The 71,932-nt window shown below is 46.0% G+C and overlaps 2 long non-coding RNA genes across 6 annotated transcripts; one reads left to right on the plus strand and one right to left on the minus strand.

Moving 5' to 3' along the window:
- Positions 1-31,396: 31,396 nt before the first annotated feature.
- LOC140700934 (uncharacterized) lies at positions 31,397-43,907 on the minus strand. Its single transcript, XR_012079690.1, has 4 exons — positions 41,371-43,907; positions 40,642-40,728; positions 32,485-32,712; positions 31,397-32,090 (listed from the first exon to the last, which is right to left on the minus strand). It is a non-coding gene; the product is annotated as an uncharacterized lncRNA (long non-coding RNA).
- Positions 43,908-46,956: 3,049 nt separating this feature from the next.
- On the plus strand, positions 46,957-59,869 carry LOC140700935 (uncharacterized). 5 transcript variants are annotated; one of them, XR_012079694.1, is made up of 6 exons: positions 46,957-47,212; positions 54,531-54,652; positions 54,980-55,178; positions 55,894-55,971; positions 56,442-56,642; positions 59,792-59,869. It is a non-coding gene; the product is annotated as an uncharacterized lncRNA (long non-coding RNA). The 5 variants fall into 5 exon arrangements; XR_012079692.1 differs by lacking the exon at positions 59,792-59,869 and adding an exon at positions 57,450-57,558; XR_012079693.1 differs by lacking the exons at positions 56,442-56,642; positions 59,792-59,869 and having other exon boundaries at positions 46,957-47,224; positions 55,894-56,138.
- The last annotated feature ends 12,063 nt before the right edge of the window (positions 59,870-71,932 follow it).

A 71,932-nucleotide genomic window follows, 5' to 3' on the forward strand; every position in this document is an offset into this window, starting at 1 on the left:
TGAGGTTGGATTGGATTTCGGGAAACAACCACAAGAGGCATTTGGAGCCCAGCCTGGTGGAGGAACACGCTGGAAAATGTGCTTCTGGTTAAATGGGAGGTGTGACTCTAGCTGGCACACGGGGATGCCAAGTTCAGGTAGAAGCCAGCGCAGGAAGCCCCGGGGAGGGCTCGGGAGTCGCGGCGGGGATGCCAGCTCGGGGGCAGGCAGAAGGGGACTCTGCCGGCCAGCCCAGGTGTCTCTGTGCTGGGCACCCGCCCACTTGACCGGACTCCGTCTCCCTCCCACAGCTCAGTGACAGACTCGGTGTTGTGAGTGGTTCAGGACTGTTTTCTGGGTGTCTGGGCCCCGTCTAAGCCAGCAAGTGTGCTGTGAAGGCACCGTCTGCCCTGTGTCACAGAGGCCACGATGGCGGGACCTCTGGGCCTCTCTGTGAGCTGACTTTGGTGCTGTAAGACCTCCAGGAACGTCCAGTAAGCGGGCCTCTCAGGACTTGAGCTGGAGGCTGGCCAGAGGAAGAGTTGAGGGACCGCCTACTACGCCCTCGGGTGGGAGGCCCGCCGCCAGACCCCTCCCCCGGCTCCGCCTCCCCGGGACAGAAGATCCTGGGCAGCCCCGCTGAGCTGCCTCAGTGTCCTACAAACCACCCCCCTGGCCGCTGGGCATGGTGACAGGAGGGGCTGGGTCCCACGGGGACTTGGCGTGCCTGTTCCTCCCTCCCTTCACCTCTGCAACTGGCCTAATTTCCCAGGGACCTTTCTGTGCTCACATCCCAAACCTACAAGGTGATGAATCTTCTTTTCTGGGTGACTTGGTCACTGATCCCAAAGGCCCCAGAGACCAACTCCAAAACCTTGGGACATGTCCTGAGAAGGCTGGGGATATATATATATATATATATATATATATATATATATATATATATATATATATATATAATTTTTGATTTTTATACAATTTTTAAAGGTTACTTTCCATTTACAGTTATTACAAAATATTGGCTCTATTCCCCGCATTGCTCACCACACCCTTGAGCCCATCTCGCACCCAGTAGTTGGCACCTCCCACTCCCCAGCCTCTACCTGCTCCTTCCCCTCCTCCCATCTCTAATCACTGGTTTGTTTCTATATCTGTGAGTCACCAGTTGGTTGCAACTGTTTTTTTATTAGATTTTTTTACTAGATTAGGATGAGACTTTTTTGAGGGAGACTGGGCTCATTGGATTTTTTTGCAGGGAGAGACAATTAGGTTTATTTTTATTTTTTTACTTGTAATGAGGTACCGGAGATTGAACCGAGGACTCACTGTGTGCTAAGCACGCACTCTACCACTGAGCTATACCCTCCCTCCTTGGGCATTTTATTTCTAAAGCGTTTGTTTTATAGTCCCCCCCTCAAATGGTCTGCAAATGGTGATCCTTTTGGTCTTCTCAGCCTGAGAAGCTGAACTCACGGGGTCTGGGCTCTGAAGATGAAGTGCTGAGTGGTCCACCGGAGGAGGGAAGAGGCTGGAGGCCCACAGCAGACATCGTCACACGTCGCACACTGCACACCCCAACAGACAGGCTCTCACGGCCGCCGGACGCTCCACACACTCATACCCAGCCAACACACTTCCCCCCACACATGCATCCTCCACCGCAGAGACAAGTCCCCACCCGCCCCGAGCATCCCACCCATGGCTCTTCCCACCTCTCTCCAGCACAAACGCACACAAATGCGTGCCATTTCCTGCATGCGGAAAATGAGACTGAGTGGAGCATCTGAGAGCACCTTAGAAACGCCCCTCTCCCTCCGGGAGCTTTGAAGCAAAATGATATAAGAGGAAAAGTGACAATCTCATAGTCAGACCAGCTGGGCTCAAGGGCTGAACCTGCCATGTGTGAATGGTGATGTCCTGGGCAAATCAGCTCTCAGCGCCTCACTCTCCATATCTATAAAGTGGGCATCATAATAACGCCTCCCCACACAGCCCTTGTGAGGATAATATGGCTAATGGAGGAACTCACTTCACTTTGTACCCTGCAAAATACAAAGCATGCTCATCACCAGAATCATCACCGTTTGCAAGCCAGGAATGAGTCATACTCAGATGGGATGAGCCTTCCTCAGCCAGCCTGTCCAAAGTAGCATGAGCCATGTGAGTCCCCTCCCCTAGCCCCTGGCTCAGGTGTTTGGACACTCCCAACCCAGGAGATCTGAGCCATGTTGGAGGTGGAACTGGTCAGTGAGGACCAAGTAATGGCCAGGCGATTCCCAAAAGAACTTTACATAATCAATGCAGCATCTATTACAAAACATCTATATGCAAAGATGACTCTTGCCCCAGCAGATGAAAAAGTGACTATTGGCAAATCCCTGACAAATGTTTCTGGGATGTGAGAGCTTTGGAGAAGGTAAAGAGGGGATCACAATGAGGAGGACCAGAGCCCCTTCCACTGGCAAGGGAGGCGTGGGGATCAGGGCCTGTGGTCCAGGGGCCGGAGGGGTCATGGTGGTCCGAGGAGCAGCTGAGTAGGACACCCACTTCTGAAAGTCTCCTGGGAAGGTGACTTGGGGTCACCAATGGCTGCAGGGACATACGCTTGAATGATGCGTAGATTATGCTGCAGAGAAGTGGACAGACCACGACATGCCACGGGTTTCCTGTAACTGCTTGAGAAGCAAACAGTTCCAATAAAACGGTCGGGGTAAGGAGAAGGGGTGGGGTGGGGTGATGCACATATAGTGGTTGGAAACTCAAAGAGAAAAACAGTTCTGCCTTCCAATGATGCGAACTTTCCAGATGGGAGTGAGCAGATGAGACGGGGAAGCAGGATTTGGATATCGTGCATTTGACATAAAGAGGAGGAGAGGGATGGGCCCATGGAGACCCCCCTCCCCTAGTCTCCTGTCCTTACAGGAGAGACAGAGACCCAGAGGGGTAAGGGCTGTGCCTGGGTTTCACAGGTGGTGGGGGGTGGTCCTCAGGATAGATGGAGTTGAAGATGGGTGCATCTGCGCATGCTGAAATTGTAGGGCAATTTGTGCATATTATGTGCATTTTTCCAAGGAAAAGGACCAGAGCTTTCATCATATTTCCAAAGGGTCTTATGTTCAAACACGTGAAGGAATATAAATCAAAGGCCAGATTGCCGAGGTTCAAGTCCAAGTCCCTTCCTAACTGTGTGACTTTGGAGGTGTTACTAGCCCACTCACACCTCACTGTCCTCATCTGTAAAATGGGGACACTAAAAGCCCCACTCCATAGGGTGATTGAGAGGATTCATTCAACAAAATCTCAAGTGCTTAGCAAAGTGCCTTGCATACAATAAGTCCCAAAACAGTAGCTATTATGATTTACATTACTGTAATAATTATATTGTTATCTTGAAGATAAGAGGGGTAAAGCAAGCACTTCTTGCTTGCACCGGGGTGCAGTCCATCCTGATGGGGAAGCGGTGAGTTCAGCCAGGTCTGGCCCACGGAACCTGGGGTGCAGAGCCCGGCGCGCTGGCAGGAGGGCTGGGAGGCAGCCCCACACCCGCTGGGCGGTTTGTATGCGGCGGCTGTTGTGAGAGTGTGTCCCAGAGAGGGGAGGGCTGCTCTGTAAGACTGATTTGTTGCTGCTGCACCTCATTAATCAAATCTTACCGGAGAGAGCCTCCTGCAGCTGCTGGCAGGTCAGCGTCGGGGAGATAAGTGATGTAGCCCGACCCAGCAAGGGGGAGAGACGCCGTGGCCATAAGTCTTGACAGTGGCAGGCTCTGAAGCAGGAACTCCAAGCAGGCGCGTCCTCGGTGCCGGGGGCAAATCTCCAAGTCAGGACAAAGTTCTTCCTCCCAAGGGATGCTCTGGAGAGACAGGGAGCTGGGATGAGATGTGTCTGGGAGCAGCTCCCAAGAAGCAGGGGAGTTCAATGTGTTCGGGTACACCTGAGTCAGTGGTGATCCACGACATCACGGGCGTCACAGTTCTGCAGACGACAGGGTTTCCCCACACAGACAGCCCAGCACACCCGTGCCCCATTCAAATTCTACATTGTTGGGAGTGGCTGCATCTACTGCTGCTGGTTGGAGAGTCACCCCGCTGCCCTGAACCTCAGTTTCCTCACTAGGAATAGCAACCATGGGAGCCCTGTGCAGGGAGAGTTCTAGCTGCCTTATTTCATCCTCGTGGATAAGCAAGTGATGTAGATGCCATGATCTTCCCATTTTACAGAACAGGAAACTGAGGTCTTGCAAAGCTACCGAGCCACCCTTTGTCACTTTGCTCAGACTGGGGCGTGGTGGCCCACTCTGGGGGTGTCAGGGAATGAATGGGCTCTTGCTAGTGGTTCAGGGAACTTGCTCTGGTTGTTGGCTTTACCAGGAGTCCCAGATAAGTCTGTGGGGCTACTGCCTCTAGCGAGCTCATAAGAGGCTTACAGCTGACTTGATGATCTACTTGGATGAAAGGGGACGTTTCTGGTCTTCCCCTCCCCAGGTACAATCTTTTGCAGTGATGCCCCCTGGTGCCTAGACCTGTGCTTGCAGAGGCAGTAAAGGGGGCAGGGCTCTGAAGCCTGACGGCCTGGGCTGGTGTCCCAGCCCCATCACTCACTGTCTGGCTGTGTGACCTTGGGCTTTAACTTCTCCGAGCCTCCATTTCTTATTCAAAAATACTACCACTTTCATAAGCAGTTTTGAGGCTTAGGTGGGGGGAAAAATAAAACCCCAAACCAAAACAAAACAAAACTCCCCACCAAAACCTGCATAGCATTTAGAACAGTGCCAGGCACATCGTAAACATTTAATAATAGTTGTTATTACTGGAGACCCAAAGAGGAATCCTTCCACTTGCTCCCCCAGGAACCTGGTTGCTTCACTCCTGCCAGAATGATGTAAGTCCTTTGCCTCCTGGAGCCCCTGTCCCTTCTCTCCAGGCTCTGTTCTCTCCTTGCCCACCCCAGGCCTCTCTTCCTACTCTGCACACCACGTTCCTGGGACCACAGTTTATCTTCAACCCCTTGAAAGAGAAGGTACGGGATGTACAGCATCGTCTGTAATCTCAGAAGCTGAAAAATGAGGAAATGCATACCCACCGCCTCCATCGATGTGCAGATAGTTACGATTTCTTTGCACACTGATGTGCAGAAGGTGGCATGCTACATGCTTTACAAGCATTAGCTCACGTAGTCCTTAAAATAGCCTAGGAAGTAGGTCCAATCTCAGACCTGGCTTAACAGCTGAGGAAACTGAAGCTCAGAGAGGGTGAGAAACTTACCCAAGGTCGCCCATGTGGTGAGTGGCAGAGCTGGACTTCAGAGCCTGGCTGGCTGACCACATAGACCATGTCTTTACCTTAACCCTGACCTGAAGGTGATGCCCCAGCACCAAAACAACAACAACAACAACAAAAAACCCCCCAAAACCCCCCCAAAAAACCAGGCCTGTCTTAGGTACTTAGAAAATTCAGTGCCTCCCTCCTCACCCCACCCTGCGTCGGAGAAGCCTCCACATTTAGAGGGTTGGCTGAGCCCAAGTTTGGAAGTTGTTAACTTCTTAGTAGTTCTCTCTTTGCCTCGTTATGGGGTAAAACTGCATTTGGTTTTTAAAATTCCCTTTTTATTTAGTCGCTGTGAATGTTAAGGACTGCCAGTACTGGAAGCTGAGATCCCACCCATATGCCAGGTTTTAAATAGCAGACTAGAAACAAGTTTACACAGGAAGATCAAACTCATCCCAAACATGCAGCTACTGCACTGTTCAGACAAGAAACCCGTGCCCCCCGCCCTGCCCCACCCGCGCGCCCCTGTCTTCCCACTTCAAACGATCTCGGAGAGGAATCTTTCTTGTTTGAGAAAAACATTTCTGAATTCCGTCTGCTGCTCTTCATGCATGAAGAAGCAAGTGGTGACCCAGTCACAGCAAGGTGTGCGCTTGGTTTGGTTTTTCTTTTCTCTTTTTTCTTGACAGTGGGGAGGGCAGCAAATAATCCAGCCTCCTTCCACCCTGGAAGCGGTGACCACCTGCCTGGACTCAGAGGGGTTCCATCCCTGCCAAGGAGCAGCGGGAGGAAACCACTGGACCTGACTTTCCCCACTCCTCCAAAACTGTACGTGACCTTGGGCAAGGACTTGGCCCCACTGAGCCCCAGTTTCCTTCTCTGCAAAATGGACACAGACCACAGAGGACAGTGGTGAAGTGCCTGGACTCTGGCATCATGCTGCCAGTGTTCAGAAACCTCAGGAACCTTGAGCAAGTCCTCACTCAGCATCAATATCCCGCCCCCCTGGAAAGTGGAGGTTGTAGTAGTGTCCGCCACCTAGAGTCCTTTGTTGTGACAGTTACGAGGGTTAAGATGCTGCTGAGAACTAAATGCAAGGCCTGGCACAAGGTGAGAGGCTACCAAATGCCAGTTAGGGTCACCAGAGCCCTGGACCACCTGCCTCACGAGGTCCTTGTGGAACAGTCCTGATGAGATTCTGTGCGTGAGGACCTTGAGCTCAGGAAAGGCACTTGCTCCAAAAACTCTTCACTGCATTCTAGCCTGAACTGGATCTCCACAGTGGGGGATTGACAGAAGATGTGGTCCTCACCCACCCACTTTTTTACCAGCCTAAACTCCCTTGGGGACTGTCGGACAGCAGGGAGGGGGTGGGGTTGATCTATGGGCCCAGTAACCTGCCTCGGGGAAGGGAGGGGGGCCTCTGACCCGAGGGGTAAATCATGGACTTCCCCAAGGGCCCGTCAGTTCCCCAGGAAAGAAGCCCTGAGCATTTGTTATCTCAATGTTTCCCCTGAGGGGCTGACCACATGATTCATTTCACTCACACTAATTGGATGTAAATTAGATGAGAAATCAGTAATTTGTCCAGATTTGTCATTCCGGTGGCTTTCCAGGCAGAGCAAAGCGTTGGTCCGGTGAAGATGTCTCCTGTAAAGAAGGCACTGGCCTATATTTTGGGAGGAGAAGCTTTTACTTGGTGACTTCTAGGTTTGCAGTTTTTTTTTTCCAAAGGATGGAGCTAAGGTGTAGATAGCAGAGCTGGTGGAGAGAAAGAAAGATGGAGACAGAGAGAGAGAGAAGGCAAGGGGATAGGGAAAAAGAGGGGGCAGAACAGGCAAGGAGGGGAGGGGAGAGCAGGAATTTGGGAAAGAGGTGAGTTTGGGAAAGAGGCTGAGGGGAAGAGAGAGGAGCAGAGTGTCTTTGGCCAGCTGGAGGGGTGGAGGAGCCTTCAGGTAATGCTGTTTACTGTCAATAGGAAAAAGTATTGCTCCAGACACCTTCCTTCCAACAATATGCTAATCAACCCCTTGGGCTGGCTCAGGTCTGGGAAGCCAGGCAACTGCCTCTGTCTTTGTCGGCTCTGGGAGGTGATGCTTGCTGACTTAATGAGAGGAGCACACAGAATGGCCTGACTCAGGAGTGGGGTCAGGCAGCCTGGAAGGGGCGGGTCTGACGGGGGAGCCTGCGTGGGAAGAACCGAAGCAGCCTGGGCTCCCGGAGACCCCCCAGTGCTGCTCTGAGGCTGGGCATCGGAATTGGCTCTTATTCTATTTATAAGAGATACAGTCGTGTCCCCTGAAAAAGGGCAGAGATGTAAATCTTTTTGTCAAGGGGATCTGAGTCCTGAGTCAAAGGTGGAGAGGTATGGAAGGAAGTGCTGAAGGTGGCAGGTAGAAAAAGGAAAAGAGATTGCTGGCCTGGAGACACCCTGGGGGCTGCTGGATCCTAATTGTAATAGATACAAAAGTCCTGCACAGCTGCTGGGAGAGAGGCTGGAGGGTCACTGCTGAGGAAGGAGGCAGCTGCTCTGGATTCCAGGGAGGCTACAGGGCAGACAGAGCCAGAGGGTGGAGGCCCTGGCCACCAAGGCTGAGGTATCAGGGTCAAGGTCAAGGAGGGGGTTTGAGGTGTTGTGCATTTGGAAAGACTCATTGATCCGTGCTCACTCACTCATTTCAACATTGCACACGTGTTTCTGAAACTTTTACTGTGTGCCAGGCGTGCTGCTGGTGCAGGAGGGGCCCAACGGACTGGTCCCCCAGGCTCTGGCGGAAGCGGCAGGCCCGGGAGGGGAGGCAGACGCTAATCGAATCACCGTGCACAGCCGTGTGCGATGATGAACTATGCCGGGGGCGGCGCGAGAGAGGAGCGCGGGCTTCTGACAGCATGTGGCAGAGGAACTGGACCCAGGCTGGGGGGTGGGGGAAGCCGGGGTTGGGGGTGGTGGTGGGAGGAAACAATGCTAAGCTAATCAATTCACAGGGATAAAAGGGTAACTGCTTTTGATCCTCTCAAGGAGAGGCGTTGACCTTGGCCGCTCAGACCTTGTTGGGTGTGCAGGCGGCTGTGCGGGAGGGCGCGCAAGACAGCGTTTGAAAGTGCCTGGAGCGGGTGCGCGAGCTCGTGTGCTTGGGAGCGCGTGTCCGTGCGGGTCTCAGGTCGGAGGCAGGATGCGCTTTTCCAGAGGACGCAGACTATTTTAAAGCAACTGGAAACTGGGGAATCTAAAGGGGAACCCTTTCTCTGTCTCTTCGCTTCATGTCTGCAAACTTGGGAAAGAAGAAAAAGAAAAAGATAGCCCTGTCTCTCAGTTTCCACGACACATTTTTCCTTGATTCTGGGTATATTCCACGGGGAAATATCTGGTCCGTCCTGAGGAGGGGTTCAATCCTATTTCCCTCCTCACATTCCCACAGCCTTTCCTTTCTCTCTCCATTTCTCTTTCCCTTTTGGATTAATACTTGATGTTTTATGAGCGCTTATTAAGTACGCAGCCGCGTCTTGAGCCCTGCAAATATGTTATTTTTTTGAGTCCTGTTAAAAACAAGACGGCACGCCCAAAATGGAGTCGCTTATGCTAAGCTCCATGTAACCAAATTGAGACTTAGTTACAGCTTTGGCTTTCCCAGAAATGAAATCTTAAATTAGTCCATGAGCACGAGTTGGGTCATATGTGGGAGAGACCCCTGCCATCCCCTGAAGGAAAGGAACCTTACAATTACCAACCTCTTTTTTTGCCTGATATAACTTCCTCATTCTTTCTCCCTTCTGCCTATAAAAACCTTTCATTTTGTACAGCTCTCTGCAGTGCCCTTCTGTCTGCTGGATTGGATGCTGCCCTGTTCATGAATCATCAAACAGAGCCAATAAGTTCTTTAAAATTGACTCAGTGGAATTTTGTAGTTTTTTTTTTTTTACGGTCCTCATATTAACCTTGTGACGTAGATCTTTCTATCCCTACTTTACAGGTGAGAAAATTGAAGCCAAGAGAGTTCAAGTGACTCGGCCAAGGTCATGCTACCAGGGAGGGGGAGAACAAACTCACCCTCACAGCTTCTGAGCCCAGGGTGCCTGCTCTGAACCACCTCCGTTCCCTTTCCCCACCTTCCCTTTTTTTTTTTTCTTTCTCCCTTCCTGATCTCTGTAAACATCTAGGAGCTCACGATGAATGAGACGCTGGTTATTCATCCTCCGCCCTTAACCTCTGCTTTACACCGTGTGGTTTCATAACAAGGATCTGATTCATGGGCAACTTTTGAGGACACTTACATCTGGGTAATGTGGCTGAGTTCCTTGGCAAATGTTAAGGGGTTGAGGGAGAATCATCAACATCTCAAAGCTGAAAGTGGACCCGCCTATCTCCACACAAATGAAATAAAGAGGTCCTGCTAGGAGAGAAGGGTACCGGCTCGTCCAGGGTGAGGTGGCTTGCCAGCAGAAGAATGAAGATCAGAAGTTGGAAGACTCCCTTCTGATTCTGACCATGTTCCAGCCAGTGCACCTGGCCTGGTTCTGGCAAATCAGGGCATCCTTTAGAAGGCCATGGCACCCCAGTGAATGCAAGAAAAAGATTCTCCAAATCCACGTAGAACCTGGGCCGCTATGGGCAAGGCGCTGCCCACACTTCTGAAAGGGAGATAAACAAAGGAGCCCAAGAGAGATAAACACAGCTGAGCAATAAAAAAGCTCCCCTTTCCTCTCTCCTCTCCCCAGGCCCCATGCTGGTGGTGTGTGTGTGTGTGTGTGTGTGTGTGTGTGTGTGTGACTGTAAGAGGACTGACTGTGATTTCCACTAAAACCCTTCAGGGACACTTGCTGATATGAGAGGCCGAAGCTCTGGAGTCAGACTCAGGTCCCAAACCAGGTCCTGATACTTCAGATCTCAGTTTCCGCATCTGTAAAGTAAGAACAGCAGCCATACCATATGTTTCTCAGCGTTGTTGGAAGAATCAGCCTGAGTTTCAATAAGTACAAAGAAAGTGGTAGCATGCCTGGCAAAGTGTGAGAATTTAATGAAATAAGTAAATAAAAAGACTCATTGCTTCTCCTGGCACATCTGAGGAGTGATGGTTGTAAGTCCCTCCTTTCTCAGGGATGAATTCTGGACCTTGGTGATTAGGAAGAGAACCTGGTGGGGGAGGTCACCTTCTGCCTCCACTTTTGAGTGGAGCTCTGAGTTTCTTGTAAATAGCTAAAGTCATTTTTTTTAAGCAAAGATATAAAACTCAAAAATACTCAGAGTGTGGAATGGCTTTCGAAAAAGTTGAGATGAAATTCATATAACCCCAAATGAACTATTTTAAATGTACAACTAAATATGAGTGGTATTTAGTACCTTTACAATGGTGTGCAACCACCATCTATATCCAGTTCTAAAACACTTTCATCATCCCTAAAGAAAGCCTGGTGCCATTAAGGAGTCACCCCCATCCCTCCTTCCCCCTAGATTCTGTCAATCACCAATCTGTTTTTGGTCTCTAGATTTCACTGTTCTGGATATTTCAAATAAATGCAGTCAGATGGTATGTGACTCTTTATGTCTGACTTATACGCCTAGCTTAATGTTTTCCAGGTTCATCCACCTTATAGCATGTATTAGAATTTTATTCTCTTCTTAGTGACTGCATAATATTCCATTATATGTATGTGTCAGAGTTTGCTTGCCTTCATGTGTTGATGGACATTTTTCCTATTGTTTGTTGTTTCCATCTTTCACTATTGGGCACAGTGCTGCTATAAACATTGTGTACAAGGATCTGAGTGTCTGCTTTCAATGCTTTGGAATCTATACCTGGGAATAGAATTACTGGACTTTATGGAAATTCTGTAGAATGTTTCTCAGGGTTGGGAGAATCCATCAGCACTGGGATGTGGCTTCTTGCCTGGAAACCAGGATATGCTCAAGAAATGGACATTCATTTCTCTCCTTTCTTACTTTTCCTCTCATTCACCTTCTCTTTTCCTCCCCTCATTCCTTATCAGAGCTCAGGTGTATGTCCGGAGGTCAAGGGGCCTGGCTGGGGAGGAGCCACATCAAGGGGCAGCAGACTCAGATGTTATCTGGGGAGAGCTCATCTGGAGACTGGAAGGATTGGTACCCAGAGTCTGACTATTGGTGTGGGGGATGAGACATCCTGGAATTCCGATTAGGAGAAGCAGGAAGTACTTTAAGCTTTTCTGCTGTTCAGTTACTAGCCATGGGTTCACAAAATGGGATGAAACTGCCTGCCACTACATGTCGCTCTTCAGATTTCTGACTCTAAACCGATGATTTGCCCAGAGCAGAACACAAAATCCAAGTGCAGAGCTTTTAGACCAACAGCTGGATTGACTCGACTGGCAGATTAGACATTCATTGGTCCCAGGTGGATCTGAGGCTCTTGCAAGAAAGTGAATTCTAGACTTAACAAAATTTGTGCCCAAGTTATTTTTCTTTTCCTTCTTTTGGTCTTATTTTTTTATTTTAAGTGGTTCAGACTTAAATTTATGATCATTTATATATGTATATATATATATGACAAGAGCTAACATCTACTGAATGCTTCCCATATACCAGGCACTTTACATATATTAACTCAGTTAATCGTTATATCAACCTCCTTGCTATGGACTGAACTGTGTTCTCCCAAAGTTCATATATTGAAGCCCTAATCTCCCATGTGACTGAATTGGAGATAGGGGCTTTAAGGAGGTGATTAAGGTTAAATGAGGTCATGAGGGTGGAGCCTTAATCCTATAGAAATGATGCCTTTATAAGAGGAGACACTGGAGCTCTGTCTCCAACATGTGAGGATGCAGCAAGGATGTGTCCATCTGTAACAACCTAAATGTCCATTGACAAATAATTGGATAAAGAAGATGTTGTATGTATAGACAATGGAAATACTACTCAGCCATAAAAAAGAATAAAATAATGCCATTTGCAGTAACATGGATGGACCTGGAGATTGTCATACTGAGTCAAGTAAGTCAGAGGAAGAAAAATACCATATGATATCACTTATATGTGGAATCTTAAAATATTGACACAAATGAACTTAACTTACAAAACAGAAAGAGACTCACAGACATAGAAAACAAAACTGTCACTACCAGGAGGGTAAAGGAGGATGTGGAGAGATAAATTGGGAGTTTTGGGTTTGCAGATACTAACTATTATATATAAAACAGATAAACAGCAAGGTCCTACTGTATAGCACAGGGAACTATATCCAGTACCTTGTAATAGCCTATAATGAAAAATCATATGAAAAGGATATATATGTATAACTGAATCACTATGCAGTACACCAGAAATTAACATTGTAAACTGACTATACTTCTAAAAAAAAAAAAAAAGAAAGTATCCACCTGCAAGCCAGGAAGAGAGTCCTCACGAGAACGTGGCCATGTTGACACCCTGTTCTCACGCTTCCGGCCTCCAGCACTGAGAAAATGAATTTCTGTTGTGTAAGCCCCCCAGTCTATGGCATTTGTTATGGTGCCCCAAGCTAAGACACTGCTGAACTTGGCATGTTTACTGTCCCCAATTTACATCTTCTACAGAGAGGTTAAGCCCCTTGACCATGGCCACACAGCTGGTGAATGGTAAGGCCAGAATTTGGACCCTGGATGTCTGGCAAGCCCCTGTGCTCATAACCTTGAGGTGATAGTCCCCCATCTTCTCATGATCCACACTGCAGAGGAGCTAGTCAAAGGATCAAAGTGAGTCTCTTCCCTACCTGCAACTGTGGTGTTAGCCCCTACTTAAAATCTTTCGGCCAGAAGAAGTAAAGGATAAGAGAGGAAGGGTGACTTGCCAGTTACTCCCACACGTACCATGAGGGCTGTGCGACAGTCAGTAGGAGTGCCAGATTCTGAGTGCCGGGTACGTGCATCTTTTCCCGACTCCGGCTTCAGTGACATCATGTGGGTAGGTTGGAATCCACCAGGGTGGGAGTATTTACACCACAGAAATTGGCAAACACTACGGATCAGAGCTTTTTCACTGGAGAGCCAGTTGTCAAACATTTCCCAGCACGCGGCTTCATCCCGCATAAAAACAGAGAAAGGATCGGGAGCGCATCTCCTTGGCAACACAGAGGAAGGCCTGGTCCAGCGGGACCTGGCCTGCTGACCATCCTAATTGGTTCTCTTTGGATAGAATCATAGATCCTCAGGATACTGAAGCTGGAAAGGTCCTTAGAGGCAGTCAAGTCCAATTTCTCACGTTGCAGATGGAAAACCAAGGCCCAGAGAAGGGAAGTGACTTGCCTAAGGTCACACAGACCACGTCATAACAATTTGTGTCAATTTACATCCATTTAGGCCGAGCCTGTAGATCTAGTTGGGGGAAGATGCCAGAGGTTTGCTGGCACTGACTAGACGTGGATGCTGCTATTTGGGGAACTATTCTGTGAGGATGGGGTAGTGTTTTCCGGATTTCCTGGCTGTTCCCTCCTCCTGCACTTCCATACCCCACAGGGTGTAGTAGAGAGATAAGCAAGATGCACACACTGTCATCAATAATGCAGCCTCTTCTGTCTCTGAGTGGAGTCCGTAGCAGTCGATGCAAATAGCACAGCTTGTAAATGTGCAGATTGGATCAGAGCCCTAAAGTGCACCCTAGAAAACACGGCTGCGTGTTCTTCATCTACAGCTAATTATAACTTTATTCATTACAGTCTGGCTCATAAGATTATAGACCTAAATCAGGAATAGAATATGTGTTACATATATATTTTTGTAATACTTTCCCTCCGTCAGAAGTGAGTCTCTGCCTCTATCGGGAGGCGTGAAGTCAGAGTCCCATCCCCAAGTCGGGCATCTGCAAGGTGGCATTTTCTGTCGTCGCCCCACACTTTGCTCAAAGCAACGTGGAGGTGTTAATCAACTCGAAAAGCACCCACCCCACCAGTCCCGCCCGACAAATCAGAGCGACTGTCAAAGAAAGATGTAAAAGGAGTTATTAATCTTTGGGGCCAAATGTTTTTAATTATGTACATACAGTATTCAAATGACGTTAAAAATGGTCTTACAGGTTCGGTTTTTCCCTCTGCAGTTTTGCCTGCAGTACGGTGGGGCATGCGAGTGTGAAGGGAAAGGGCCCATTTAGGATTTTTCTTGTTTGAGAAGGCTTGACTTCTAAATGTTAGATTATCCTCTGGATCAGCCCGTGGACCTCTCATTCTATTTCTCTCCTTAGGAGACAAGCCATTCCTTGGCATTAGGTATCATCTGTACACTAAAGCCATCAGAATTTGTATGTGCAGCCCTTTCTTGCACAGTCAACTCCAGTTTCAGAGAAAACCATCCTGCTCAGTGTCTCTACTTGGACATTTCATGGGCATCTCAAACTTTAAATACTCAAAGTAAAACTCTGTTGTTTTTTTTTTTTCTCCATCAAACCATGCCCGCTCTGAGATGCCCCCAGTAATAGAGCCCTCGCCACTGTTCCTCATTAAATGGGAGGAGCTGCTCACTTAACCGACACACCCAGGAGTCATTCTGGATTCTTCTTTCCCTCACCTCTCACATCAATGAGCAAGTCCCGTGGACATTCCCTGTAAATTACCTCCTGAATCCAGTTCCTTCTCTCCAATGTCGCGGATACTCCTGCAGTCCCAGTTACCATCATCTACCTCACCCTTGGGCTGCAGCCAGAGCCCCCTGGCTAATTTCCTTGCTCTGTCTCATCTCTCTCTCCACAGTCTGCTCTTCCACCAGGAGCCAGAGGGATACCTTAAAAAGTCAGCAATCGCACCCCACTCTCTCGCTGATAACCCTCTCATGGCTTCAGGAATAAACTCCGATCCCTTTGTGATGCCCTCAAGGCCTTACAGAATCTGGCTCCAGCCCCACTTCCACTCTCCCCTCTACTATTCTTACCAGGCTCTGGGTCCCTTAACCATGCCAAACTCATTCCTGCCTCAGGCCTTTTGACTTGCTATTTCTAGATGACTCATCTTCCTGTTGTTTACCTGGTTGTAATCCTTCAAATGGTATCTCCTTGGTGAGGACTTTCCAGAGGGCCTGAGCCTGGGCAGGGAGAGGGGTGATGAAGACACCTCTGTTCCTTGAGGACAGTTGTGTCCTCTCTCCAAACAAGTCTTCCTACAAGAGCAAAATCTCTTAGGAAACCCAGGAGCTGAAAGAACAAGTAGGGGGAGCTGAATGCTGACAGCCCCCAAAGTGGAGTGGCCTACAGTGGCTCTCAGTTCAAAGGTAGATAACGAATCACCATGCAGTCAGTGATGACAGCCCATGGACCAGAACTTGCTTTGTGATGTTGGGTCCTGGTCATTAGACAGAGAGCACCGCCGTGTGCTGAATTTTACGATTCTTTTGAGACCTTTTCAAAAACACTTCTCTGGCTCCCAGGACACTCTCTCTCATTCCACAGAGTTCCTGAAGCACTTGGACTCTGGTCTTCCTGATGTCTTCTTGCTTCTCCCTCCTCTGTGCTTGGCGCTGCGTCTGGCACACGGTAGGCACTCTGTAAAGAAATGGTCAAAGACTGTTGATTGTGTGCTCGATTATCCAGTGACAGTAAAGATTTGCCTTCCCTTCAGAAACTTGACTTACCCCCACGTTAGTAGATGCTGAGTGCATTGAGGTCGAGATGGAGTCTTACCTTTCTAGACATCCTTGTGGTACCTTGGACAGTGCTGAGAATTTAATAGTTCTCCGTACCTTTCTGTAGAACTGAATTTGCTGCTGAAGGGAACACTCCAGAGTCATCTCATTTTAATGAAAAGGACCAATGGTGATCAATGCCATGTCTCTGTCTCCCAGCAACTTGGCATCCCAATGAGTAAAGAGATAGTAGATGTGGTCCTCTGTCTTTTTGAGAGGAGACATGGGGAGAGTTGGTGTGGTGCTGAGGTCTCCTTTGGGGGTTTCCTCTGGAGAAAAGAGAGTTTTCCCCTTTTACTGAAGATGCCAAATGAGACTTGGCATGAAACATGGATTCATATGGTTTTTTGTGTGCAAACAATATATCCATTATAGAACAGTTTTATATTTCCTCATCTGACTTGAAAGGGTGGCGCTTTGTATAAACCACATTGTTTGAGCTGAAAATTGTATTCTGCAGATTTCATTTTGATAAGAAGATTCTGGCTTTGCCGCCAACCAACATTTTAAGAAGTCACATAAAGAAGCAATGCCTTGGAAATGCATTTTCTCTGCACGCTAATTCTGGTAGGTATCATCGCTCTCTACAGTTCCTTCACTTGTTGCATCCTAAATATTCTTTGCTTAATCAGTGTGTTGGCCCAGGCAATAATCATGGAGGAAATACCATTTCCCCTCTTTTGTGGTGGCTTCCAAACTGTACAGGCTATGTCAGCGATGCAAGATCACCATCACCGTCATTTCATTATCATCAACATTCACGTTCATTGCCATTCTTCTACAAGGCAGGTATCTTCCTAAGCACTTCATATGCAACATCTTGTTGAATCTTCACAACAGCCTTACAGAGTAGAATGTATTATTATCCCCATTTCACAGGTGTGGAAGAGGGGGTTCAGAGAGATTAAGTAGCTTGCCCAAGATCATAGGGCTGGTAAAACATGGAGCTGCCTGGGCAAGACAAAGACTACACTCTTGAGTACCACCCAGTGCATAATATAGTGATGGATGCCATCCATTCCCCAGGGCCTTTTGGTCCTCTGAATTAGCTGTGGAAGACACCTTGGTGTGGCAGAAAAAGCATCAGTGTTCTAGCCAGAAAGACCTCGGTCCTAGCCGTAGCACAATTACCTATCAATTAGGTGACCTTGGACAAGTTTTTAATCTACCTGAGCTTCACTCTCCTTATCCTTAAAAAGAAGATAAGAATAATGTTAGTTAAATGCCAAGCGAGTGTCTGTGATATGCCAGGTGCCCATAGAACACTAACATTCTAACAGGTATTGGGCACATACCACGTGCCAGAGAGAGAGCTTTATTTTCATGGATTATCTCATTTAATCCTCAGAACAACTCTGCGAGATCAGTACTTTTATTCGATCTCCATTTTATAGCTAGCTGAGAGAGATTAAATTACTCAACAGACACCAGTTTTGGAGTCAGAGGAACCTGCTGGTGAAACTGAACTCTTCCAACTGCTTCTTGACCTTGGAAAAATCCCTGAATATCTCTGAAGCCATGTTCACATCTGAGACATGAGACAGCAGCTCATTAGGGTGTGGGAGCAGTGGAGTGATGAAAGGTAGGTGATAGACGATCAGAAGTGTTCTTCCTTCCCTTTCCTCTCATGGATTCCCTGCCACATCACCTGCCTCTAAATTTCCAGAAAATGTTGTCTCTCTCTTATGACTGGTATTAGCATGTGCCTCAAATGTTGGGTTACAGCCTCCTAAGAAGCAGTCATATTTTGTTTTGGGTTCCCTCCTGACACGTTTCCCAGCATCTGGCTCATTGCAGGCATTCATAAATGATGCTTAAATAAACAGACACATGAACAAAGAAATAAGGTGGCTCCCCCAACAGGGAGGCTCAGTGGCCGAACCTTCTGTGTGGTGTCTTTGGAAACTTCACTGGAACTGACAGCTTTGACTCCTCACCTGGGCAGTGCCGGAGACTGAAACCTGTCTCTTCCTCGCCTCAGCTGTCCCCACAAAGCAAGGGGAAATTCTAGCCAGTCGCTCTCAGATAGGAAGCAGAGAGAAAGCCTGGGAGTCCATGTGCCAGAGGAGAAATGATTCACAGTCATCACGTTGTGTAGGAAGGACGAACTGGGGGGCAAACTGCTAGCATGCTCCAGGGTTTGCCTCTCGGTAATGTGAGCTTTGCAGTCTGGCCAGGACTGAGCTTTTCACCATAAACATTCAGGGCATGCTGCTTATGTTTTAAAAGTGACGTGTTTTAATTTCCAGCCAAAAATACTATATGTTTGGATTGCAGTTTCTCAAGTTGCTAAAAAATTATTCAGAGGAGATGAAAACCTGCCATGCGGTAGAGGAAGCAGCCTGATGTTTAATGCAAGGGCTAAATCAGTTCTCTGGGAAACGTGGTCTTCTCTTTAAGCCAGGCCATGACAGTAGACAATGCAGAGCTAGGACATTTCCAATCTCCCAGGAACTGGTGTCACCAGCGGCCAACTGGGATTCTTTGCGGGGCAAAGAACATCAGGACCGTTGGTTTGAAGTCTTTCATTTGTCAGTGGTGTATCAGATGAAACAGGCTGGGTGAAGCTGCGGTAACCGACAACTCTCAGATTCTACAACAATAAGCTATTTTCTTGCTCAGGTCAGCAGGAGGCTCTGTTCCTCGTCTCCTCTTGAGGGACTTTGTCTGTCTGATGGTGTGGCCACCATCTTGACCACTGCCCATCACCACAGTGGGACAGAGCTCTGGAGGACTTGCAGTGGCAGCTACACAGTTAACTGCTCTGGCCCAGAAGCAACATGTCACCTCTCCTGGCCCCTCACTGATGAGGACTGCTCACCTGGTGGCATCCAGCCACAAGGAGGCAGGAAAGGCAATCCTCTTATGTGCCTGGAAGGAGAACCAGACAGCAGCAAGCAGCACCATCAAGTTCCACACTGGATATTTGATGCACGTGAAACCACTGGGAGAAAAGAGAGAAATCAGAGTTGTATCTCAGGGGAAGAGAAAGCTTGACTCAGATTTTTTTTTTCAATCCATTCTGAGCAGGATATAAGATTTTTTTTTTCTCTCTCAACATTTAAGGAATTTTTTTTAAAATTCTCTCTGTCCTTGAAAAACAAGAGAGCCATTAGAGTGGAAATAGATTCTCTGGTATGTGGGTTTATTGCACAGTGTAGTGATGTGCAGTGTAGGGAGTAGACCAGAAGAAAAACACTGAAAGTACTTTAGTCTAGCATCATCCAAAACCCTCCCTGAGCCACTCAAGTGCTTAGAGGTAGGTTGTTGGAAAGCTGGAGAATCTGCAATGTCCAGTCCAATGGTTTGGTCTTGAACAGGCTCATGAGAGACCTTTCAAATGGAGAAGATTCAACAGACCTCGTGGGTGGAAGCTGCCTCCTTTCTTCAAGTATTTCAGTGACACCTGGGCCTCAAGATGATGTCCAAGTAACACTTCAAAGCAGACAGACTCACGCATGGCACTCCCCTTCTCAGGACAAAGAGTGCCAAGGCCGGGGACACCAGAAATAGCCACAAGAATGATCACAACCTCACCCATCTGTACCCAAGCTCAAACCTGGTCCTCCCAACAACCCTCTTCAGAAGACTGAACATCATTATCCCTGTTCCTCAGAGGACAGACCTAAGGCCTGGAGAGAGAATTTGCACAAGGTTGCCTGGTTTGTAAATGGTAGAGTCAGGATTTAAACTCAGGTATCTGGACACCAGTTTCAATGCTCTTTCCGTTGTGGTTTCCATGGGAACTGTGACTCTACTCATCCCCAGTTCACTGTTAAGGGCTGAATGTTTTTGTCCTCCCCAAATTCATATGTTGAAGCCCTAACCCTCATTGTGGAGGTATTAAGGAGGTGGGGCCCTTGGGAAGTAATTAGATTTAGAAGAGGTCATGAGGGCAGGGCTCCCAGGATGGGATTAGTTCCCTTGTAAGAAGAGAAAGGGAGACAGAGTTCTCTCTGTCCACCATGTGCGCTCACGGTGAGAAGATGGCTGTCTGCAAGTCAGGAAGAGCTTTCATCAGAAACTGAATATGCCAGCACTTTGATCTTGGATTTCCCAGCCTCCAGAACGATGAGAAATAACGTTTGTTACTTAGGTCAACCAATCTATGGCATTTTGTTATAGCAGCCCGAGCAGACTTTGGCATTCACTTTCTTCTTACTAACAGCCTAGAACTCCGACATGTACCAGGTGTCGGAAGAACCTCCATTCCCTTTGTCCCATGTCCTTATGTGCAGGGATGTCACCAGAAGTAACACTCAGCCCTTTATGCACCTTCACTAACTAGTCCCCAGAGGAGAAGTGATTTTTCTGATGGGCAAGTTTCAGAAAAGGAACTAAGAATGCTCACTCAGCCTTCTCTATATTTCCTTGGCTCCACCTTCAGGGAGGACATACTCAGGAACTAGTACTAGATTTTGAGTTTCCCAGGGCAGCCCCTGTTCTGGGCAGCAGGCATATTGTGGTCAGCCCATTTACTGGATGTATAAACTGATACCTGAAGTGGCATGCTGGGAAGCTCACTTGTTGCCACAGGTCTAAAGACATGTTCTTCAAATCACCTTCAAAGATGATATTTTGATTTCCATCTGTATCCCATGTTTTGTATCTTGGTGGACTCCAAACTTACTTATGGAAGGGCAGAAAAGAGTGGGATTAATGATCATTCCAAAAATCTGACTTGAGGAAACCACTGGTCACATATGAATGGATGAAGGTTAGTACTGAATTCCCCAATCCTTCGGTTTTCTGCCTTTGTTATGACTGAAAAGAGCTGACTGATTTCCAGGGCTTTGTGAAAAGGCTTGTGTTTTGTTTATGCCTGAATTCCTCATGCCTAATACTGTTCCTGGTCCATGATAGGTTCATAGTATGTGTTTGTAGAATAAAGACAGTCCACTGCTGTCTCAAGAAGCCAGGTCAGGAAAATGGACAGAGACCATGAGCCAGTCTGAGAATCCTGATATCTCGGCTTCTGAGATTTGGCAAGAAACTAGGACAGCAGCTCTTAGAATGGCTCTGTGTGGGAGGAGCCATGAAGACCCGACTCACCCACAGGCCTGATGACTGGTCTTCCTGCCCAGGCAGGTTTGGCACTAAGCTCTGGTCTATTCCAGGGGGAACTCCTTGTCAAATAGAAGGAAAGCTTGGCTGGGGAGCCCTGATCTAGTTTCGTCTGCAGAGATGCATTTGGGGCCCTAAAGAAGCATTCTCGCTGCATGGGCTCTGTCTGGTAGGTCACCTGAATTCCAGAACCCCATAGGTGTGGGACCCAGGACTCTATTTTGGTCAAAGACTCAATTCCTTAAAAAACCTAAAAACTCTGTATGTATCGGTATTTGTGTGAATGCATCTCTGCACGTTCTGTGCACATATAATAGACACTCATATACAAACTTTATATATCAGCACATTTTCTCACCCTTCTCTGAAAATCTAAGCCTGCGTGCTTCACTTTTCTTAAAGGCGGTGTACAGTATTGGGGTTTGTGCACAGGGCCTGGCATTTGACTGTCTGGATTCAATCCCCTCCTACACACACACATTTCCCCAGCCCATAGCACTCTGGCGTTTTAAATGCAGTCCCAGCAGGAGTAATGAACAGGTCCTTCACTGGCTCTGGCCTTTGCCACTTATTTTAGGATCCCAGCCTCTTGATCATCCTCACCCCTCAAATTACTTCTGGACGCCTGTGCTCAAGAATAATTTTAGTCACTTAGATATGGTGTCTACCCATTTCTTTCTTTTCTAATGTCCACTGCTCAAGGAGCTGATGGTTGAAGCTTTTTGAGCACAGAGCAGAGTGACTGACATATAATAGGTATATTAGGATTCTCTAGAGAAACAGCTAATGGGAGGGAGATATATATGTATAAAGATTCCTTATTATAAGGAATTGCCCACATGATTAAGCAGGCTGAGAAGTCCCAAGATCAGTAGCTGACAAACTGGAGACCCAGGAGGGTCAATGATGTAAGTTACAGTCTGAGTCCAAAGGCCTGAGAACCAGAAGATCCAATGGTGTAAGTTCCAGTCTAAGAACAGAAGCCCAATGTCCCAGCTCAACCAGTCAAGCAGGTGAAGTTCCCTCTGACTCAGCCTTTTTGTTCTATTCATGTCTTCAAGTATTTGGATGAAGCCCTCCCACATTAGGGAGGGCCATCTGCTTTGTCTGCTCTACCGATTCAAATACTAATCTCCACCCCAGACACCCTCACAGACACATCCAGAATAATGTTTGACCAAATGTCTGGGCACCCAGTGGCCCAGTCAAGTTGACACATAAAGTCAGCAGTCACAATAGGCAGTCAGTAAATATCATTTAATTAATTAACTAGTTAATTTATTAATGAGTGAAAATGTTACTACTGGAAGTTTGCTTATCACCATAGGTGCAGGTTTCTGTCCATGGTCCTAAAACTGTCCTGGGCCAGCCTCACACTGTGCAGAAGCAGCCCTGATAAAGTGAAGAGAATATTTTCTCCCCTACAGTCCCTTGACGCAAGGTAGCCAGTTGCATTGTTTGCAATGTGCCCCAGGAAGGCTGCCCTGGGTTCCCATCAGCTCCCTGAGATCCTCTCTGCAAACCATGTTTTAAGTTCTCTTGGCTGAGGGTCTCTTAAGACTGAGACCTGCACATACCTACAAGCCTGGACCAGAGAAAATGTCTTCTCCATTCTCTGCCCCCTCAAGAGGCACATTTCCCTTATTCCCTGCTACATTTTTCCTTGTCAATTGTCCCCTCTCCCCCACCCCAGCTCCAGGATTCTTTAATGAGCCCCTTTGGCATTAAGTTTGCGCTAACCCTGAGCTTTTCATAGATATACATGGAACATATCATCCAATGCCAGTAGGGGCTTCAGCAGCCAGATCATTTGCCTGATGCTTTGTCTGCATCTGCCCCAGGTGTTTATGGGCTCAGTGTCGCACAGTGATGGCGCTTACCAAGTGCTCTGTTCTCATCACCTCTGAAGGTCACTGTCAGCGAATGAACCTTCTCTGCTGAACCAAGCAGGTGGTTCCCAGCAACTGGCTTGGTGACTCTCATTGTATACAGGGTCATCAGGCACATGAGGCTGCTCCCCAGACTCCAGAGATAGGGATGGGGTGCTATAGACTGGATATGTATGTGGCACGCCCCACACAAGTTCACATGTTGAAACTCAGTCCCAAGCGTGATGGTGCTTGGAGGTGGAGCCTTTGGGAGGTGATTAGGTCATGGGAATGGAGTCTTCATGAAGAGGATTCACGCCCTTATGAAAGAGACCGCAGAGAGATCCATCATCCTTTTCACTACATGAGGACACATCGAGAAGACAGCCATCTATGAAGCAGGAAGCGGGCCCTCACTAGACACAGAACCTGCCAGGGCCTTGATTTTGGACTTCCAGCCTCCAGAACTGGGGGAAATAAATTCTGTTGTTTGTAAGTCACCCAGTCTGTGTTACTGCAGTCTGAGTGGACTAAGACCGGAGGTATTCCTCTGAAGGGCACACTGCCTCGTGGCAGAAGGAGGCAGAATCCCAGGCCTGGGAGATGCTTCAGCTCTCCCTGCACCTCAAGGCTTGCATCTATTTTACAGAGCCTTCAGCATGCAGTAAGCCTTTGAACCTCAGTTTACACACATCCAGGGCTGGGGTGCTTGTTACCATCTAAGGCAGCATGCCTCAGTGCTCAATCATCCTGCCGATAATAGTTATAGTACCACCACGATAATAATACTTCTTACAGACAGCATTTATAGAGCACTTCCTTATGCCAAATGCTAAGCACTTGACGTGGATTATCTCACATAATCCTCTGAAGAACTCTGCGAGGTGGATGCTTTTATTATTCCTATTTCACAGACTAGGAAGCTGACACACAGCGGGGTTAAGTAACAGCTAAGTGGTGATTCAAATCCAAGTTGTCTAACTCCATAGCTTGAGCATTTAAATACCTTATTTGGATTCTCTCTCTCTCTCTCTTTCACCTCTTGGCTCCAGATTTGCTCTTTTAGATCCAACAGGCCAAGTCTTCTCGCTCTTTCTCTTGACAGGCTTTCAGAGTTTTGCAAACAGCAATCATGTCCCCTGAACAATGTACTTCTCCATTCCTAAAAGCCCCGATTCAGACCCTTCCCTATGCTCCTGGGACATGGCTCAACCCTCTCCCTATCAGGCTTGGAGCCCTCCTCAAGGACTCCAGTGCTTGTGACCTCTCTGAAGTATAGAGTCCAGAAGCGAGCCTAGGCTCAGGTGACAGATAAGAACAAGACTCTCAGGCCGCTTAGTTGGAGAGCTGGGAAACATGCATTAATACAGCCCCAGGGCATCTGGGAACCCACCGCTAGAATGCTGACTCATTCTCAGCTCCATTGCAGTGAAAATCTCCACTGGGAATTTCTCATTGGCTGTGGTTAAGCCTCTCCTGCCCTGTCTTGGACTTGAGCAGTCATCTTTTTGAACCTGAGAGCTGGACCTGACAATTGTGTCTATTAGGAATCTTAAGCAATGACAGTCCCACTTGGGATTAGACTCACAAATCAGAGCAGTGCTTTCCCAGACATCCTGTCTGGCAGTGACTGGTACTTTTGCGCTGGCCACAGTTGGCAAAGTCATCAGCTCTGTCAGTCTCAGAAAGCACCGCCCCACAGGAAAAACATGAGCTGTGGAGTCACTAGACCTGGGTTCTCCTCTCAGGCTTGAACCCGCCAAACCAGTCAGGTGATGCTTGGCCAGGTCATAGGCACACAATATCATGAATTAATTTTAGGTTAAATTTAGCAATGTCTGGAGAGACATAGACCCTGAAGTTTGATTCCTGGGTTGGAATTCTGGCTCTGGTACTAAAAGGTTGTGTGACGTTAGGCAGGTTACATAATCTCTCTTTGACTCAGTTTCCTTATTTGCAGAACAGCAATATTAGGAGGACCTACTTTAAGGGTTTTTTTTTGAGGAACTGCAGAGTTAATAGAAGATACATGCCTGCTATGGAGGAAAAGAAGTAATAAATTATCACTCACACATCACTTTACAATAATTATAATAATAGTACAATAACTGTGCAAGGTAAAAGTGGATTAAGAATCAACTCCATTGTTTTCTATGTAGATTACTTATTTATTTATTTAAACTAAAGAGCTAAATATATGGATAGTAGGACATGTGACACAGCATTTAATCAGAGAGCGAGAGAGTCAAATTCTTGAGGTTATCCTTATAAAAAAATGATTTAGAAACAAACATGATTGATCAGAGTCAGTTTTTGTTGTTATCGGTTTTTTTTTTCTGGCAACACACACCTCCCTGACTAGACAAAATTTGGACCAATTTCCCTCTATTCCTTCTCCCCCATCACTGGACCAAAGCGATGGGGGAGAAGGAATAGAGGGGAAGCAGAACAGAGAGAAGAGAGAAAAAGGGAAAGGGTTAAATGATCAAGGGATGAAAGGAACACTACGCCCTGCCCTGCATTCCACCCAGATCCTCCCAGGATGGAGCTCTGCAGTGGAGAAGGTGACAGCCCCTCCTGATGGGCTTGGAGGCTGCAAGGGCATAGAAAGCTCTCACCTTGCCTCTGAGCAGAGCCTTGGAGGAGGCAAGACTTACAGAGTTTTTTTTGCACAGTGGGGAGGGTAGGGGGGCGCTGAGACAGCCTCCCAGAGTTCGCCCTGGTCCAGGCAAGGAGCCTGTAGAAGTGACCAATGTGGACACGCAGTGGCAATGATGGACCAGAGGCCTCCATGCAGTGAGGACTTGGCACTTTGTAAGCCCCCAGTGACCTGATCTGAGTAAGATTCTATTTCTGCCATAAGAGGAGTAAGGGCTGGAAGTAGGAATTAAACTCAATTATGGGAAAATTAAGAAAGTAATATTGCTTATACTTGAGTTTGTTGATTGACATTTACACTACCAGGATGCTCAGTGTAAAATAATTAGAAATTAAATTTAAAAATTAAATCAAAAAAATTAAATCACCTATAATCCAAAATAATTTAAATCACCCACAGACAACTACTGCTAATATTTTCACACCCTACACACACAGATTAGATACCTAGAAGGTCCAGAATCTGACTTACTTTACATTAATATTTCTGGGATTTAGATTCTTAACTTCAAAGAAGGACAGTGATGGCAAAATACATTAGAATGGAAGATATGGTATATAGTATTTGGCAAAAAATAATTAAATGTAAAAAACTTTGTTTAATATAATTATGTCCTGTGAATGTATTGAAGTATGGATTACAAATGTCATCATTTTTATCTGTCAAAAATGTCTTTTTTTAACTGGAAAATGGGAAAAAAACATTACATAAAACATACACATACACTGATGTAAAGGCAATACTTCATCTTCTTTATGAATTTTCACACTGAGCCCTTTAGGAAAACACCTTTCAAAGTGTTGTAGAATAATAAAAATGCATATTAAAATTTTTTTTTTATAAGGAAATCCTTCCTGATCTATAGGTGGGGGTTGTGGCAAAAATCACTTGTCATTTGCATCTTTTGTGCCAGCTCTTGAGAAACGGCAGCTCTTGTGTAAAGCTCCATCAGCAGCAACTCCTTGCTCTTAACACACATTTCCTTTCAGATTTCCTTTTAGTTGGGCCGTCTGTACACTCTTTAGCGAATGGGATCTTGCTCTCAGGGGACAGGATTCTCACTCCCCAAAATGGCCTCTGTCAGGGTCGTCTGATGTATCTGTGATGACCTGCTCCACCCTGCTCAAGCAAGTCGCTATACTGAAGCACACATCAACCTCTGGGCACCACAGTACAGATCTCCCTTGACGTACAGTGGGATTATGTCCTGATAAGCCCATCAGAAGTTCAAAGTATCCTAAGTCGAAAACGCATTTAATACACCTAACCTACCGGACATCATCACTTGGCCTAGCCTACCTTAAACGTGCTCAGAACACTTACGTTAGCCTACAGTTGGGCAAAATCATCTAACACAAAGCCTACTTTATTATAAAGTGTTGAGCAGCTCATGTGATATATTGAATACTGTACCGAAAGTGAAAAACAGAATGATTGTCTGGGTACAGAACGGTCCTAAGGGTATCAGTTGTTTACTCTCACGATCATGGGGCTGACTGGGAGCTGCGGCTGCTGACACTGCTCAGCATCTCTGTAGAGGACCGTACTGTGTTATCACTGGCCCTGGAGAAGGTCAGCATTCAAAATTCGAGTGGTCTGGACCTGAGCAGCCCTCATGAAATCAAATGTATGAGAGCCACACAGCCAAGATGATGCTACCAAACACTGAGACATGGGTGGTCTCAAGGAGCTGCTGCCTCAGACCTGGACCACTAATTCTTACATTATGCAAAAAATAAATTCTTTTTTGGTTAAAAAAAATGCGAAGTGCAGTTTCTCTGGAATCTCTTATCAGACCATCGTAAAGTCGAAAAATTTTAAGTGGAAACGTTATAAGTCAGGGACCATCTGTAACTTGTCATTAATTATTACAGGAATAGAATTTTTTTAAAGAATTGTAAAAAACACTTTTAGACTAAAACTTTCTATTCTAAAGACTTTAGATCTTCCATCTGTGTCCTATGTTCCAGTGTTTAGAGGCTTCTAGTTTTAGACTTGCAGATAAAATATCTTTTACCATTTCTATATATATGTGTGTCATATATATAATACATGCATCTTTTTCTTTTGTAAACTGCTTTTATAACTAAGCAGTATGTCATTCAACGTTTTATATATCTATGCTGTCTTTATAAATAGTTGCATGGAACTCCATTATGTGGAACTGCCACAATTTATTTAACCAATCACCTCCTGTTGCATATTTGATTGTTTCTAATTTTCATTATTACCAAAAAAAATTGCAATGACTATCCTTGACATATTACTTTGCATGCTATTTGAATTATCTCCTTAAACTAAATTTTAAGAAGTGGGTGAATCAGGTGGTATGCATATTTTTTAAATTGTGATACTTGTTGCTAGATTATCACTCAGAAAAGTGGTAGCAATCTACACCGAATCCAGCAAAGCCTACGAGTATGAGCTTCTAAACACCCTCTCCAACCCTAAGCACTATCATTCCTTTTATTCCTTGGCCGTCTGATAGGTAAACGCCAAGGTATCACACTGTTGGCATGATTTTATGTTTACTACTACTTCTCTTTCTTCTAGTTTAAAAGATACTTGCTCATGTCTTAAGTTCATTTCTTTTCTATAGAGGTACATCTTATTTTTCTTATTAATTTATACACGTTTACGGACATATGCTTAATGGTCCAATGGGTTACAGATCTGTTTTCTGCTTTGTTGCATATTCTTTCACTGTATTTATATTGTGTTTTGGAGAATTTAAAATTTTTTTAAGAATTTTAGAAGCCAAACCTATACATTTTTTCATGTACGATTTTTTTTGGGTAGTTTTGTCATACTGACTTGGTGAATAGATAAGAAGTTTAGGATAATAACTGTGAGCTTCAGAAGTCTCAATCTCCCCAAATTCCTTATTACTAGTTGGGATGGTCTTCCTTGCAAGTAAGTAAGCTAACTCAAACAGTAACGAGGATCCCTCGACTCAGACGAGAAACTGCGAGGTACGTTGCATAAGCTTCATTGCTTGTTTCTCTGGGCTCCACCCGTTTCTCCGCTGCACTCTCACCTCTGTCCTCTTATGCGCGTTGGCTCCATTCTTAAGCTGGCTTTCTTCCTCATGGCAAGATGACGGCCAAGAGCCACCAGGGCCTCAGGCTTTCTCACATTTACAGAGAAAGGGAGATCCTTCCTGCAACGATCTAAAGAGAGTCCCGAGCTTCGCTCGGATTACAGCACCCAAGCCAATTCGTGCGCATGCGTGCACACCATGTGCTGATTGGCTTGAGTCTCGTACGTGAACCAATCACCATGAACTGGGAGGAGGTCATCCAGATTGGTTTAGACCCACCACTCCTGGAGCCAAGGGTGGAGTCAAATCACAGGCTATTTCACAATGGAGGGTGGGTGGGCTGGATGTTGGGGTGAAAACTAGGATGTCCACTTAGCTTGGTTCCACACCCTGGGATCGGTGTTAGGCATGATTTAGTGATTGAGGATATGGGCTTTGCAGTCGGGAAAACCACACTTTGAAAATGATTTCAACTAACTTTGGCTTCAGGAGTAATAATACCAACCTCAAGAGGTGTTTTTAGGAGGAGACAGTGATCTTGTGTAGGGGAAGTCCTGAACACCGTGTCTGACCCATGGCAAGAGCTTAAACATAGTAGCTATCAACGTTTTTGTTCCTAGATTGTAACCTACTTGCGAGCAGGGACTGAGTGCATCTTTGAGTTCTCACAGCTCAGCCAAGTGTCTGGCATGGAGTAGGTCTTTAGAAAATGTGTGCTTGTGGGTATGAAATGTACAGTGTGAAAAATATATTCAAGACCTGTGTAATACCTTTGTATAGTGACGTACTATAATTGGACTTATTGTAGTGACCAGTTTGAAAGGTACAGAAATATTGAATCACTGTCTTGTGTAACAGGAACTAACATAGTGTTGTGGGTCAATTATATTTCAAAAGCAAACAAACTCGTAGAAAAAAGAGGTCAGATTGGTGGTTACTAAAGGCAGGGGTGGCAGGTGGAGGGAAGAGGAATTGGATGAAGGCAGTCAAAAGGTCCAAACTTCCAGTTAAAAGGTAAACAAGTACTAGGGATGTAATGTACAAATGATAAATGCAATTCGTACATAACGTACAGTAGTCAACAGCTGCAGCCTCTCTTACTCAGCTGTGGGCACTGCTGACAAGCAAAACCCTCCTCTCTCGGGCAGGCTGGCCCTCGTGCTGTTTCAGAGTGGAGGGTCCTTCCTGGTTCTCTGTCCTCGAAGCTTCCAGAAGAGATAGCTCTGGGCACAGGTAGAGTGCTTGTATAAGATGTGGGCATAACAAGGTCTGCTCATTAGGTTGTTGTGAAGATTAAATAAGCTGAAACATCCAAAGGGCAGAGGACAGTTCTTGGCTCATGGTAAACCAACAAGGAGAGTTAGCTATTCACGCCGTAACCAAGGGACACTGGTAGTGAGGGACACAAACCCTGGAGCCAGTCTGCCTGTGTTCACATCTCAAGGCTGCTGTGAGAATTTGGGCAAAACACTTAACCCCCACCCCCACCTTGTTCTTTAGTTTTTTAAACCTTGAAATGGGGTTAATGATAACAGAATCTAGCTCATAGGGCTGTGAAAATTCAATGAGGGAAGATGTGTGAAGCAATTAAAAGGGTGCCTGGCATCTCGTAAATGCTATATGTTAAAAAAATTTTTTTTTTTTACTACTGAAATTGTTTTATAAGTACAGCTACCTTGAAAGTGTCCTCCCCAGGAATTAACAATGCCTCTGATAACTGTTGGGTGATCAGGCTGATGGGGGGGGCCAAGAGGATGGATGATCCCTTCTGGTTCAGGGCCTCCAGGCTGGGGGAATGTACTGTAGCAGGGGAGTCCCAGTCTGCGGCTGATGTCACACATACAGCTTCTCTCTCCTCTTAATGTCTCAGTGGCCCAGTGGTAAGAGAGTTGGTTAGAGCCAAGGTTTCTTTCAGCCCACCAGCCTGCGAGGCTGTGGCCGAGTTTCCTCCAGGGAAATTGACTCTCTAACACAGGCTGGGAGTGAGCCAAGTCCTAATGCGGTGTCCTTTGAAGGCGCGTCCAGCTCCACCATTTCAAATGCAATATGCTTATTGCCCGTCTGATTTTTATTGGGAAAAAGCAGTGGTGTACTTTCCAGGTCCCTGGGGTCTGAATTAAAATAAAGGAAGTACTTTAAAAAATCAAATCCAAAGAGCAGGACTTGGAAGCGTGCTGTTAAGCAAGACCATCACGGATCTCGGAAGCTACTTCCACACCAAGCCCCGAGACAAAGCCCCCTGGTAATTGCATTTGGAGGTCCCAGAGGCATTGGTAATGGGGGCGAGCTTCTCTCGGAGTCCTGTCTGCATCACAAAGCAGATCAATTCCAAAAGCTACAGCTGATGGGGTACCTACTGGGTGCCGAGTCCTGTGTCCGAAGATGGTGAGATGGTCACAGAAAAGGCTTCATTTTATAGATGAGGAAACTGAAGGTCAGATTTTTTTTTTTACAAAAACAAACAAGCAAAACAAAGCTTCTCTGTCACTACACAGGCAGTAAGTAACAGAGGTGAGATCTGATTCCAGGCTGGGTTTTTGTTATTGTTTTTAACATCAGAATCTATGTGCTTTCCATCAGGCCAGTATTTTTCAAATTGCCAAGTACTGAAACTCAGTAGTGAGTCATGAAGTCATTTTCATGGGTTGCAATCAGCATTTTCAAAAATGAAATAGAATAGAATGGAAAATATAGCTGCATTGCTCAGATAAGGATACCTAGCGTTCAATGAAATATACATATATGTGCATACACACATACAAATACACACACATACATGCATATATGCAACTACAATGTATATGTTTGTATGTTCTGGGTGATGATGCAAAGTATATTTCTTACCATGACTCATAGCCAAGAAATTTGATAAAGTCATTTCTCTTGGATATACTGCTTTCCAGCTAGTTACAGCTAATGTTTACTAAAATTTAACTACATGTTTGGGATTTTTTTAAATATATGGGCTTCTTTAATTATTAGAACAATACTATGAGGTAGGTGCTGTTAACATCATCCTTGTTTATAGATAAGAAGACTGAGGTTCAGAGAGATTAAATAATTTGCTCAAGGTCACAAAATTGAGCAGCAGCAAAGCTTGAACTTGAACCTAGATTGTCTGGCTTTAGCATCTGTGCACTTGATCTCTGCTACCGAGGGGCCTCTGAACCACCAGCAGCATGCAGTCCAGCCGACCAGTCCTGAGACATCTGATGCCCATTGGAGTAACTGGCTCTGTTATCATCTTTAATCGCCTACGTGTCTCACCTCTATTTCCATCGGCAAGACAGGCTTGCAGCTCTCTCTGTTGAATCTGTAGCTTCAAATTTCTCTCATCCTCCTCTATTTTAGATTAATTAACCTCCTAATTATTTAGACATTCATTCACCAACTTGTGTGCAATTCAAATCTATTACACTTCAGGGGATGTGTCTATATCATGTGTATCCTGCTGCAAATCCCACGTGGTCAGGAGAGAGGTAGAGGGGGGAGATTTGTAGAATCAATTTTTTAAAATTCTGATGCATTTCTGAGGCATCTGAAGTGTTGATGAGATAGCTGGGGTTCTTGGGTGCTTGACTTTTAAATTCACATTTCTGAAAAGCAAGATACAAAATTGATTATACAGTATGATCTCAACTGTGTTAAAAAATGTATATAGAAGGGATGGGAAGGAAGTGAACAGTGGTTGCCTCTGGGTGCTGGGGTGATGGGTGATTTTGATTTTCTCTTTCGTTTCTCCCCCACCCACCCAACCCTGCACTCCAAATTTCCTGCAATTGATAAAGAGTGTGGCTTTAAAAATTCACTAAGTCAAACAATTTCCAAGGTAGAATGTGGACTTGGATATCATTTTAAGGAGAATGCAGTTTGTAAGCCAGATGCATCATGCTTTTGGTGCAAATTAAGAAGTATCAGAGTAGCTCACCAGTAGGGCCCAAGTCACGTGACACATGGCCCAATGACCCTGTTCATGTGGCTGCTACCCACCTTTTCCTGTCGCCTCGCTCTGATTTGGGGAGCAGCCAGGCTGGCATCCAGGCTGCATCTGGCAGATGGTCCCATGGGTAGGGTTAGAACCAGTGGCACAAAAGCCACTGCAGGGTCTGACTTCCCACCAGGCTGTGCTGTGGCCCCATGGGCTAGCCTGTTGTCTTATTCATCTTTGTACTTTGTAGAGCCGTGCATAGGACCTGGTCCTGGAGAGATGATGGAGGTCTGAGGAATGAATGCATGTTCAGTAACTTTAAAGTAAGCAAGTGCATATTTGAGGCTCAATCATAGGGATTTGGTTTCTGTATTTATTTTAAATAATGGGGTTAAGTAACCCTGGAAATAAGACAGTAGATTGTTCCAGTTCTTCTCCTGAGCTGCCTTTCAGGGAGGTACCAATCTCCCTCCAGACCAACACAACAGGCAGGAAGCAGTGTAACAGGGTAGTTAAGCAAATGGACTTTGGAGTTAGCATGCCTTTAGTTGCTTAACCACCACCAAGGGTTGTTGTGAAGGTTAATTGAGATACTACGTGGAAACCTTTTAGAATAGTGCCTGGCATGTGCTAAGGGCTCAGAAAATGTGGATGGTGATGGTGATGATGATGATGATGATGGTGTTTGGACGGTTTCTGGGGGGTGTGACACTGTGATTGGCAGGGCCTGAGTCAAATGCATATCCCTGAAGTGGAGGTGGTAACAATGTCTGGGCCATATGGACTGAAGATGGAGAAAGCTGTTTCCTGAGGAAATCCAGCATGGCCCCACCAGGAGATGGATGAAATGGTTGTGTTGGGGGAACCGGGTGGTGAGGTAGATAAGCAAGTTCATTCTTGTGGACAGAAGAGAACATAGGATTTGAAAGCAGAAGAAGACCAGCCTTTTGAGTCCCAACTCTACCATATACCACTTGCGTCTGAGTCACATAATTCTGAGCCTCACTCCAGACCTTTTCGTCAGGCTTAACATACACCAATGTCCCTGTTTCCTAAAGAATTCACTCTAATTCCTTATTGTGACGTACAAGGCTTTTTCCCATCTGAACCTGGCCTTTCCCTGCCTAAGTGGAATCAGTAACCCAGCCACAAGCAGCTACGTCCACTTCCCCTAACATTTCTTGAACTTTCATACCAGTGTGCCTTTGTATACACTGATGCTTTTAATTAGAATGTCTCATTCTTTGTACACCTAAAATCCCCATTCCTTTTTTCAAGATAATGATGGTTAACACTTATTGAGGACTTACTATATGCCAGGCTTCTTTTAAAGCACTTTACACGTGTTAACTTTAATATTCACAGCAAACCTAGGAGGTAGGTACTTTTATTATCCTTGTTTGATGGGTAGGGAAACTGAAGCAAAGATCATTTAAGTAATTTGCCCAAGATCACCCAACTAGTAAGCAACAGAACTGAGACTCACACCCATGCAATACTGCTGTCGAATGTCCTTTTTAGCCACCACTTTGCATGGCTTCTCTGGCTTTAAGGCTGTTGAAATTCAAGCCGAGTCACAGGAGACACAGAAGGCCATTTGGCTCTCAGATCCTCAATCACAAAGAGCAACAAACTTAAATTTTGACATCATCTCCAAGTGAAAACTTTCATCCAGTCACAGAGGCATAATGACAGGACTGAAAGAAGACGTCTGTCATGCAGCCTTTGGTCTGTGTCCCGTTACTGGGCCATCCTACCGGAAATGCACAATGAATCAATATGGTTTTATAATCTTGGAATTATCTTGTGACCAGCACAATTACATTACATTACATCATGTATGTTTTACGATCATCTGCTAAGTATAAGCATTAAGACATACCGAAGTTTTGTAACTTTGACTTTATGTATTTATTTTAATATACCAAAGCCTTCAAAATAGAAATCACGTGGACCTTTGGGGCTCTAGGCGAGTCCTACTTAAAGTGCCTCCTGCCCTAGGTTCTCCCATCTTCTGCCTTATCCATTCCTCTTCAGTACAATAGAAAGGTGGGCAATTCTAAGTTGGGACTTAACATGTCACATTAGGTTTGATTGTCTATATTGCCTTAGAGTGTAGACTTTATAGCCAGACTGCTTGGGTTCAAATCTTACCTTTGCCATTTGCTAGCCGTGAGAACTTGGGGGAATTTAGTTACCTTCCTGGGGCTCCATTTTCTTATCTGTAATATAAGGGCACTCCCCGTGCCGACCTCGCAGCATTGCTGTGAGGGTTAGATGAGTTGTCACTCACAACAGAGCCTGGCTTCAGAAGAGCTCAGTCACATCAGCTATTATTAGTAGCTCAGATGAACATGGTGTTGTCCTCCTCTTCTCTCTTGGACCTTGTGGTCTCTGAGAGCAGGAGCTGCCTTTTATTCAGCTCTCTAGCCTCAGACCTTCCCCTGAGTTGGATCCAGTATTCGTGCTCCCAAAACGTCTGTGAAATAAGTGAATGAATACCTCTGTGAAAGTGGGCTGGCTGTACCTATCTCACAGGGTTGTGGTGAAGATCCAAAGAAAGAAATCATGCTAAAATGCCCTGTAAACTGTCAAGTATGGGATGGATGTTCCTTTCCTCTGTTGCCCCACACTTCTTCCAGACACATGCCTCCTTGACAAATGTGCTTTCTTAATTCAAAGCCCTGCTCGTGGACAGCACCCAGCAATCAAGCAAAGCAGGCAAGTACTGACCAACCACCACCAAGGAGGCAGGCGTTGACCAATTACACCAAGCAGGCAGGTCCTGACCAATCACCATCCAAGAGGCAGGTCCCGACCAATCCCCAGCCTGCGTGGCTTATTCTGACTGGTCACAGCACAGGTGGATGCTGACTAAAGCCTTTGAGATGAGGGCACCTGAAGCCATGAGGTCCAAATCCAGACCTGCTTATGTCTCATTCAGTGTCTCCTAGGAGGCAATAGACCCAGTGCCCAGGACCTGGGGACCCTGGGGATGGAGAGACCTGGTCCTCCCTCAGCCTGGGGCTGGGCCGTCCTTGATCTGAGGTTGCCCTCAGGGAGGAGGTGTTGCCAAGGTGACAGGTGCTCTCTCATCCAATGGGTTGTGGGAGTTAACTGCCTGCTTCATCTTCTTTACTGGCCTACTGCTGTCAGAGTAGCATCACTGACACGCCCCACTCCCCACTTGTCTATGGCATCTTTGGCTGCCGCTGCCCTGTTGCAGGAGAAAGCAGCTAGGAGAACTGTGAAATCACTGTGTTTCTAACAGTGTCTGTCTGTGTCCTCTTGCCTGGTCTTCCTCTCATTGCAGATGCAATGTTCACAGCTCCATTTTCTCTGTCCTGGAGATGATGCCAGCAGGGACCCATGGCGTGCTTTGAATAGAAACCTACAAGATCCCACAAGCTCTGCAAACCTGGCTGGGTTGGAGGGAACACGTGGCCCCTTGTGGCTTTGAAAAAGCCTGTGACAATTTGTGACTTTCCCTCTTGTCCTATTCTCGAAGATTCGTTAGTTCAGATCTCAGAGAATTGTTTGAAGTCATTTGTTGTTCTGAGAATCCACCACTAACTTGGGGTGAGCACTGTGACTCACAAGGGTGAGTAAGACAGACTGCCCCTGCTGGCCTGGAGGCTGCCACCTAGAGGGAGAGACGGCTGTAACACACTCATTCTAACCAAGAGCCAGATAAGATGAGGACTGACAGCAGGAACAAATAGTTTAAGAGCATCATAGAGGGGCTGAATATTATTGAAAAAAGAGCTAGAAGCCATGGAGACCAAGGAGAGAAGGCTGTCTGTGAACCGGACTTTGAAAGACGAGGGGGATTTCAATAGGAAAAGAATGGAAAGAAAAATCTTACCAGAATAACTTTTTTAAAAACGGGAGGAAGAGCAATTATGGGCTAGCCCCATTATCATTATTTACAAAGCATGATGTTTGACATGGTTATGGATTAACTAAATGAAGACATGGTCCTGTCTTTGAGGACAGGGTAAGGGAGAAGGGTACCACCATACAGCACACAGCCAGCCATGCTGGTGCTGTAATCACTGGCACAAATGGAATATTTTGGGACTGTGGAGAAGGGAGATGATCACATGTCACAAAATCGCTGGCATTTGGCTCTATTTCTCTTTTTAGTTTCTGCTTAGTTCATGATTTCCTGCAAAATGTCATCTCCTTCCTTCCCTCCATCCCCTAATCTTCATGCCACCATCTTTTCTACAAATGGATCGGAAGGCAATTAGGTCCATCTCATGCTGAAGATGAGAGCTACCACTTATGAACTGGCTGTAAATCCTCAATATCACAGTATTAGTTCCTTATAGCTGCATAACAAATTACCCCTAAACTTAGTGGTTTAGAACAACAATGCTTTGTTATCTCATAGTTTCTGTAAGTTGGGAATCTGCATGTGGCTTAGCTGGGCCCCCCGACTCAGGTCTCTGACAAGCTGCAAACAAGGTGTTGGCTGGGCTGCAGTCAGATTCAGGCTTGACCTGGGGAAGGGTCTCCTTCCGAGCTCTGTCATAGGGGTGTCAGCAGGATTCAGCTCCTCGGGGGGCTGTTGGACTGAGGGCCTCAGTTCCATGTTGGCTATTGGCTGGAAGCTGCCCTCTGTTCCTGGCCATGTGGGCCACTCCATAGGGCAGTTGGCAGGAAGTGAGATGAGGCAGAGAGGGAGTAGGGCAAGAAGGAAGTCATATTCTCTCGTAACAGAATCTCGGAAGTGACACCCCATCATTTTTGCCCTGTTTTGTTGGTCACTAGGGATGGCATCCTCTCAGCGGGAGATGACATGAGGGCATGAGCACCGTGAGGCAGGGTCGTTGGGAACATTTTAGAGGCTCACTTCCACTACCACTCTATACAATAGAGTTATCTCCTTTTTAAGAAAAGGAATCTGAAACTTGGAGACCTTACTCAGGTTCACACACTAAATGGCAGAACCAGAATCTGAATCCATCTTCCTCCAAAGCCTGCCCCTTCCCACTATCTCTTGCTGCCTCCCGTGGCTGGAAAAAGCCTCTAAGGACAGATGAGATCTTAGATGACATCCCACCTGCAGAGTCACCTGTTCCGGTGGCTTTGTTGGCAGCTGCCCAGCCTCTCACGAGGCTTAGACCACCAAGCCTGCCTGCCTTTTCTGTTCTCCCTGGTCCCGAGGGCATTTCTTTCCATCCCGGGTTTAGACAGCAGTAAGGCCCAGAAAAGGCCAAGTATTTGATGCCCTCTGAGCAACTCCTATCCTGAAACCTAGGGTCTTGTTGAAAGCACTTGAGTGAGAACATGCACCTTGCAGTAATGTACTTTATCCACAGATGATTAATCAGGAGCGTCCCCGGATGGTTTGGCACAGATGGAGGTAAGGGAGAGAGCCAGATCGTAAATCCACATAAATTTATAGCCTCGCCATCCCTCCCATTATTACATCAGGAACGCTGTGTTTCCCTTTAGTGCTAGAAGATATAGAAGGGGTTTTGCATATCGAGGGCTCAGTATAGAGAGTTTAAATCCACCAGGCAGGTTTTTGATGGAGAGTAATCAATGGGACATTGTTTTGGACAAACTTAGAGATCTTACCTTTGCTGATAGGAGCAACATTATAGAAGTTTCACAAGACACTCTTAAGACACTTAATACATGGTGACTTAAAGCATAGTTCTTTCTTGTTTCCTGTTTTTCCCTCTGTTTTGGAATTTTCAAAGATGACTAAATTTATATCTGCGCATCTCCTAACACACCTTGCCCACGGTAAGTACGTAATAACTTTCTTTTCAGGGACTGTGTAACTGTCTCTTGGTGAACTGAAGCAGCCATCTTTACATCAGCTTCAGCTCAGCTAAGTCTTCTTCCGAAACCTGCAGCGGTAGAACCGGCTCCCCGCGTTGGCAGCAGCTGCCGTCGACAGCGTCTTACACTGTCTGCCTGGCCAGGAGGCGGTGTGCACAGATCTGCTATTTCACATTTAAGGCTTTTCTAATTACTGAAGAAGCGTTCTGATGAGTCGGTGGTAGCTCTGAACCCATTCCTGGTTCTTGAAAACATTTGTCCTGATTCCTGGGTCTGCCCTTCCATGGAACTCTTAACCTCTCCACCATTGTTTCCCTCTCTGTTCAAGATGGAGAACAGTGAGCCGTCACTATTTTAGGATGTGTGAAGACAGACAAATTTCTTAGTAAAAGGAATATTGGCCCAAGGACCAGATCTCTGTGTAAAAGCTGCTTTGTTTCTGATATTGGCTCTTTTATGAGGTGTGGAAAAAACTGTTCTGCCACTTGCTTGCCATGTGGCATTGGTCCAATAAAATACTTCTGAACTTAATGTATCTCTATAATGAGACTATTATTACTGTCCCACTTGCTTCACAGGGTTAAGGTGGGAATCTCAAGAAATAATGGGCGTAGACCACTCCAGGTTATGTTGTTAAAGATGACAGTAATGATTGCAATAGTTATCACGTATCATACAGTTACTCCGTGGTGGGAAGTGTGCTCAGTGCCTTACGTGAATTATCTCCTTTAATCCTCGTAACAGTCCTGGGAAATGGATGGTATAATCCCATTTTACAGATGAGGAAACTGAGGGCTAGGAAACAAATGACTTGCCCCTGGTTATACTCGCCAAGCTTATTGAATCCTGGTTGGAGCTAGGATTCAAACCCAGACAGCACAACTCCCAAACTCATGAATTATCTAATTGACACAAAACTACTTCACAACATAAAACACTGTGTAAATATAGGATTCTATTATCCACCCCTTTATACAAATGTACTGTGTTGCTATTTTATTTTCACATTTACCCACAGAGTACATTGAAATCTGTTGTCTTTTGCAATATAAAAAGCATGTAAGGAAAGCATGTAAGACTTTCTACAGGGATGCCAAGACCAGCCAGTGGGGAAAGTCTTTTCAACAAATGGTTCTGGGAAAACTGAATATCTACACACAGAGGAATAAAGTTATACACATATCTTGTGCCATGTACAAAATTAACTCAAAATGGGTTAAAGACCTAACCATAAGACCTAAATTATAGAACTTTTTGAAGAAAATAGGGGAAAACTTTCATAACATTGGATTTGGCAATGACTTCTTGGAGATAAAAAAGCAGAGCAACAAAAGAAAAATTAGATAAACTGGACTTCATCAAAATTTAAAATTTGATCTGTTAAAAGAAACTGTCAAGAGAGTGAAAAGACAACCCACAGAATGAGAGACGATATTTGCAAATCATATACCTGATGAAGAATTCATATCCAGAATCTGTAAATAACTCCTACAACTCAGCAACAACAAAAATACACTTCAAAATTGGGCAAAGGACCAGAACAGACATTTCTCCCAACAAGGTGCACAAATGGTCAAGATGCACATGAAAAGCTGCTCAGCATCATTTATCGTTAGGGAAGTGCAACTCATAACGACAGTGAGATCTCACTTCACACAAATTAGGACGGCTTTAATCAAAAAAAAGAAAAAAGAAAAATAACGAGTGTTGACAAAGATGTGGAGAAATTAGAAACTGATACATTGCTGGTAGAGATATGAAATGGTGCAACTGCTGTGAAAACCAGTGTGGAGTTTTGTCAAAAAGTTAAAGATGGAATTACCATGTGATACAGCAATTCCACTTCTAGGTAACTTACCCCCCCCAAAAAAAAATTGAAAGCAAGGGCTTGAATAGACACTTGCACACCAATGTTCATAGTGGCATCATTCCCAACACACAAAAGGTAGAAACGACCTAAATGTCCATCTTCAGATGATATGTGCAGCATACAGCATAGACATATAATGGAATATTATTCAGCCTTAAAAAGGAATGGCATTCTGAAACACACTACACCATAAGTGAACCTTGGAAACGTTATGCTAAGTGAAATAAGTCAGATACAAAAGGACAAATATTGTATGATTCCACTATGAGGAACTTAGAATAGGCAAATTCATAGAGACAGAAAGTAGAATAGAGGTTATAGGGGTGGGAGGAGTGGGGGATCAGGAGTTACTGTCTAGTGGATACAGAATTTCTGCTTGAGATGATGAAAAATTTCTGGAAACAGATAGTAGTGATGGTTGGACAAGATTGTCAATGTACTCAATGCCACTGAACTGTATACTTTACAGTGGTTAAAATGGTAACCCTTATGTTGTGTATATTTTAGCACACATTAAAACCTTTTTAAAAAAAATAGTATGAAATCTTACCTTATGAGATTTAGATCTTGTTAATTTGGAGTTTTTTTGGTCATAAAATAACTTTTATTTTTCACTACTTAAAAATCGTAACAGTTCCTTGAAGAAAAAAGTAGAAAGTGTAGTTAAACCAAAGGAGGAAAATTAAAACATTCCTCATCCTAGAGATGGCCACATTAAAATCTCAGCATCCTTCCAGACTGTCTCTCTCTTCCCGTGTCTCATTGCCTCTCTCTCTCCCCATCCCCATGTCTCATTCTCCTTTTCCCCCTTTCTGTACCCTTCCGTTCTTCAGGAACTTTGAGGTCACTCTCCTTTGTGAGTTCTCATCTAGATCAGAGTTTGGTCTTACCCGTCCAAAGGGTGGAAAAACACTTTCTAAAACCAAGCGAAGTGATAAAACACTGAAGAGAAGCCAAGAAATGTGTGATCAGAATGCTCCGATTCATGCTGAGACCATTTGGAAGTTGCATTGGAAAGGACAACTTTCAACACACTCTGCCCAGAAGTCTCTGAAGACGTGTGGCCAACAGAATACTCTGCCTCGTCAACATTATCCATATCACAGAAGAAAAGAATTTGTTATAAGCTCCTACCCGTCCTCCATTCTGGCCTCTTTATTGGGTGGCAGGGCAGAGGCAAAAACAGCTGAGTTGTGTTCTTGGTCAACAGATTACATATTTGCAGAAATTAAAGTCCCTCAGCTTCCCAAGCAGAAGCGTGCCTTAATGTTACTCTTACCTTTCAGGCTATGCACTGGGTTCTATCCAGCTAACTGCAGAGTGTGAATTCCTGTTATCTTCTGTTTACCATAATATAAAAGGTCAATTGTGATGACTCTGGATTAAGGAGCAAACAAGCTTCTGCTCAGTAGGGGGCGCCCTTCCTGCTGAGTATCAGAGGGTTGGCTGGGGCAGGTTGGCTCTGGACATGGTTCCCTTGCAGGAAAATTTTCCCACCATGATCCTAGATTCTCCTGTTCCATTTGGTTGCTGGAAAGAAGGAAGATTTGCTGGAGTTTCCATGTTGCTTACAGGGTCAGGAGGGGTGAAAGAGAGCCTGGTTTCTAGGGACAAATCATCTCTCCTGCTGCTTTGGCATTATTCCCTTCAGGACTGTCTGCCTCACTTCTCAAATATAGTTTCAATAATACAGTGAGAACCCAAATCCAAATTTCTATTTTTTATTATCTTACGTTTTCTTAAGCACGTCCAATAATTTCCATTTCCTCCTGGCTCTTTGGCTCCATTCCATGGAGATTTGTCCATCTGTGCTCCTGGGCCATGAGGCCCACTTGGGCTGGCTTCCCTTTGTTTCTACTGCTCTTCCTTAAATCTTGCCCTGTGTGGAACATGACCAGGCTGCTGGGTCTTCTGGGAGCCAACACACAGTTTGGTATGTGTCTTCCTCTGGGGAATATTCCAGATGGTCCTCGAGTTCACCCTGATCCTCTCCATAGTTCTTCTTGGCTCTTAAAGCTATTATAATGCTTTCTCCAAATAGTTCTTAAAGATTCACTAATTAGTTCACTCACTCAACAAATATTTATAAAGCTCTTATATTCCAGGGCCTCTGTTAAGCCCAGGATATATTTATAAATGAGAAAATCTCTATCCTTGAATTCAGCTAAAATGAAGAAATAGTTAGGTTTTCAACTCTCTTCACATAATTCCTTGTGATGATTCTTAAGTTTTGAGTCTAATCTCAGCGTCATGGGAACACAGAGAATGTATAGCAATGATCTCTGTTTGTAACTGAACAGGACCCTATGGGGGTCTTTCTGGGACAGACCCTCCCTCCATGTCCTCCACCTGAATCTTGTCTGTAAAACAAAAAACAAAAAACAAAAACAGAAACAAAAACAAAAAAACTTTAGCCTCCTAGGTCTTCCCCAACTTTCAAAGAATAAATTTAATCGAAGAACTGAGAAAATGCAGAGGCAAAGGAAAACAGTCAAGCAAGAAAAAATAATAATAGTTTAGCCATTAAACAAAGTCAAGGACCTTTAGTTCCTCCTCAAGGGCTGTAGATAATATTCTGAGCCATATTCTTTGAGCTGATTTGCAGGTACTGAAACCCCCACTGGGTAGAAGAAGTTAATTGTATGCTGACCACAAGCACATAGACTGGTTGGAACTGGAAGGCTGATGTTGTTGGCTCCCGCTTATCTCACCACCAACCAATCAGAAGAGTGTCCATGAGGTGTTCACATACCCCACAGCCCTCTCCTTAGTACATAGCGCCTTCCTCTTTTCCCTATATTATCTCTGAGCAAAAGCTGACAGTGGGTAGTAGGTTCTTCAGGACATGAGTCCACCTTCTCTCTGGGTTTGCTGGCTTCCTCAATAAAGCTATCTTTCTATTTACCCAACACTAGTCTCTCAGTATTGGATTCTTGAGTGATGAGCAGCCAAACCTGAGTCTGGTAACATGGTTTCCCTTCTTCTTTGCTTCTAAGATGTCATGAACCTGCTTATCTTCCTGCCTCTCTGGCCAACTGTTAGATGTTGGTATTATTCAGGATTCTATCCTGTGTTCTCTCCTTTTGTCTTTTCTTATATTATCTTTTTGTTTTGCTTTGTTTTCTGGATTTTTTTCGTTTCCTTGAACTTCATTACCCCCAGTTACTAATGAATTCCTGATGTATTTCTCCAGGAGAGACTCTCTCCTGATCTTTCTCAGCCACCTGTTCCACTGCCTCCTTGGGATGTGTCCACATGCACTTGCTAATTCAGCATATGGAAGATTTCATTTTCTCCAAAGCCTGCTTCTCCTGTCTCCATCATCTTCCTCCCAGGTCCTCAAGCCAGAAACCTAGGATGCTAGCATAGTCTAATAACTTTCTATTATTTACACTCAACTGAGAAATGGATTCTTACGTTTCTGCATCTCTCACCTCCTCTCTAGGCTCTCATTATTACCCTCTCCTGAACAGTCTAGGCCAGTGGCTTTCAAACTGTTTTACTTGAGTCCTTTCAGGTGCTTCTGAGGTTGGAATGGAAGGGGGTATTGATAGGCAAGATTTGGGGCTTCTCATCCCTGATTCAACTAGAGCAATTGCATACTTATCTGTTTTGCATATTGGTTGAGGAGGATTCAGTGGCCAAAAGTCTGAAAACAATTGGTCTTAAGTCTGCATCATTTGTTTCCTGGATTTTTGCAGGGCTGTAGAGGATCATGTACTCTCTTCTTTCATCCATCTGGTCCAGTGGTTCTTAACCTCTTCTTGACTGTGATGCATGGGAAGGGTGATGCTAGCTTGCTGGGTGCACTTCCTGTTTTAGGTATAAACACCTGACGTACAATAAAGCAATTAGAAGGCAAGTGAATGAGTTTGATGCTATTATAAGTGTAACCTTAAATCTACTGTAATTTATTAAAGTAAATCCTCTTTGGTCCTTACCTATTATCTGTGATAAATGACTTGTAACACATCTCACATATGATCTCCACTCTGCTCTAATCCACTCTCCAAACTGCTGCCACCTTCCACATGTGGGAAATCTCAGTCATTCTCCTGCATGACACCCTTCGGTGACTCTCAACTGGTTCTCAGAAGCCACTTAAGCTCCTTCATGTGGCTGGCAAGTTCCCCTGTGATCTGGTCCTTGCTAACCTTTCCAGCTGCAGCTCTTACTCTGATCTACATGCACCAGCCATGCCCACCCAGCACACGCTCAGGCTGGCTGGGCTTCTGGGCTTTTGCTCAGGTGCTCCTCCTGCCGATCCCTGCTTCTCTCCTTCTCCCCCTTCAGCCTGCATGTTGACCTCCAAATAACTTTTTAAAGATGAAATAGTTTCATTTCTAGCTGCCACCTAGGTGTTCTGTCAACCTCTTCTGCCTTTCTTGCTAGGCAGCAAGGATATTTAGTCACATCTTAATCCAATAATTTTTCAGTCTAGTTATTTCTTAAATGACTCATTCGTGTTCCAACTCAGTCCCTATCTTTTTAAGCTATTCATTTTGGAAAAAAAATTCAGGCTTATGGGAAAGTTGCAATATCAGTATCCCTCCCAATATCCTTCATCTGGTTTCACCAGTTATTAGCATTTTGCTACATTTGCTTCCGTCTTTGTCTCTTTTCTATATCCTTTTTATGCACACACACTCATCTTGTTATTATTCTTTGCTTAGCCATTTGAAAGTAAACTGTGGACACCAGCACCCTTTACTTCTGAAGGCTTCAGTAAAAGATATCCTGGAATTTTTTTTAACATATCCATGACATAACAATCACATTCTGGACATTTAACATGGATAACAAGTCATTATCTAATAGAGAGTTTATAGCCATATTTACAGTTATCTGAATACTATTCCTCACAGTAATTTTTTTTTCCTGATCCAGGACCACCGATATCTTTGTAAAGACTCTCTTCAGATATTCTCTGCTCCTTGAAGCCTTTCCAGATTGCCCTCTTCCTGGTGATGTTGACCACTCCCTCTTGTTCCCCACTTGATGTCTTCAGTTTTCCACCCTAATGTGTAGAACATACTACCTTGCGTGCTTGATCAGGTGTTTTGGTCTTCCCCTCTAGACTGGAAACTCCTTGAGAACAAAGACCCTATTTTATTAATCCTTGTCTCTCCAGTGTCTAGGACCTAAATGAGTTCAGTACTGAGCACCCAAGGAATAGCCAGGACATTTGGAACCCTAGGATTGTGGTGACACTTTTCTTGTTAGATGGTGTCATCTATGACAGTAAGCTGGCTGGGATGGTCGATCATACATTGCACTGAGCATGAAGAGATCCTGATCATAATCCCAGTTCTGCTTCTACCCAGCAAGGTGGCCTGGGGCAAGTTATTTCATCTTTGTGAATTTCAGTTTCTTCTGTATTTTGAGGTTAATATTACTTGCTTTGCCCACCTCACTGAGAAGGTCAGATGAAAAAATGAATGTAAAATTGTTTTGAAGTGGTGATGTTATTCCAAAGGCAATACGGTGGTCTGCCCGCAGGGAATGTTCTTAGATTCAGGTCTGTCGGAATCGCTGTGATGCAGTACCCCAGATACACCCCTCATCCATCTTCTGAGATGCTAAAAGTGCTGGATTTGCTGGCTGAAGGACAGAGACCAGCAGTTGGTGTAGGCTCTTCAGCTTGGGTTAACTGTAGTGGATTGAACAGTGTTGCTCCAAAATTCATGTCTACCTTGAATCTCAGAAATGTGACCTAATTTGGAAATGGGGTCTTTGGAGATTGAATTTTAAATTAAGATGTCATACTGGAATAGGCTAAACATAAAGCTCATGACAGCTGCCCTTATAAGAAGGCCCTGTGAACACACACAGGGATGAAGTTCAGGAGATGACGGAGGCAGAGACTGGAGTGACGCAGCTATAAACCAAGGATTGATAGCCACCACCCAAAGCTAGGAACAGGCAAAGAAGGATCTTCCCTGAAGCCCTCAGAGGGATCATGGCCCTGCTGACAGCTTGATTTCAGACTTTCAGCCTCCAGAAATGTGAGAGAATGAATTTCTGTGGTTTTAAGCCATCCAGTTCGTTAGGGCAGCCCTAGGGAAAAAATGCAGTGACTTTCTCTTTGCCACCTCCAACGACACTGACGGGAGCAGAACCTCCCAGCTGGAGTTGAACCCTCGGATGAGTGGAGGTGGGAAGGGGTGGCACTATGTTGCTGAGGCACTCAGTGCCCTTCTGTGCCTTCCTAACCCCCTGTGCAGACATAGTCCTGTGGGAGGGTCTGCGGTCTGCTGGGGATGGAGCAGGAAGGACTCTGGTTGGGGCTAGGAGTATGTCCATCTCTCTTTCATAGCCGGGGAAATGCTTTGAGGGAAGGGTGTGCAGAGCCCGAGCCCCCAACCCTGGGCTCTGGATAATTGTGTTGGCGGCACTGGGTTGTAAGCTCACTGAGCGTTGGGAGGGTTTGTCATGGCCTCAGGGGCTTGGCTCAGTTACTAATGATGTTTGGAGTCTGGGGCTTGTGCCTACCGGTGCTGTTTGATGCTGAAAGAGATACTGCATCTGCAATCTGAGTGCCTCCTTTTCTCTGCCAAGGCATGTCCTCACCGGGGCTGCTCTTCCCTGGTACAGGAAAGATGCCGCACACCCCAAGGTGCCCTTCTGGGCCACTGGCCCCTTGCCCATCTTCTCTGGGGAAAGAGCACCAGGGTGGGTGTCACTGCCCTAGCCCTGGCTTGGGGGAGTTAGAGAGGAGGAAACAGGGTAGGGGCGGTGGGAAAAGGAAAGGAGAATGGGAGAACACGCAACAAAGTCTTTCCCTCAAATTGGAACAAGCTCCCGGGCCCACCCACTCCCACCATGATGATGTCACAGAAGGGAGCAGCATGGCCAGGGTGGAAGAGATTCAAGAAGTCATCTGGCCCATTGCCCTCTTCATCTTCCATGCCACCAGGATGGCAGAGATTGGCACATGTTCCTGGCAGCTGAGCTGGTGAATCCCCAAGGCCACACAGCGGTAAAGTCAGGGAGACCAGCTCATTGGGCCAATACCCAACTGCTCATCTGGGAGGTTCTACTGGGTTCTCACTTGTAATCAGCAAACCCAGACTCCTCACCTTTGGGACCATCAGATCAAGCTTCTCTTGAGATCACAGAAGGTGACTGATAAGGCACGCGAAGTGATGACTCATGTCCTATTTCAGCAAGACTCTGGGTGTGTGTGTGAATGGGAGTTGCTCAAAATCAAGTTGGGGTGCTGCTGATTATATCAGAGCCTCTCCATGGTGGGGAGGATGGGGAAGTGGGGAGACAAAATGTAACTACAAATTTTAAACCTAAAAGGAAGCAAAGACCTTAAGAAACTTGCTGGAGAATGATGATCTGTGGTCATGGTTGATTTTGCCTTCAGAACCTCCAGGAAACATTTGGTTATTTTCAAAGATCTTTAGGGAGAGAAAGTAAGACTTACCTTATTCTTATGTAATGATCAAAGACAGCATAATAAAGCTGTTCAAGCCAGCATGGACTAGTTAGGACCAGAACTCCTCTCCAGAGAGGAAGGAGGGGCAGCAATCTGGCCCAGTTTGCCTCTTCCTCCTGCTTGGTGGGAGGTTAGCACAGTGTCAAATGCCTGTGTGACCTTGGGCAAATCTTTCCGCCAAAGTTTCCTCTTAGGTAAAATGGAAGTAATAACTCCATTAAAACTTGTTACAAGGATCAAACAATATATTAGAAGCACTTTGAGTGTTGTGAAGTGTTGTTCAGGGCTGGGGTGTGGTGATTCCCCCTGTGGACCTGAATATGGGTTGCAAAAGAACAGCAGTTGTGCTCACATCACAAACAGCCAAAAAACCTGGGTGGCCGTGAGCACTGGGTTTAATCATAAGATCTGCTCTTTTCTGAGAGCAAAAGGTCGAGGAGTCTTTTCCACTTGTGAGTGACTGGGCATGCCTTTTCTTAGATCCTTCTAGCTAAAAAGTCTTCTGTCTTACGTTGCCATCTACCGAAATTCCCTGGATGACTCTGTCCATCCATCTGAGCCTTTGTTTCTTCATCCCTGAAATGATGGGGTTGAATAGGTTTCCTCGGTGGTCCATTTCTGCTCTAAAGGGGTATGATTCTACAAACCCAGAGGAAAGCTTTGGATTGAGTCAAATAGCCTCATGGAACACAAGCCACATCCTGGGAAGTGTGCTGAGTGTGGTAGCAGGACACCAGCCTGGTTTTCTAGAACGGAAGCTCACAAACCAGTGAGGACACCTGTGTCCGGGTAGCTGGCGCTGCTCAGAGACCGTGCACCCACCACTTCAGAGTGCCCGCAGAATTGCATGGGAGTTCAGAGGAGGGAGGCATCACCAGGGTGGAAGGGAGAGGGAAGGGAGGGGCGGGAAGGAGTGGCATTGAGCTGGCCCTCACCTGATAAGAAGGTCTTGCAAGCGTAGTAAAACATATAGTGAACAGCCAGTGCAGCGGCTCAGAGGCAGGACAGGAAGTGGCATATTCTGTTAGTCACTTAAAGTCCTAACGAAAAGGAAAATCCCACAGGTACGGACGCTGGGGCATTATTGTGTCCTGGGACCAATGCCTGACCCCGTGGTAACAGGTGCGCCTTTCTGAATGAGCTGGCCTGGCTTGATCCCTTCTGCTCTCCTCATGGGCAATTGGACTTGAGGGCCAGGTTTCATCCCGTAGGACTGGGTGCCCACATCCTGCTTGCACGGCTCCCTGGGTGGAGGCAACGTTCCTGCCTGGGCACCGCCACTTTCCAGCCACCTCACACGCTGGTGTTTTGACACGTCAGTGCCTGGCTTGCTAACACGGGATAACGAGGGAGGGTACCCACAGGCAGTGCCTGGCCTCTGAGCTGGCAGCAAGCCACAGCAGCCTGGGTTAGCGCCTTTCCCTGGGGTGGCAGCAAGGCAGTGACTTAGGAGTTTCAGCCCCTGTGAGCGCTTCCAAAACAGACTCTCTCCAAATGTCAGGGAGGAGAGTTTATGACTTCGTCCTTTTATGATGTGCCTTTAAGGCCAATTATTTCCAAAGTTAATAATCCTAATATCTCATTGAATGAGGCACTGGGAAGAGAAGGTATACATTTTAAAAATCCGTGAAATTACAAGCAGATTGAGTGACTTGGTATGCTAGGTGTAGGCTTTATAGTCTGTGGTTTTTATTATTATTGATATTAATATTAATAAGCATTTATCCATACACACACGCCCATAGGGCACTGGGCAGAGCTCACGGAGGACGCAGCCTCTGTCCTCAGGGATCCGTAGAAGGCTGTCTCGAAGACACTGTGGTAAATCACATGAGTATTGTAACTGTCAAGGTTTTAAATACCTAAAAATCAGCACTATCATTAGCAATCAGTAATCACTGTTATAGAAGAATAAATCTTGTAATCTCCAAATTACCTGTTTGCACCAATTAGAGTTCAACTGATGAAACATACCAATCAAAGGGGAATTTACTCGAGGCACCCAAGCTTATCTAGGTTTCAAAGTGGGAAAAAAAAAAAAAAAAGGAAACCCGCTGAGCTCCCAAACTGTTGTTTCTTAGCTCAATCTCTGTTAGGGAGGATTTTCTGGAAGCAGAGCTGACAAAGCCCTTTGCAAGTACCCCCAGGCAGGAGGGAGTCCGTTATTCACTTATTTGTTTATTTATTCATTTATTCCCTGCCTGCCTACAAAAAGGATTCGAGGTAGGTCACGATAAAAACACACATACCATAAGACAGTTTAAAAAAAAAAAAAGCCCAAAGGAAGGCTGGAAACCTTAGGGTGAAGGTGGGGGCACTGCGCTTGAATGTTTCACTTCCACAAGGCTCTGTGAGTCGCTCTGCTAAACACAATGCTGGGCCCTGGAGGAGCGAAAGGAGAAGTTCACCCTGCTTCTCGCCTGCAAGGAGCTTATGGAACGAGACACTGAATTCAGTTCAGAGCTTCTTGGAAGGCAGCGCACAGAGGAATCACATGGCTTATTCACTTCTCAGCATGCAATAAAAGAAAGAAGGTACAGGAAGAGGCAGGTTTTTTTTTTTTCCTTTTTGTAAATACTAAAGAAATATTGAAGGGACCCAGTAGGGGAAAAAAATCTATGTGCTTTTATGAATTTCCCAGAGATGTGGTCATTTCTTGGCTGGAGAAGAAAATGTGGATCCAGTGAGCCTTTCCTGGTTTGCTCCAGAGCCTCTGAGAACCTGGATCTGGGGTTTGAGACCCAGGCAAAGCCAGAGAGAGAGGGGCTGGGAGCTGGCCATGACCTAGAAGGAAAACCTAGGGGATCTGGCTGGGGAATTAGAAAGAGAAATGAATGTCTAAAGGGGTGAGACTCGTCTTTGCAGTCCACTCAGCCCTGGGCCATGTACCGGGCTGCCCACAAGGGTGCCTCTGCAGATTCTGCTGGTGGAATAGCCCCAGCATCCTTGTCTCTGCCCATCCCTGGATCTCTGTCACAGCATCATTTTCCCAGCCCCTACCTGGCTTCTATTGCTTGTCCCACATGGTTCTACTTTATACTTCACCTCCACGGAATTATGTCATTGTCATAGTAGGGCTCATCTTGTCTTTTGTTTTTTGTTTTCAGATTACCGAGTGTTCACATTACATTGTTTTCTGCCCTTGAACATGGTACAGTTGTTATAATGTTAAGTTGTATCTGAGGGTGTCTCACCGCTTTTGGCAGGCAGCCTCCATAATGCCCCCAGTGGCCCCCTCCCACTCATGCTCTCATGTGGTCCCCTCCCACACCAGCTCAGGGTGGGTCTGTGTGACTAGTAGGACACCACTGTGCTGGACACTGCCAGGTGCTCTGGACAGGACGGCAGAGTCTTTGACCTTGAGCTTACGGAGCTTGCAGTAAGGAGGAGAACATGGACTTTGGAGCCAGAGAGAACTGGCTGCATCTCGGCTTCTCCACCAGGCTGTGTGACTTTGAGCAATTATTTAACCTCTCTGGGCTTCTGTTTCCTCATCTTTAAATCCAGCAAAGTAACATCCACTTTAGAGAGTTTGATGACAATTAAATGTGACAGTGTGTATAACCTGTTTAGCACAGTGTCCAGGGTTTTGTGGCTACTCCAAAAATGGTATTCCCCTCCCAGCTGTGCTGAGAATAGAGTGATGAATGAGAGCATGCTCTCAAGCGGCTCAGCATTGAGTGGACGGGACAGGTGTATACTCACGGAAGTTCAAGGCCGACTGAGACAAATGCTATAACAGAGGCAGAGAGGGCAGGAGGAACCCACAGCAAGGCATAGGAAAAGCTTCACGGAGACTAGGTGACGTTTTAACAAGCCTTAGAGGATAAGTAAAATTTTCATCAATGGTGCAGGGCCAGAGCATCACAGGTAGGCAGAGAAAACCCCGAGGAGTCACATATGAAAGCTTCTGGTATAAAAATGGGGAAAATGCTCTAGCTGAGTGCTCTTGGCCGCAGGGCTTCCCTGTTGTGGGTGGCGATCTCTCGATCTGTAAACTGCAGCTGTTGAACTAGATAGTGAATGTTCCTTCCAGCTCATATATTCCAGGAAAGCAGGGAGTATTGCTTTATTCATTCCCAATTTCCAGCTTCTAACACGTGGTAGGCACTCAATAAATATTTATTAAATGAGTAGGTATAATTATATGTGTAAGCAGCTTGTCCCAAATGAGAAAATCAAGGAAGTATTTTTTTTCCCCGTTTATTTGATATAAGTCATCTCGCCAGGGTACGTGTGTGGTGGCAATTAACCCGACTACATCATGTCACTCTGTTTTGTCAAAGTCCTCCTTCTTGCATGCTGCGCCTTCGGCTGCCTGGCTGTGCCTTCTGTTTCCTCCTTCTATGCCCGCGTCTTGTTGTGGGATCCTGTTCAAACTTTAAAGCGACTGACATTTCCCTGGAGGGTTCTTTAGCGCTCGGCGCCATGTCATCAGGCCCGGTGGGGCAGACCCAGCCAAATCTGAAGACGCTTTGCCCGTTTTCTTTCCTGTGACTTCCATTTTGCTTTTGGTGTCTCTGTGAATGGAGTCACTTTGAAACCATAGCTCAGCAGAAGCGTGTACAAGGTTGTTGAACTACTTTGCTGCAAGACAGGGCTGGCTAGTGATGAAACCCTGTGGTGAGGCACGCCCCCCATACACCCTGTTTTGACTCTGCTCCCCTCTCCAGGCCAGTGCTTAAGGTCCTCACATTGTTTTCTTGTCCCCTGGGACTCCCATAGTCTGTCGTCCCCTGGGGCTTACTCTGCCCCGAGTCTTTCCAAATCACCCTTGTTCTTTCAAAGCTTATCCTGGGTACCATTTCCTCTGAAATCTGTTCTCTCCTCTGTTCTTGATACAAATCAATACACATTTGATGCCCATCCTGTGCCTTGATCAGCACTAAGCTCACAGAATGCAGAGATGAATGAAAAGCAATCCTTGGCCCTCCGATCTAGCTTTCCAGGCTGACAGTCCCTGAGATGACAAACCAAACTATGCAGAATTACTGATGGACAGTCTCTTCCAGGTAACAGATTTGCATTTTACCCGGAGCTTTTTGAAGACAGTGACTTACCTTCAAAGGATATTTTTTGCTAAAAAAACAAAAAACAAAAAAAAAAACTTCAATTTTTTTTTTTACCTTGAGAGCAATAAAGCAGTACTTATTAATTGTAGAAAACTTGGAAAGTATGGAAAAATATAAAGCAGGGGACAAACTTTTCAATGATCTCAGTACCCAGAGGCCAGCTAGCATTGACAAATTTTTCCTGTCTTTTCTTCTATGCATTTGAAATCCTATGTTTACATAATTATGCATACCACTTTTGTTACTGAGCACTATATCCCAGCCATTTTGCAATGTTATAAAACACACCGAAGCGTGATTCTAATGGTAGGAGTTTGTCAGCAGGTAGGAGTGGTAGATTTACTGGCACAGAGACTTGGGGTAGTCTCTCTAACAATACTCTATTTTCTGCCTGCTTCTAAGACAAGCCCTGACTCCCTGCTAGTGCTTCCATAGCATATTTGCAACTCAGCCTGATCTGTTCAGCCCTTCTCTGAAGAAAACAGCATCCCGTGCTGTAAGGTGTGAGCCTTTCCTGTCTTCAGACTCTCCACCTCCTCCCTCCCCCCACCCCGATTTCTGTGTCTCCAGCGAGCGATAATATCTTTCATCTGAGCCTCTCTCCCTGCCTCCAATGACTGCCTCCCCTGATGAATTCTCTCCGGGTGACTTTGGCATTTGCATATTTCCTCGCTTGGATATTCTGAGATGTTGGAACCGGAGAGCAGGTTGACGCGATCAGGTACTTAGCTGAATGAGGCTTTCTCGGGAACTGCACAAATATTTGGAGTCGGGTGTGTGCCAATAGGCAATTAATTGAAATGTGGACACAGCAAGCTTCTGGAGGAAGGAAACTGAAGTTGAGGGATTCGCTATGGCGAACGATCCTCCGCAAGATACAAAACAGTAAGTTGGGAATTTCCTTTACCTCCAACTGAAATTGATTTGGTACAGAAAACAAAGAACAAGTGTAAGATCAAAGTCGACTCCTGCATCACCAGAGCCTGAAGGCGTTCTCAGAGAACACCGGGCTGACCTTCTTGGAGATGGAGGAGTGCCCAAGGTCAATGTCAAGTCAGGGCACATTCAGGACCAGAAGCAGGAAGTCCTGACTCCAGCCCAGGGCACTTTCCATTTTACAAGCTGATTGTCTACCTGGAGACCTGGATTATCATATCAGGAGTGAAAGGGCGAGGACCTCGGCTTAAGCATTTTCCCATCACCAATGACTGAATATATTAAGTAAAATCCATAACAAAACCAAGGTGCTCACTGACTGTAGCCGTAACTCCAGAATGGGAGCGTATCTGGGGCTCCTGCCCCGTGTCTGGCTGCCTGCGAAACTCTGGGGCTGGAGGTGATTACAAATAGTTCCCTGTTCCACACTGGGCGATGTTGGCCTGATCCCAGGCGAGGACCCAGCCTCCTGACTATCCTTTTCCAAAGTATGAAGCCTCAGCCCCCCTCTACATTTCTCCATCTTCCAGGAGAATGGACTCATCTCCTTAAGATTTTTATAAAATGTATAAGAAAAGAGGAGATCTGAGCAAGACATTGCTTTAGGACCCCGATTATTTTAGGTGATACAAATATCACCTTTTCATTGCTTGGGTGTATGGGGACAAGAGTAATCATTAGGCATCCCCTAGAATATAGTTTTCAAAGCGTGGTCCCTGAACCAGAGGTACCAGCACAGCCTGGGAACTTGTTAGAAATGCACATTCTTGGGTTCCAGCCCTACTGAATTGGAACCTCTGGTGGGGCCCAGCAGTTGTGTTTTAACAAGCTCCCCCGGGGATTCTGATGCACAGTGAAGTTTGAAAACCATTGCTCTGGAAAACTGATTTGGAAATCCAGACTGTCTGAATTCCAGCATTTCCTAAATATCAGGGAAGTAATCCACTTTTGATTATTGGTTCTTGAAAAATAAACTCTTCATTTCAGAATGCCAGGTGAACTGTTTCTATACATTGCTGAGCATTAAACAAGAAAAGATTTCCAAGTGATTCTTCAAAACATAATTGACCAGCCCAGTCAGACACAATTCTGGTGGCCTCATATTTCCAGTAAGTACGATATTTTCATACTTTGAAGTTTCATCGAAGGACTGAATAAGCTAATTGATTGCTTAATCTGCTATTTTTAGAATATCACTTCTTTACCTCTTGCAATAGTTTGTTCAAAATTCAAATGGGAGCATCTTATTACCCCAAAATGTTTTACTGTATACTTTAACAGGTTACTAAGGAAACCAGTTGCAACGTTGCGGTGATACTGTTGTGCTAACAAATTAACAATTCAGCAATGTATATGCCATGCTATATAATGTTTTTTCTTTTTCCTCTCTCTCTAGAAAATTTCACATTTACTGAATTTCTACGTTTATAACACAGGACATTGGGAGCAACGGGAGTAAAGCTGTAAGAAGAAACTGCACCCCAGAGTGGCAGAGGTTTCCCTGGGATGTGTCTGGTGATGTTTGAGCACAGGCAGAATTCGGTGGTGTTGCATCCTGCACGAGGAGCAACCCTGTGTGGGGACCCTGAGTTACAGCAGCCACCTCACAGGGACACTTTGGAGGGGCTCTAACTGGTGAGCAGCTCTGGGCAGGACTGAAACTGGGTGTGTGGTGCAAAGTGTGTGCTAATCACACGTTTAAGGAGGAATCAAGCGACATCAAAGCCTGTGATCACGCGAACAACAGAGATGGTACCGAGAGACGGGGGATGCAGCCCAGTGGGAGGTCCCCTGCTTTTCCTTTCCTGATGGGGGGAGGAGAGGTTATTAATGATGGGATGGATTAGAACAGATGGGTACTTTTGACACATTTCCCCGTGTTGTTATTTTCCAATTTCCCATCTTCCCACCCCTAGTCATGTGCCTTTCTCTTGGTTAGGAGTGAAAGCATGTGACTTTTTAAAGGGAAGCCGCAGGAAGGGAAGGAAGATGTGGAGGGCACGCTGGGCAGATCCAGAAAGTCTTCCTGGTGCCTTTGCTGGGAGGGGCATGCGTGCTTTTGGACGCTGTGTTCAAAGGCGAGCCGAGTGACTTTCCACTCCCTCCGTCTCAGCCCCACTCCGACCCGGCAGCCATCACTCCCTGATTGCTGGTACCTTTCTGCAACCTGGAGATTTGCATTGTAAATGGTGTTTGTTAGGCCCCTGAAATAATATTAATCATTGGAAAACAATTTTGTTGCATAATTTGTACATAAAAAAGAAAGAATGAAGCTTTTGCTTGAATTAATCTTACCTCGTGTGTATCTTTCTCATCCCCACCACAGCGAAACCCTTGTCTGCCCTTCTAGGTGAGAACAGCTCTGGAAAAGTAAAGCTGCCTATCTTCGTATGGCTTCTTGAAATGATGCCTGTTTGTCCAGAGCCAGGTAGCATGTGCAATTCCGTGTGGAACAGCCAGGGTCCCCGGGGAAGTGGACATCTCAGCACCCCATCCCTTAATGCTTCTTGCAAGAGGAGGAACAACAGGATGGGCCTCGTGGGGGTGGACAAGGGGAAGCTCTGAGAAGCACAGGAATGAGGCTGCAAAACTCTCTGCCTGTGTCTCTGCCTGTTCATGCTTGTATCCATTTGGGGACAGACAGCCAGTAGGAGACAGCCAGCCAGTAATGAACAGAAGACTCAAGGAGCTGGGACCCACCTTCCACACCCACTGTAGTGGATTAGCTGGTGCCCCCATCTCCTGCAAAGAGATGTCCTAAACTCTGGAACCTGTAAATATGATTTTATTTGGGGAAAGTGTCTTTGCAGATGTAATTAAGTTAAAGATCTTGAGATGAGATCACTTTGTACTATCCTGGTGAGCCCTAAATCCAACAACTGTCCTTATACGAGACAGAGGGAGAACACACAGGAGGAAAAGAGGGGAAGGTCATGTAACACTGGAGGCGGGCATCGCAATTATACAGCCACAAGCCAAGGCATGCCTGGAGCCAGAGAAGCTGGGAGAGGCACGAAAGAGTCTCTTCCAGAGCCTTCGGAGGGAGTGTGGCCCTGCTGACACTGACTTCAGACTTCTGGACTCCAGAACTGTGAAAGGGTAAATTTTTATTGCTTTAAGCCACAAAATTTGTAGTAATTTGTTACAAAAGTCCCAGGAATTAATACACACACCGTGCCGACCCCTTCCCCCAACCTCCCAGGGAGGTTCACTGCCTCCCATTGTAAGTTGATGGCAATATCGTCCGGCTCTGCTCCTGGAACAATTGCTGGAGACCCCCGAGGCCACACCCAAGCTGGCCAGGTTGCTGCGCTGCATCCGGGTCCTTGGTGATTCTTCCCAGGAAGGTTCTCCAGCCCCAGAACTCAGAGACCAAGCATTGGGCGTGGAGAATTCCAATGTCAGCTCACCCTGACGTACAATTTAGGACTAGAAATGAGGGCCCGACTCTGAGGCAGGATTGGTGAGGTTTTGGACTCTGCCTTGTTGTCAAATCTCATTGGCCCATGAGCAGATTTAACTCCCGACAGTCCAGGACGAAATCTGTTTTCAAGAAAACAGCACCATCAATGGAGCACAGACGTGCCAGGCGCTATGTTGAGAATTTTATCCTCATTATTTCATCCACCCTTGCAGCAGTCATGGAGGCGTGGAGGTGTGGTTATTCTGATTTTACAGATGAGGAAACTGAGTTCCAGGGATGTTGGGAAATACTTCCAAAGTCAGGAAGCCAGTGTATTGCAGAATCAGGATAGGAACCCAGGGTGTCTTTGACTCCACCGCCCACACCCACAATCACTTTACTATCCTTTGTTCTTTTAGTTTTGTTTTTTTTTTTTTTTGCTTTATTTTTCATTAATTTATTATTAGTGAGGCTGCACACATAAACTACCCTTTTATTCTTAGAAGTGAAGCCCGGTGCTGGGACACACATCTGCGCTTGCTTTTGGGCATTGATCCGCAAAAGAAGCCAAGTGCTTGTAGTAGCCTGTAATAAAAAGAATATAAAAAAGAACATATATGTGTAACTGAATCACTGTGCTGTACACCAGAAACTAATACAACTTCGTAAATCAGCTATACTTCAGTTTTTAAAAATGTTAAAAGAAAAGAAAGAGGCAGACAAAAAAAAAGGGTACAATCTGTATAATTCTATGTACATACAATTCTAGAAAATGTGTACCTTACCTGACAAAGTGGTTGCCTGGAGATGGGGACTGGTGGAGAAAGGGTCCGGAGAGAGGGACAGATTCAAAACGAAATGAGGAAACTTTGGGAAATGATAAAAATATTCATTAACTTGACTACGGTGAAGGTTTCACAGACTTGGGTCAAAACTCATCAAATTGTACACCTGAAATATGCGCAGTTCCTTGTGTATCAGGTATACTTCAATAAAGTTATTTTTCAAAAGAAAGAAAAAGAAGTAGATGAGTATTTGGCATTTGAGGCTGTTCAGCTTGGGCTGTTCATTCACACCAGACTCTTTCTTTCTGTCAAGACTTCAGGGAGCATTTGGGGACAGATTCCAACCTGAGCTGTACCCTCCAAAGGCTGCTGCCTGGTTGGTTAGGGCTCCGTCTTCATACCCGAACATTGTGTGTAAGGCTTTTCACGGTCTGGCCTCTCCCAGTCTCTCTGACCTTATCGGCCTTAAAGCCTCCTTACCGCCTCCTGCAGTCCACTTAGCAGCTATTCTGAGCTGCTTTCTGCTCCTTATGGGTCTCATCCTTTAAACTAAACTAAACTCCAGACCTTTGCACAAGCTGCTTCGTCGGCTTGGAATTCAGCCTCTCCACTATCGCTCCATCTCCATCCTTTGGCTATTTTGGTTAACTCTTAGTCCTCCTCTAGGTCTCAGCTTAGAAGTCAACCACTCCAAAAAGCCTTCCTGGGTCATCTAAGCTTGGTCCGGTGCCCCTCTTGGGTTCTCATAGCATCCTTTATCCCCAAGGCAAAATCCATCACTTTGTATTAGAATTGTTTTGTCTGCATCACTGATTTTGCTGCAGGTTGAGGGCAGGAACTCTGTCTGCATTGGTCACCATTGTATTCCCAGCACCCAGCCCAGGGCCTGACACAGAATAGGCATTTGATGAGTATTTGTGACATGAATGATTTACGAATGGCAGAGATTCCTTCCTGGATGATTAGGCTCAGAATTACGTTATTGATTAGGATATAGAAGAATGTCATGTTAGAGGGCATAGCTAACTGACCAGCTGTCAACTCAAAGGTTAAAGATGTTCTCAGAATATTCTAGATTGTTTTGTAATTTACTACCATCAACTTCATCTAAATCATTTGGACAAATTTTAGCATTTAAGGAGATGGTATTATTTGATATCTTCAGTTCCTTTCTTCTTTGTGACTCTATTTTTAGTAGACCACCTAGAGTAATGAATGGCAAAAACTGACCACCTCTTGCATAAGGTAGCGATTTCTAAATCTCTTCAAAACTGACTCTTCCAAGTTCAAAGGAAGCTCTTAATTTGAGTACCTAAGGTTGGCTGAAGGTGGCCTTTTACTAAGTCCCCTTAGTGACTATGGATTTGGGTCCTGCCCCTTCCAAACCCTCTGACCATGCTGAGTAGGGGGTCACTTCTGTCTGTCCCCTGCTCTTCCTCTGATCAACACAACAAGCCATTGTTACCGTCGTTAGCTTCTTCCTGGCCTTCCTGCAGGCAGTGGCTTTGCTGGGGACAGCAGAACCTGCTCGGATGCTGAGAACTGTTTTCATGGTGACTTAAAGATCAAGGCTCTGTGCCCACTGCAGGAGGAAGAGTCCTGGGTTAGGAGGCAGAAGACCTGGGTTCTCACCTGGCTCTTCCTTGTGGTCTCTCTGGGCTGCATTCTCTAAATGAGTGAAGTTAGGGTAATCACACGTGCCCCCAGGTCATTGTGAGACGCAAAAGAAAGAAGAGATGTGAGAGTGCTTTATAAACTGAAGGTGCACAGGGGCGAGGGTGACCAGCACAGAATAAGTACCTAGTTCATGTCTGCTGAAAGGCTGTGTCCTGTGTCTGTGGGTGGTCTTGTATCCACATCTGTACAGCCAAAGGCCATCTCCTCCTTGGATTTTGAGGACGTGGAGAGCAGAACACTCTCCTCCACTTGCCTTGTCTTCTGCCTGTCTTTCCTCTCCCATCCCAAAACAGTCAGAGCAGAAGGCAAATTCAATGGCACTGTCAGAATGCCATTCCTATCAGCCCATTCCTTTTTTTTTTTTTTTGGCTTCTTTTCTAAAGCCCTGCCTTCAGCTGATACCAAAATATCGTTGCAAACAGAGAAAATGGAGAGTCTACAAGAGCTAAAGAGAGAGATAGAGACAGATGAACAGACAGAGAACATCCTGGAGGTAATCATTTGGTTTAATTCCATGACTGTCTTCCCATCGTGGGTCTTCCCAGTCGGAGGAGTGACTCTCTTCACATGGGATGAATGCAGACTGAAAACACAGAACATTGGCAACCACTTCCATCCCTCTTGTTTCTTCTAGGTCATTGCAGCAGCCATGTCTGTGGTGTGTACATGAGCTTGGGGTCCCCACTCCAGCCTGCTGAGGTTGACATAGACCCCCTCCTGGAGCCCTGGGGAGCACTGCCAAAAAGGCTCCCACTGCGGCCTCGGCAGAGCCATCCACACCTAGGTCCATCACATCCTGCTCGAGACAGAGCTGGCTTGGTTTTTGGTTGGTTAAGCAGTGTTCCTTCGTGGGAGGCTCTTATTCACCAAAAGATATGCAAGGCTGGGCCAGCCTGAAAGGTGTCAGAGGTGCTGAGGGAGGAGCGGGTCTTACTGAATTGGGGGAGCCTGGCTCTCAGGCGCTCACCGGGCTCTTGGCTACCTTCACGTGGGACTAATTATCCAGAGGCTGGAACACAGCTCCTACTTCCCCTTTAAATAGAACCTGCTAGGAAGAGCCTGACCGGGCTGGTTCCCCGGCACTGGGGGTCGCTCTTGGCCCACCGAAGGGCTGGAGCAGGGCCCTTCTGGGACTCTAGAGGAGACTTTAAGGGGAGGCCTTGGGCTGGCAGCGGCGGGCTACCCCAGGGCAGGACTGTGCCAGAACCCCACACTTCCCCACTGAGCCTCAAGCTAAGGGCTGCAGGATTTGTGCTCCCTGCGCAGAAGCAGAGCAGACAGGCTTAGGCCCTGCAGGTCCTTGGGGCTTGAGAAAGAGTTATTCCAGGTGGAGGAAGCCAAATCATGAAGTCAGTCTTTCTAGACTTGGCGGGGAGGGGGTGTCTGTCTCCCTTCTTCCTTCCCTGCCAGGACCTCAAGCCAGTGACAGTCACCTACATGGGTGTAGGTTTCTCCTCCAGTCCTCCCTTGGCACTGCGGTCAGGGACATCTGCTGACCGCCAGACGCATGTCAGACACTGAGTTGGTTACTGGGTGACGCGGAAATGACCCAGACCTTGAGCCGCCAAAGCCCGTGGTCTGGTAGGGAAGCTAGACTGTGACAGATGTGACAACAAGGTGTCTTCAGTACCGGCGAGGCGGTGAGCTGACACTGCTTTGGAAGCATAAACAAGCCACAAAAGAGCAAACTAGTGACACTGGAGTGAGCTATAAGCAGCAGGCGGGCGTTTGCCCGACAAGAAGGTGAGAAGGAGAGTCCAGGCGAGCAAGTTCCTGGGAACGCGGAGCACGTGTATCTGGTGCTCCCAGGATGGAGGAGAGAGCGGGCTTCGTGCTGGACCAGCAGCTGGATGGCGGCTGCCTTGGGAAGGGCTTGGAGGCCTTACTGAGTTGGCTGGAAGTTTTGCTAAAATCAAAATCTAATCACTTCACTCCCTGTTAATAAACTTTAAATGTCCCAGAGCAGAGCGTACATCCTGTAGCCTGTGGTTTGCTTGTACTGTTTTCTTTTCCTTGACCACCTTTGCTTTCCCTGTACCCACCCGTTGAACTCTGATCTGTCCTTCAACAGTGCTCTCAAACCCAGCCCCCTCTGTGAAGTTTTTCCAGGTTCCTCCGACTTAACAGGCTCTCGTCTTCTTTGAACCCTGATGGCATCGGAGCCCCCTGAGGGTATTTTCTTACTTTATATTCACATCTAATTCATCTTTTTTCCCTGTAGAGACCTGCGCAAAGCCGGGCACCTCGTAGTGGTCAAAGGTTTGCTGAACTAAGACTCTGCTTTTTTTCTGATGGAGGTAATGACGATTGAACCCAGGACCTCGTGCATGCTAAGCACGTGCTCTACTACTGAGCTAGACCCTCCCCCCATTAAAACCTCTGCTTTTAATGCCTCTTATGGATTGAATTTCTCCCCCCCCCAACAGAGACCCTGGTACTGCTGTTGTAAATGTGACCTTATCTGGAAAAAGGGGTTTTGCAGACATAAACAAGTCAAGATGAGGTCATTGTGGAATACATTGGGCCCCACTCCAAGAGGACTGGTGTCCCTAGAAGAAGAGGAGGAGGATTAGAGAGAACAGAGGGAAGCGGACATGAGGACCCACGGGCAAGCTGGCCATGTGAAGACGGGGGCAGAGACTGGAGGATGCCGTCAGAAGCAAGGAATGACTTGCCTACTGGAAGCTGGAAGAGGCCAGGAAGGATCTTCCTCCGAAGGCCTCGTACGGAGCATGGTCCTGCCAACACCTTGATTTCAGACTTCCGGCCTCCAGAACTGCGAGACACTAAATTTCTTTAAGTCCCCAGTTCGTGGTACCGTGTCATGGCGGCTCTAGGAAACTCAGACGATGCCTGTAGTCCTCTCCCCTCTCCTTTCCCTGTTGCCCCCGGTACTGCTCTCTGGGCCCTGACACCCAGGCCTGCTCCCTCCAGCCCAGTTCCTCCCTGACTCACCTGTATTTGCAGCCACCACCACACCCATTTCTTCATCTTTTGTCAAGGCCCTACTTCATGAGAGTTGGCCAACCTGCTGCACCATTGCTGGCTCGTAGTGTCCTCTTGCTTGAGTAAGAGATTGGAATTTGAAGCTGGGCCTTCTGCAGACTTAAAGTGTTCACTCCCAGGAGTGACTGTAAATGTGGGGCTATCACAGCATCACAGAAGGGCCAGGCTGGAAGGGCCCTTGCTGCAGAGGTGGACAGACAGAGGCTCGGCAGAGATTCACGGATCACCTGCTCTGTGCCAGGCACTGGGCCAGGTGTGGGATGTACAGTGGTGATTAAAGATTGAAACCTGCCCTTGGGGATCTTATAGTCCAGTGCAGGAGGTGGCTACTAGCTATTCGCCAAAGAATTACCTAAACAAAGGCAAAGTGACGACAGTGATGAGTATTTATGAGGGAGACACAAGGTGCCATGAAATCAGGAAGAAGACACTGGACAGTGCTGTGGGTGAGGAATTTTGGATTAGGATAGGAACTTTTGACACCTGTGCCATCACACCTCTGCTTTCATGGCTGGGAGCTGTACCCTGCCCTGGTGTAGGGCTCTCTCTGTGTGCAAAGGAAAGAAATGATCTCATAAGTATACTCCCCAAAATTGTAAAAAAAAAAATCCCTAAGACACACTTCTTAAAAATTTATTTTTTCCTTTATTCATTCACTTATGCATACATTCAACAACAAATTTATGGAATCCCTTGTATGTAGCTGGCATTCGCTAAGTACTATAGACACATTCATATCCCTTCTTCTCAAAAAACACACTCTAGCCAAGAAAATAGACATATGAACAAAGAACTAGAATCTCGTGTGCTGATGCTATGAAGCAGAGGTAGGTTCAGTGTGCCTGCTTCTAGAGGAATGTCATCCTATAGACAAAGGGAAGTTCAGGTTTGGACTTGAACTATCAGGCCAATTGCTGCGTAAAGAAGAGAAATGAGGTGCAGCGCAGGAGGGAAATCCAGCCAGCGGGAACAGCAGGGCCAAGACACGGGGACGGGAAGGGCCCTGGCACGCCTGGGAAGCGGCAAGCGAATTCTGTGTGACTGGGATGAAGAAGCCAAGAGACAAGCGTGCTGAGGGGCCAGTTTCCACTCTTCCTGTTATTCCCCTTCCCTGGGGTTACGTGGGTCAGATCTGCTGCCATTTCCCACAGTTAAACTGGTTAAAACTAACCAGCTTTCAAGGTTATAGAACTGTTTCTGGCCAAATGTTGTTCTTTGCCTTAAACAAGTCAAACATAAGGTGGGACCCACACCTGTGTCTCTCCTTTTGTCTCACATTCTAAGATAATATAGGGAAAAAATATAGACTGTTAAGTAAAACAGACCAGGATTTGAAGATTGTCCCCGCCACTGACTAGCTCTTTGGTTATGACAAGTTATCTACCCTCTAAGCTGCAGTTTCCTCCTCTGTATAATGGGGATAAATATCTTTACTCGTAGGACCCAGAATAGCACCAGACACATAGTAAGCACTCAAAACAATTTTTCTCTTTGAGATGCTGTCAATTTTTCTCTTTGAGAGCCCATCAGAAATGGACCAGAAGTTTCTTCAAAGGTGGGAGTCATGGTTGTTGCCAGGTGCAGGATGACCAACACCAATTTCCTTTTTGTTTAAGTGTCTTTAGAGAGAGCCAATTCAATGTCTTTCCAGTGAACTCGGGTGAGTCTTTGATTAGCACTAAAACCTCATTTTCCACTGGCTTCTCCCCTTTTAACACTGGCCCTCTCAAGATGTTCTTTGTTTCTGTTGCAAAATGTGTGTGTGTGCATGTGCATGCATGTGCCTCTGTGTGTGTGTGTGTGTGTGTGTGTGTGTTGGAGAGAAGGGGTACAAAGAGGTGAGATGTATTTTTAGAGCTATAGAGGAACTGGCAGAAATGGGAAATAAGGTTTTCAAGTTCACGTGTTTATGCTTTAGAAGGGCTGGAGAAGAAACAGCTCAGTGGCGATCTGTGTGTCCTGTTCAATATCTAAGAAGCTTTCTGCAACATGCCTTGCAGCATTCTGATTAAAAAGCTTCCCTGCCTATTCCTTGCCGCCTCCGCACCTCTCCCCTCCCTCAGCGGGGGCCTGACTGAACCAGGTGGGTAGCAGCACAGAGGGTCAAGAGGAGCCTTTTGTGCGAATCTCACGCCAGAATAGGAAACCTGCTTTCCCGGGCTCGCAGGGCCCAACGACCAGGGCTGATTAATCCCAAGCGGCGGTTGGTGCGCAATTAACATTTCTGCCTCTTACTTTAATTAAGAAGGGCCAGGGGATAGGGTGTTCGAGGGTCTAATGGGACCCCGTGGCATGTGCCGACTGCCGGAGGAGTTTCGGTTATTAGCACTTGTTGAAGACTTTCTAGATAATTAAATACCACATTAATCATTGCTCTGAATGGACACAGATTCTATTTCTCATCCTGACTCCTCATCTGCAGGAGGGAAAGTGGCTCCCAGACCTGGTGGTACCCCAGCACCCGGGCGGGAGCTCACCCCGTGCGTGCCCGCTTCCAGTGATTTTGTGGAAAAGGAAAGATTCTCCCAGACATTCGCCTTCGTGGTTCTGACAGCTGAAGCTCTCTTCACAGGCACATTAACATGACCTCATTAGTTTGTGCATCACTCTCCTAACCACATAAAACGGAGTGCAGTAGGAGCCAATCATGCTAATTACATCAGATCGGTTTGCATATTCATAAACCATTTTCTGTTTTATGGACAGCAAAAATAAACACAGTATCTCTTTAATAATTTTAAGTGGGTCACTTTCAGGACTGTATCTGTTTTAAATAAATTATCATATTGTTAAAGGCCACAGTCAAAAGCTATTTTTCCAGCAGCCTGAGAGGTGAAGGTGGGGGGCAGGGCGCACGAAGGGGACTTGGCGAGTCAACAGGATGGACCAAGCGGTCAATTTCCAAGGTCTCTTCTGCCAAAGAAAATGCTAACTTGAAAAACCTCACTGGTTTAGTGAACAGGGGGCAGCCCAGCCTCTTACTAATGACAAAATATATTCTTGTCAGAAATTTGAGATGATCTAAATCACGGCCTTAAGCAGTGGGAGTGAAACCCAGGAACCTACCGAGGCCTGTGTTTTCTTGGAAGGGTTGAGTCTCAGGGGCCGCGTTTGACATTCTGGCTTTTCTGTGGCGGGATGAAAAATCGGCATGAGAACTACCAGAAGTAGGGTCAGACCTGCAGGCAGGCACCTTTCCTCTGTGCCACCAGTGTCACCTCCCTCCCCTGACTGTACCGATTGGGACCAGAACCGGTGGGAGTCCTTCCCACCTAGGACCTGGAACCACAGACATTGAAGCCAGGTTACAGATTTCCTTTGCTTTAGGGTTAAAAAAAGGGGGGGTTTACAAAACAAAGATACACAAGATTTTCAGAGAGTGCTTAACCTAGTTAAGAGAATAAACTGTTTTCAAGGCTACCCAAAGACCTACTTACACGAGACAATTGATTTGATAATTACAAACCATTCCTATTTGTTCATTAAAGTGGGTCCTAGGGGACTAATACTGTCCTAATCCTTTTGAGTGCTCTATGTATTTTAAGGTAATAAGACAGCATTTCTTTATTTAAGAAGCACCCCCTAATCTCGGCATTCCAGGGATCCAAGCTGATTTTACTTTCCCACGCTTAATAGAGAGGTGGTTCCGCGGGCACCCGCAGGCACCGCACCACGTTTATTTCTAGCTCCGGGAACCTGCTTCCTTTCCTCTTTGTTGTAAACACTCCTGGGAGAATTAACGTGTCACTTCTGAGTGGTAGTTCAGGCTCCCCCCGTTTTGTTGTTGTGTTGGAAATGCTGCTTCAGACTGAGTGGGCGTAGAAGCTGGGAAGGGCTCTCATTTTCCTTAAGGCGTAGGTCCCTGACTCAGAGCTTCTTGAAGACCTTCTGCTCAACCTCCAAAAATGTTTGCATTTATTCACCTTCACCTCGGTTCCTGACTGGGTTAGTAGACTCTGTGCACAGATGGCTGCCCCGTGTTATTATCGGGACCCGAGCTGAAGGTTTTGTGCGTCAGCTGCACTGATTTCGAAATACCCTATTATTTGTGCAATATACCTTGGAATTACGGTTTATAGTTTCACCAAAGCCTAACGTATCTGAATGTTTACAAGTTCTACCCCCTAGGGAAATATATAGTGTTCATTTCTTTTGTTTAGTCTATTTAAAGTAGGACTAGATACAAAGCAGGAGTGATTGACAAATTAATGCTCTCAGCTCCTACTCCAAAGTACTTGAATTATTAGTACAAAAAGCATGTTACAAACTGTAATAATTTTAACTCCATTTCATTGCTAAAAGCTAATAATAATGAAAACAAATGAAAATAGTAATGCAATCTAACGCTAGCCGGAATGGAAGGAGTCACGGAGCTGGGACTCTGCAATCAGATAATTAGTTCCATTAAAACTCAGGAATGGGCGAGTCTGTTCATTTATTTTGGATTCAGTTTTGTGGGGGAAGAAAAAGAGGAAAAAGAATGGCCCCCGTGCGGCATAAATCAGACGTAACCTTCCTCCTCACGTCCTCCTCCCCTTCACAGCCCCTGCACTGCATTTCCAGGGTGACGGCTACCCTCCCACAGCCGAGGAGAGTGAGCGGAGGAGCACGGTGGCACCAAGTGAGTGGAAAGTCACTGCTGATTGCAATTAGAACAAAGGAGTCTGGAAGGCTCCGGTCCCACCTGCAGACTGTCTCAGCCGTCTTGGGGGAAGGGGAAGAACGGTGTGTGCTCAGGAGACCCAGAGGAACAGAGGAGCAGAGAACACCAGTTCTCAGGAAACGGGGTGTGGTAGTCAGAATTCTCCAGGGAAACAGAACCAACAAGATACAGATTATATATATATATATATAAAACATTTATTTACATGGGTGCAGTATACCTTGCACGTATTTATTAAGAATAAATACAATGTTTATTTCTATATCTACGTATCCATTGAGAAACTTATTATTAGGAATGATTATGGAGACTGAGATGTCCCAAGATCGGCAGTCAGCTCCCTGGAGACCCAGGAGACCTGGTGGTGTGAATTCCAGTCCAAGTCAGAGGGACTAGGACCAGGAAAGTCAATGGTGTCAGTTCCAGTCTGAGGGCAGGAGGAGTCCAGTGTCCCAACTCACCGTCAGGCAGGCAAAGTTTCCTCTTATACCGCAGCCTTTTTGTTCTGTTCTGGTCTTCATTTGATTGGTCTTCGTTTGGTTGGATCAGGCCCACCCAGGTTAGGGAGGGCCATCTGCTTTCCTCAGTCTACCCATTCGAATATTATCTTATCCAGAAATAATGTTCTACCAAACGTCTGGGCAGCCGGTGGCCCAGTCAGTTTGACACATGAAATTAACCACCACGCTCGGGATCCCCCGTCTGAGTTCGTCTCGGTCAGTGCATCCGTTATTTCTGTGGATGCAGAACAGACCCTCAGTGCGGGCCTTCTGCTCTGGGCTGGGAGGCTGATCCCTGCCGGGCTCACTCCTGCCACTGTGGTTGGCAGGGGCCTGGCTGTGGCTGTGGATCTGGGAAAGCCTCATCGATGGGTTGGAGGTCGACAGACTGTCAGCTGGGAGAACAGGCCGTGCACCCCTTGTCACACTGCAGGCTTATCAGGGTGCCCTTCCCTGGTGGCAGTCCCAGGGCTCCAAGTGCAAGCACTTTCATGCCTCTGCTGGCATCATGTTAGTTACTGTTCCTTTGGCCAATGCAAGTCACACGGGCAAGTCTTGAGTTGGTACAGGAGGGAACTACTCAAGGGTGTGGATACAGGAGGTATAAACAAATTGGAGCTGACTCCGCAGCAGTCTGTCACAGTCAGTTACCAGAGTCCCTGGATGCGCTCTCTGACCCAGGCACGGGGGGCGAGGGCAGGTGTGGGCAGACGCGCGTGTTCTGCCTGGTTTTCCTTCCCTGTCTCTTGTGGATTCTGAGCCTCCAGGTCACCCTTTAAATGCTGGTATTGTCTAAGGTTCTGTCCTTGTCTCCCTGTAATGAGGGTCATGTGGGGACACTAGCCTGCACACCAACCTGGAGACTCTGGAACATCAGAGCAGATTACTGGAGTAGAGTGTGCATGTGCGCGTCAATGTCCTTTGAGCGGAGACCCTGAAAATACAATATGGTCCAGCCCCTTGAGAAGCGGCAGAATGAAATTCCCTGGCAGAATGGAAGGATCAAAGATGTCTTAGGGAGTTCTAAAAGCAACTGTATTTATCTGACAATCAAATTATTGTCAATACGTTCAAGACTTAAAATATTGTCAGGTCAGAGCATCCAAGCCCAGAAACTCTACCCCACTTCTCACCACAACTGAATCTTCCCCTGGTGAAAGCACTGCGGGAAAGGCAGCCTCAGGGACATGACAAGACAGGCTCTGTGGCTGTTTAGGGGGAAGCCGGAGCTGTCTTAGGAGAAAGGATGAGGCGGAAGGAGCTGGGATTTTGGTGTCCTGCTAACTAGGTGTTTTTGGGTCATAAATTCTGATTACCACTCCTACTTGGGTGTGTGGCACACTTAGCTAGGGGAACCAGACTGGCTCTATGTTTTTGGAAGTGGCAATGAATTGTGTCTTCCCAAGAGGTAGATCATTTGGGCCAAGACATTCCAGGAATCTTGCCTGAGCCTCGTGGCCCCAGAGTCCCTGACACAGGCTGGTGGCCTAGTTGGCGGGACAGGTCACAAGGCTTTGTCACAGTCATGGGTGGGAATCCGAGCGCAGCCTGCCACAGCCGAGACGAGCCGCCCTCGGTGGTTCTTTCCTGGTGTGTTGTGCTGCTTCTGCCTTCAGAATTAAAATATTGTGCAGAAATGCAGGTTTATTGTTATCAATCCCATCTCTTGAAACTTGACAAATGCATTCTTATGCAGATAATTAAGAGATAATGTCAACTGAACAAAGCTTTGTCACTGAAATAATGGTTTCCCGCTGTGAAGTTTATGCCTCAGCCAAGTCAAGGTGTTTGTTCCCCAAGTCTAACTCCTTATCCCTTTGACAACTGTCGGTGACATCTTCCCTCTTCCCCTTCCCCCTCCCCCGCAAGTCGTAGACAGCAGAGCCAGAGTCTGGGGACACTCGGTGAGGGTGAGAAGTCTCTTCACTCAGGAGGACTGAGCTGCTATTCAGCCCTTAAAAAGAGTGAAATAATGCCCCTCTCAGCCATATGGATGGACCCAGAGATCATCATACTACGTGAAGTAAGCCAGCCGGTGAAACACAGATACCTTATGATACTACTTACATGTGGACTCTAAAATATGATGCAAGTGAACTTATTTACAAAGCAGAAACAGACTCACAGACATAGAAAACAAACTTATGGCTACCAAGGGGGACAGGAGATGAGGGAAGGATAAATTAGGAGTTTGGGATTAGCAGATACAAACTATATATATATACACAGATACACACACACACATATGCATACATATATATATATATAATAGATAATCAACAAGGACCTAGTGTATAGCACAGGGAAATATATATATATATATAAAATGGAATTATAATGGAAAAGAATCTGGAAAAGAATCTATATATATATATGTATATATGTATAACTGAATCACTATGCTATATATCAGAAACTAATACTGTTTCTGGTGTACAGAATAAACTAACATTGTAAATCAACTATACTTCAATTAAAAAAAAAAAAGAGGACTGAGCTGGAATGGAACCCTGGGTTTCCAACTTCTGCTTCCACTTTGTGGGATTCAGCTTAGGCAAAATTTCCCTCCTCACTCTGCCTTTATTCCCCTTCTCCTAACATGGGAAGAATAACTTCCGACCTTAATTCCCAAGTTGAATGGGGTGTGTCTGATGGCACCTGGATAACTTAGGCCATTAGCAGGACATACACATCGTGGAGTCACTGGGTCTCATTTCTGTGCCAGGAATGCTTTATTTCCAACAGCGAATATACAAACGAGCTCCTAGTGCAAGTTTAAATTGATTTTAAGGGCATTAGACTTGGACATCAATGAGAACACCTAAAGAAGTTTGTGTCACGCATGCTCTATCATGTTTTTCCTTTGTGTGGTCCAATAAGGGGTGAAGTAAGCACATTATCTCCAGTGCAAGGGTCAGAAATAGCCCTGGTCTCACCCGAAAGCTGCTCTACTGAGGCTGGAGTTCCTCTTCTTCATTAAGCAAGCGTGAGCATCCACTAGAGAAATGTAAACCATGCTCCCCTAGAGTGGCATAAATAGAGTGATGCATGGAGAGGGGTGGGCTGATGGTCCTGCTGGAAGGATGCACCACTAAGGAGAGAAGAAGTCTTAGCAGAAAGGTGTTCCGAGCTTCAGCAGACCATCTTCAGAGGGCAGAGTACGTGGTTTCTTGAATAGATGGGAGGAATGTTATCCAGATTCCAAGTCCATCTGCCCTGAATACTTCCTAGGTTTTTACTTCCAGGTGTCCTGATACTGACTAGAACTTCATTATCATAGGGCCATAAGGGAAGGTGAAACCCCAGTTTCTGCGCTGATGCTCTGGTGATTTTTAAAGTAGGACTTGACCACAGGCATGAAAAGAGAGAGGCACAGGGCGGGGCTGAGACCTGGGTGCTAGTTCCTGCCCTGCCCCTCCTTCCCTGGGTGGCCTGGGGAGAGACATTCCAACCAGGTCTTAACAAGAAGGAGGCACCCAGTGATTTCTAAAGTACGCCTTAGTTCCACGTTTTATTATCCTGATATTTGGGTTTAGAGATGATCATCTCGTCGAACCGGGTTATTGATCACGTGCTTGAAATATGTTTCCAGACTTGTATCAAAATGTACTTTCCCTTAAATTAACATTTCTCCCCACATTTGTCATGTGTATATGATTAATCATTGGAAAAGAAGCCATAATTCCTGAAAGCTGATTACTAGAAAGTAATCCCTTTCTTTAAAGAGAGTCATTGGAGATTTCTCTTAATTTCTTAGCTTTTCCCTCAATTTTCTCTTAAGTTCAGGGAACAAGGAGGAATGAAAATCAATGATTTGAGACTAACTTATGCCTATATGACAAAGCTTAATGTAGTGACATTAATTTTGGAGAGCAGAGGATGTCGTGTGTTTTTGAATAGGAATCCTCGCTGTGGTTAGTACTTAGAATAATTATATTTAGAAAAAGACATTTTGGGGAATGTCAAAGGTAGGCACACTTGTCAAATGTAGGCAGAAATGAGAATTGTTTTCTAGATTTTTATTTTGTGGCAGGAAGGATGGGGGTAATAAGGACATTTGGGGTTTTCAGGACTTGGAAGAATTCCTTCTGTACTCTGAAGTCAGCTTCTTCTATATCACAGAAAGAGGTACATCTTATGGAGACAGAAGAAATATGCCAAGAAAGAGTTCAGCTGAAATTCAGGGATAAAGGTTGAAAAGAACCATGATGTTCTACATAACAAAATGGGAGAAGGGGCGAGGAGGATGCTTCTGGGAGATAAAGGACAGAGAAGAGGGGGAGAGGGCAGGGGAAGGGGGAGGAGGGGAAAGAGACAAAGGAGCTAAGTGGCAGCCAATTAAGAAAAAGATGTCT

The sequence above is a fragment of the Vicugna pacos genome, chromosome 13 (genome assembly GCF_048564905.1).
Source record: "Vicugna pacos chromosome 13, VicPac4, whole genome shotgun sequence".
NCBI classification, from domain to species: domain Eukaryota; kingdom Metazoa; phylum Chordata; class Mammalia; order Artiodactyla; family Camelidae; genus Vicugna; species Vicugna pacos.